At 39.6% G+C, this 72,089-nt stretch overlaps 2 protein-coding genes across 2 annotated transcripts; both read left to right on the top strand.

The window, feature by feature from the left end:
- Positions 1 to 27,144: 27,144 nt before the first annotated feature.
- Positions 27,145 to 38,153, top strand: LOC135465972 (uncharacterized). Its single transcript, XM_064743355.1, has 2 exons — positions 27,145 to 28,479; positions 37,911 to 38,153. Exons 1-2 carry the CDS (start codon positions 27,712 to 27,714, stop codon positions 38,151 to 38,153), a joined length of 1,011 nt encoding a protein of 336 aa, XP_064599425.1. The 5' UTR covers positions 27,145 to 27,711.
- A 1,282-nt stretch (positions 38,154 to 39,435) lies between these two features.
- LOC135465875 (uncharacterized) lies at positions 39,436 to 50,269 on the top strand. The gene is made up of 3 exons (XM_064743242.1): positions 39,436 to 40,981; positions 45,747 to 45,778; positions 50,212 to 50,269. Exons 1-3 carry the CDS (start codon positions 39,436 to 39,438, stop codon positions 50,221 to 50,223), a joined length of 1,590 nt encoding a protein of 529 aa, XP_064599312.1. The 3' UTR covers positions 50,224 to 50,269.
- The last annotated feature ends 21,820 nt before the right edge of the window (positions 50,270 to 72,089 follow it).

Below are 72,089 nucleotides of genomic sequence, written 5' to 3'. Positions count from 1 at the left end.
CTTAGTTGCTGTGAAATATTTTAAAGCTGATTGGGTTTTTCTTGCCGAATTTAAAGAATTTTTCACTCAAGGGAAAATGTATACGAGCACTCGACATGTACACTAGTCGATCAAACGGGATTAAAATGTCCTGAATGATCTGATATGTCAGGATAGATGGTCGATATTCAACACAGATTCTGTGAGCAACAACTGTATTTACAGTCAGTTGTATTTCAGTTATGGGGGTCTCGCTGACCAGCGCTGATCCAGGTGCTCTCACTAATTACCGATAAAGTCTTCAGTTATGTTAAGTTCGTCAGAAAGTTGCCTTTGGTAAGTGGTTTACTCCGGTTTCCTCCACCATTACAAATGCTATTGTGTAGGTAATAATGTCTTGAGTATGGACAATACCTCTACCCTCACAAGTAAGGGAAAATAACATGCAGTTTTTGTTTTTTTCAGAATCATGAAACACTTCACGAAGATAACCAGTTTATTTGGATCTTTGCAGAGAATGTGGAACTGTCGTATAAACCACAGTACTTCTTTTGCAGAGAAAGGTGAATGAAACCTTAACTCTTCGTGTTTTCATGTCCACAATTTTGTCTTTAAAAGAAGACAGGGTTTTTGACAGGCCCAAGATTGCCTTAGACGTCATATTTTCAGCCATATGGTCAGTGTAAAATACAAATTACATAAATTTAATTTGGAAACGCATGTTTTCTGATTACTCATACACAGTATAATACCTTCCAATTTATGCTTATTTATATTTAGCAATCATAATCCAGACATAACCTGATCTGAAATTATTGTCTTAACATTTTCAACTAATTCACCCAGGTCTTTTAAATACTGTTTTATCTCAAAATATGTTCTCAAAACTTCTCAGATTGAAACAGAACATTTGCTAGCAACAACAAACTATGGTTGGCCCTGGGCAACATCTACAGCTCAAGAGGCGGATGTTCAGCATGGAGCCTGATTATTGCATTGTGAAAAAATGACTTTTTCAACCTATTTTCCCCTGGTTTTTGGAAATGTCCTATGAGTATCGCCCTGGAAATCCCCTTCTCGGCATACTAGTGATATAGGAAGGTTGAACTTAACGCTTAGATTTATGTCTTAGGTTTGAAGCAGTGCGCTGGGCCTCCGTGGCTCAGCTGGTTAGCGCGCCAGTGCAGGGTAATGACCCATGCAGGAGCCTCTCACCAATGCGGTCGGTGGGAGTTCAAGTTCAGCTTATGCTGGCATCCTCTCCGGCCGTACGTGGGAAGGTCTGTCAGCAACCTGTCGTGGGTTTTCCCGGTTTCCTCCCACCATAAAGCTGGCCGCCGTCGTATGAGTGAAATATTCTGGGGTACGGCGTAAAACAAATAATTAAATAAAGCAGTGCGGTTTTGAACAAAATAATGATTTACTGTGTCTTTGGTTCGCATTTTGCAACAAATGGGACTTAATCATCATTGAACTTTGTTTCTTTTTCAGGAAACCTTTAACGCTACATAGGGGGCTGTGTAAGTAAAATGCTGCCAACTAAAGAAGTTGGCACACTGTTTACTGTTGGCATAAATCCCATGACGAGCATAAAGCTCGTCATTGTTCTTCATATCTTGTAGATCATCTGAGCGAAGCTGAAATTAAGGAATGTAAGCTTCTACAAATGTAAATTAAAAAACATATATCTCAGTTTCATAGCTCTCTGATAGGAAGAAGAGAGGCGATCACGATGTTTGAAACAATGAAACAAATTCTATCTGAAAATGTTATTTAAATATGCCTGATAGGCATTTCGAGTGCTGCCTCAGTAGGCATGTGCGTAGCGTATCATACGTGGGATAAACAAAGGTACATGGTCATTTATGCCTATGGTAAACATTACAATCTTGGACGACAGCCAACTGGCCACGATAGCCCAGTTGGTAGGGCATCCGCTTCGGGGACGGTATATCCAGGGTCAGTCGTGGGTTGGGTCGCACCAAAGACTTTTAAAAGAAGTTGTAGCTTCCTCACATTAAGGGAATAATGCAACGACTGGTTGACCCGTATCAGTATAATAGCTCGGGTGGGGCAACTTACTTGCCTTCGGTAAGGTGTCTCAGTGAAGCAGCACTAGATAAAAGAGCGGCGGAAATCCGTCCTGCGACAATGAGGCACACTGCATGCGCTCTAAGGACTCCTCCGTGGCCATATGACTGAAAAATTGTTAAGCACGACGCTAAACCCCAAGCATTCACCCACTCGACGACAACCCAGAATTCAACTCCAATCCAATGTCTTGAAATATATTTTTCTAAATGTTCGACTTGAAACTGTCCTGGAACCCATGTTAAGTCTGAGATGTCGCAACGAGTGGAATAAAATACACGGATTTTGCTGTGTAACTCCCGTGCGTCATTGCGTTGACATGGTCATGTGGATTTGTTTGTTCCGCGCGATGAAATCTCGATCATGCGCACTGGAAACAGCTATCCAAATTGTAGGTTGTTCGTTTAGTGTCGAAATACGAAAGATTGTTATATTTGTAACTGGACGCACGTCAGTGTCCTGCGCACAATGGGCTATATCAGACATTTTTACTGGCTTGTTGCAGACAGTTCAAACTGTGAGCCAGACCCATCCGGGCTGGTCCCTATCCTCCTGGTGAACGAAGGGGACACAACTCTTACATTCTTCGTAAGGTGTTGGTACAGTGACCATGAATTGGTTCTGGATCCTAGCTCTAATCACACGCTAATGGCCATGTATCACGCGGGACATAACTCCTCTTATCCCGAAGAAACGTGTGTGTTCCTGGTGAGTATAATGAGTTAAATATGTATCGGTTATACACACATCATGGGCGCTTCAAGCTCTTCAAGCTCTTCAAGCTTTTAGTCTTCTACATTGTCTTTCCTCAAACCTACGTAGTTTCCTCTAAATGCGAATAAAAGACAGTTCAGTTTTACAGTTGTGCAATGGAAAATGACTTTTAATGGACAGCGAGTGTTGATCACAAAGTTTCTAAACATTTACACTGAAAAATAATTCCTATTTCAGATTCTAGGATGTATTATTATTATAATATAATATTGTCATATTCAACACAATATGAGGATATTGTGTTGAATATGACAATATTATAATATTGTTTAATACAGTCTTTATGTTGATTTACTAGAATATTTGTACTATATTTTCCGGAATATTTATTTTTATTTGTTTTACGGCGTATTCAAGAATATTTCACTTATATGACAGGATTATGGTGGGAGGGAACCGGGCAGACCCACAACCATCCGCAGGTTGCTGCCAGAAATTCCCACGTGCAGCCAGAGAGGATATTTAACGGAATAATCTGCAGCAATAACAGCATACACTCTAGTGTCACTCAGACAAGACTTTAGTAAATTTAACAGATTGTTTTTCTGGAAGAAAGACCCATTTCCGGGCTAAAAAGTCACACTAATTAGCCAGATTTATTTACCGAGCAATGAGAAACGGACTCATAAGGGTAGATGGGGCATCTTTGTTTTGATGAACGGCCTTACTTAAAAAATCAACTACAACAACAAAAAACAGTATCCCCCATTTTGGCCACACTTTTGACTAATGAAACCCTTGCAGACGTCATTATGTCAGTCTTTCTTATTTTTCCCCCCACTGATACAGTTGACCACCATCACTTACATGAAATCTTAACGTAAAGGAATTTGGTTTACTTTGCAGCCTACGGCAGAGGATATCCAGTTCATTGTTATCGCTATTGAAGATTCCCCTCAAGATTTCACCGTACATATTCTACATTGTACAACGAGGTAGATAAAACATTATTTATTTTCGATGTTCATTTTAGTGCAGATGATGATTACGCATTGTCTTGGTACGCATTGGTACCATGTACACAGTTGGTAGAGTGTAGATACATGGTCAATCCTGGCTCGAGTCATACCTAAGACCTTAAAAGAGGAAGTTGTAATTTCCTCGCTTGGCGTTCAGCATGAAGGGGATAGTGCAACGACTGGTTGACCCGTATCAGTATAATGGCTCGGGCGGGGTCGGCTTACTTGCCTTCGGTAAGGCGTCTCAATGAAGCAGCACTGGATAAAAGAGCGGTGGAAATCCGTCCTGCAAAAAGGAGGCACATTACATCGTCGTCGTATGAATGAAAAATTGCTAACTACGACGTTAGACTCCAAGCACTCACTCGGTACCATTTACATGGTGGCGCGCGGAAAAATTGTTTTCCACTGTGATAAATGCATATAAAACATTTCCATGTTGCCTAAGGCTATGTAGGTACTATTTATTGTATTGCCTCTTCGAGTGAAAATAGGACACCCAATATTTCAGAAGATTTTCAGCTATTCAAAGTGCAAAGTACCGCTTCATCATGAAATCAGTCAAAAATGTTTGGCAGCTATTTTTGATTACATTTACTCCAACGTCTGAAAAGAAATTTCACAAAACGTAATCTCGAGTAGACGAACGATGGAGAAAATTAAGAAGTTGAATGTTTGTGAACCTGAAGTTCCTAGGGGAAAGGAGTATTATTTGTGCTTCTGGAACACGGCGAGACAAATGTCCGGTAAAATAATGTCAGCAAATGTTGCTTAAGATTTTTCATACGCCACATACTTTAGTAGGACTGTTTTTACCTCTAACCACAAAACAGTTCGAACTCGAAAGTCCCCTATTAGCTATTCACAGGTTAAAAATTTGATTCTGCAATTCTCTACACCATATTGAACCGTTTGAGTAGCTTAAGAATAACCGTGGTTGTGATGTTAACTGTTTTATTTGAAATGAACCTATATGCAAACGGGTTGTATTCCCCTCAACAGTCTTGAAAGATCTCAAGCCCTTTTTTATTACTTTTCAGGAGGGGTATATTTGAGCCTCTGGTACATTGTAAGTACTTCAGAATAACTCTTTTCAAACACAGTTGAACTTTTTAAGATTCCAATCCTTCCATTATTCTCAGGCCAATTGTGGCCTTACTTGCATCTCTGCAAGTAGTAATGGTGCATAAAAACGTGTAAAGATTGATTGAGGCGTTCCATATTGTCTAATGACGAAAGTAAAGACTTGAGCCTTTTTAACAACGAGCTTGGGGGAAGGGAGAAGGCAACAAGACTAGAGCTCCCCAGTGTGGGACTCTTGGGTGGTGGGGGGGGGGGGGGGGAGGGGGTTCATATTGTTTAAAGTATAATTTTGCACTTAATCGAGACTATGCCCCTTAGTGTGTTCCGTATGTCGTGTGATTCTGTATTTTTATTATTTGAAAGACTTAAATGTTATAAACTTCGCTGGATGATATTTTAGGCATATATGGACATTGCATGAAAACTGCATGTATACCATACGGAATTTTTGAATTTAAACTGCTTTTTGTTTATTTCATCTGTTTACTATTTTCTCTGATTATATATATTATCATCCTGTCAATAGACAACTGTTTCCTGATTCTACAATGTTCTTGGCCAGACGTAACTTAGGTGCTGCCAGCCTTCATCTGTCCTCTGGAATCGAAATGATTTGAATTGGAAACTTTTTCCTTGGTAGGGCCTCCGTGGACTAGTGATTAGCGTGCCAGTGCAGAACAGTGGCACAGGGGCCTCTCTCGAATGCGATGGCTGTGAGTTCAAGTCCAGCTTGTGCTGGCTTCCTCTCCAGTCGTACGTGGGCTGGCCTGCTAGCAACCTGCAGCTGGTCGTAGGTTTCCCAAGGGCAGTGTCAGTTTTCCTTCCAGCATAAAGCTAGCCGCCATCGTATAAATGAAATATTCTTGAATATTGCGTTAAACACCAGCGAAATAAATAAATAAGCAAATAACAAATTTTTCTTTGCCCCAATCATGACAAGCTATGCCAAGAGTGGACTGAATGTGTTTGTTTTGGTTTTTGTTTATATATATTTGTATATATTTTTCCCACTAGCGGAATCTGCCTGTCGATCTGACGAACCTGGGAAAATTTTTCTCACCCTTCGGAATAATCTAGATGTTCCCATGATTTTCCACATAAAATGTTGGCACGGCGAACACGAAACCAAGCTCACCCCACACAGCACGGCTATGTTTCCTGCTACTTACTACGCAGGTGCGGATGTGGATTATAACGCATGCGTGTTACATGTAAGATTTGTTTTTTTTAATTCGGTTTGGTAAAATAGTACTTTATAAACATCTGTTAAACTTAACAGAAAGGTGTGTTGTCATACTAGAATGTATTCTGTTAAAAACAGCACACATATTCTAAACATTCTAGACAACATATTAGAATAACATAATATGTTGAAAATGACACAGTATTACGTTGTAATCACAGAATGCTTTGTAACATCACTCAAGACAACAGATTGTCTGTTAAAATCAACGGATTAATTTTTTGAGTGTCATGAAAAATATTTGATTAATTTTATTTTTGTTTCCTTAGTAATGTGTACCTGTACCTTTGTTTGCCTGGCAGTATTTTTACCGACAAAGTTGATGAAACTTTGCATGCAACTTAACGATCAGCATGGTGCCAATCTGGAAATTTTTGGCAAAGATCCACTTCGGAATCTTGATTCGGGTGTTGTTTATCACCATTGATAGATAGTACAGAAGCGGAGAGTTTAGTTCCTTTGTAGTGCGAAAATCTGTGCATTTAAATTTGGCCTAAGTATTCCCGTCTTGGAAGATCCTTGTACATAATCATGCAATCATACTGGACATAAATTTTTACAACAATTTTGTTACAATTTTTACAACATCTACGTGTACATACATGCAAGTAATGAGATATTGTTATCTGAATGGAGGATTTTTTTGTTAATTGTAATGTTTCAGCCCTGGTCAGCGGCTGGTTGGCAGGCGCTCTTCATTTCAGCTATCTTACCAGATGGAACATCTCTCCCAAACAACGTTTACTGCAAAGCCAGGTAAAGTTGGCTCATTAATTAATCCAAATTTGGAGTCTTACATTCCTATGCCATTCGTCAACCATGAAAGCGACACACTGTGTCAATAAATAGTGAATAAAGCATACAATTAGACCTTTATGCTAAAATAGAGGCAGTTTTCTGTTTTCCATGTGTTGACCTAGTTGTGCCCAACGGTCAGCTATCAGAGGTCGATGGGATTGTGGCGCGCCAGCCCTCTACAAAGTGAGGTAAATGCTGTAACACACGAAACGACTGTGCCCTGTGCTGACTTGAATAACACTACAAGTTCTGGTTATGGTTAGCTGCATCACTGGTGTTTTAAATTAAAAATAAAGGCAGAGGGTTTTAAATAAATGTGCTCCCCTTGATAGTTTGACGCTTCCAATTTTGCTCTCGTGACAAAATGCAAAGTAATAAACGTTGAAAAAAAAGGAAAGGTATTCTTGCAGTCCAAGCAGGCGGCAAGAGGGAATCATTTGTCATGTTATTCATCATCTAGCCTAGAGTCAGTTCTTACTAAATCTAAGATCTGTTCAAGACTACCAGTGAATATACAACGGTTTTGTTTCATGGCTTTCTCTTCGGCCCTACATGGCAAGATCCGACAGCAGCCTACGGACAGTCGTCGGTTTTCCCCGAGCTCTGCCCTGTGTCCTCCAACTATAATGCTGACCAGCGTCGTATAAGTGAAATATTCTTGAACTCGGCGTAAAACACCAGTCAAATAAAATAAATTTGTTTTAAGACGTTATAACGCAAGAAATCATTTCTTTCACAAACAAATGGTATGTTTTAAAACCCATTGTTAATTTTACGTATATTTGTGCAGCACCATGATGTTTAATGCTATCTCCGTGTAAAGTTTGTCTTTCCTTTTAGCTGAACTTCAAAGTTAGATATTAGCATAAAGCACTCTGATCCCCTCGGTGGATATTTACTGCATCGCCAATACAATTCTAATTAACAAGGTCATAAATAACAGTGGCGACTACCAGTTAGAAATACAACATAGTGCGCTTATTTTAAAATGCCTGATAATTTAAACACGCAGTATGCTTGCTTGACCTGCCCTTGCTTGGCTTGTCCTTACCGTTATACGTATATAGCAGAATGCTAAATTGAGCAAAGCGGTCATAATATTTTCAAATTTAAATTTCAGTCAGCCCACAAGTCCACCTGAAGTGAATTGTAAGTGTATTTGTTGTTTGTTTTTCATTTTCCTGGTTTACTACTTCTGTAATGGAACGCATTATAGCCTTTATTTTTGAATCGAGAACAGTACGTCACAGAATATATGTTGGATTTTCTACAACCCTCATAAGGTAATCTGTGGCTGATAACACAGCCCTTCGCCAGGTAGCTGACGAAATTGAACTTGAGCGGACTAGCTTGAATCAAACCTTTCTAACGATCTGATCAAGAGAAGATACTATCTTTCAGTAAAGTTTACGTTTTCTGAAATTCCATCGTTATTTCATTCAAATTTCAAATAGCGGTATTGTATTTCTTTAACAGTGAATAAAAAGCAGAAAAAGAAAAATACTTAGGTGCTAGGGTGAACTATTTTGAGAATTTAGCAGTAATAGTGTGTAGTAATACACCTGTATCTTGTTAGGACGTTTAGCATCTAAAAAGAATTGTGGGTTGAAGGGGTGAGGTGGAGTCCGTGGCCGATGTTGTTAGCGTGCTAGCACAACGCAAATGACCCAGCTCACACCAGTGTGGTCGCTGTGAGTTTTAGTCCAGCACATCAGTGGTTGAATTTTATTGGCTGTAAAGTAACAAATCTAGAAGACCACACTTGAAATCGGCACGAAATGGCCTTTTAGATGTTGAGTACTTCATTTAAAGGCGCTTTATGGCCCAGGATCCTCTTACTAATGTTCATGCTGGTTTTTACTACGGTCTTACATGGAAAGGCCTTCCAGCAACCTGCAGATGGACGTAGGATTTCCCCGAGCCCTGCTTCGGTGGCTCACACAATAAAGCTGGCTGCCGTCGTAGAAGGGAAATATTGTTGAGTCCGGTGTAAAACTCAAATAAATTAATAAATAAAGGCGGTCTGTTCTTCCAGAAGAGAACTGAAGCCAGAAGCCATTCGGGTCTGAGCTTGGCCAGTCAGATGCATTAAACTGAAGTAAAAGTCTGCTGTGTATTGATTCTAGGACTTGGTTTGTCGGTCGCAGTCTGGTAAAAAGTAACATGAATACTTACAATACATTGTATTGTATAATCGCTTGACAAGATGCCACAGGCAAGTCGGCATTTCCAGTTCCTCCACCCTATGGTCACACTCTGCACTTTGTGTGTGTGAGTGATCATTTTCTTTTCTTCCAAAATAAAGAAGGCTATATGCCTTTCATTTAAAGGACTTAATGGACACGATAGCGCTGTGCTATGACCCAGGAGCCTCTCACCAATGCGATCGCCACAATAGTTCACTCAAGTACACTCATCATGGCTTCCTTTCCGGCCGTACGTGAGATGGTTTTCCAGCAACCAGCAGATGGTTGTGAGTTTCCCCGGGTTCTGCCAGGTTTCCTCCCACCCATAATGCTAATGTCTTATAAGTGAAATATTTCTGAGTGCTGCAAATAAAAACAAACAAATAAATAAATGAAAAAAATACAGCATAGTTATATCGAATATGTTAAGCACGTTAACCGTCGTTAGTCGCAATCCCTTTGTTTCAGATCACTCTGATTGTCGCCCAGACAGGGATGGAATTATAACCTTACATATGGAGAACAATGACAACGAACCAGTTTGGGTGTTACTTGCTTGTAGTAACAACTGGTTTAACCAAACATTAGCTGCAGGAACCTCCAAAACGTTCCCGTTGCTGTTGAGCGATGGCGATGAAGTCGACATTCCTCTGAATACGTGTGTGCTCTTAGTAAGTGTGAACTTTTAATATATATTCATACTCTGCACGATATCCAATCCATTTTGGTGTTTTCAAGCTTAGATGGCCTATCCTTCAGCTAGGCAACTCAATTATTGTCGGTTTGTTGCAGTTGAAAAAATCAATGTTTAGCCGAAAAAACCAATGCTACATGCATTCCTTATTAGACCAAGAGTGAGTGCTTGGGGTTTAACGTCGTAAGGACGACAAACAAGTCCTTAGAGTGTATATAATGTGCCTCCTTGATGGGCGGATTTCCACCGCTCTTTTATCTAGTGCTGCCTCACTGAGACGACTTACCGAAGGCAAGTAAGCTGCCCCGCCCGAGCCATTATACTGATACGGATCAACCAGTCGTTGCACCATCCCCTTCATGCTGAACGCCAAGCGAGGAAGCTGCAAATTCCTCTTTAAAATTCATAGGTGACTTGACCATGGATCTACCGCTTCCGAAGCGGACGCTCTTCCAACTGTGCCAACCGGGCCGGTATATTAGACCAAGAAGGAAACGCTATAGGTATATTGGCTTAAATCAAAGGTCCCAGGGGAAGTGAATAATGGACTGTAACAGGAGGCCAAAAGGGTCACTCTTGGTACACTCTTGGTAATGCAAGTGATTGGGTATATGGGGTGTTCGAGTTAGGAGCGACAAATTTCATATCGAGATTTGAATGCTCGGATGAGGGACATGGTCTTTTCCAGTTTTTATGCTGAGCAAACGTACAAACCTAGGTCACTGTGATATGAAAGCTAAAATGTTCAATCTTTGGTGGCACCCATCAAATGTTACATTCTTTGACTTCAGGTAATTTTGCATCCATCTGATCATCTGATTTTAAAAATAACTGGGCTCAGACCAAAGTTCCGCGTTGGCTCCCATTCCAGCTACTGTTACCGCAGAATAAACCTACATAGAGGAACTTTTTAGTCCCCAGGCAATTTGAAACGTTAAAATATTTAGAGTATACCGGTACGGGAAGAATTCCTTGCTTTCCTTTTGTTTAAACTGAACAGAATTTATAAAACAGTAGGTAAGGCAAAATATTTTCTTTCTTTGAGTCGAAACAAAGTCGTTTAACATTTGTTTTCTGTTCTTGAAAAATTGAAATAGTTGGTCAAGATTTTTATATGCACTCTCGGTAGTTTTGCACATTCGGCAGTGGAGAATAATCGTATATAACAAAATTGTACAATGACGAGGGCGCGTGTACCTTTCAAGTGAAGCTTAAATAAGTAGAATGTTATTTCTTCGGTCTCTATAAAGTCCGTAAAACTAAAAGACCTATATGTCGGCTTTGAGCAGCCAGAGGTGATATAATAAAAGTGCCTTTAAAACGATTGTGCTAGAGTGGACCAGTGATAAATCAGCGCGTCTGCTATCAAATGGGAGACCAGCGAATTTAACATATAAGTGATGCTGGTACCTTTTAAGAAGGCAGGGGACATTAAGAAAACAGCAAGGAAATTGTCACTGGTATTTACGTCAATGTGCAAATAAATGTATTTTCCATGTTAGCGGACAGTGGAATAGTGATAAAAGCGTCAGCTCGCACATCGGAGGCCAGTGGCTTTATTTGCCATGTTTTATGGCCTCTTAGCTTGAGACTGGGTATTTAAGCAATAGCACAAGAACTGGTAGTCTCGCTGTCCATTTATTATATTATTGCTCATGTGTGTCGTATACTGTGTCTTTACTACAATGTTTTATGATCAGACAGTACTGTAAATGGGGTAGGGTTGAAACCTTTCCTTTGAAACCATAAAGAAGACTGAAGACTGACGACCATATTGATTTATTGTTTTATTCCTTAGGAGATTTAAGGCTGTGAAAATCTCAAGAAAGTTTCCCTTGCGTATAAGTGAGCATAAAATTATCCCCTCTGAAACAACACGATTATGTGCGTCATGGAAGAGATACTCGTAAACAATATTTACAATTTTTAAATTTTGATTTTAAAATCTGTGTGCCCTGACAACTTCACAATGTGACTTACACTGTCGTTGTTGCTCTGATTTTACCCCCCACGCTGTAAGTTTTTCTTTATATTACATGTGTTGGATAAACTCCTTAAAAATAGAGAGAACGGTGGTTTACTGGAAGCATTCTGAATATCAAATTTGTCGTATTCGGATTTCCCCACTGAAGGGCTTTGATATCTTTGAAAAACCACTGGCCTTCTTTGTCAGTTTCGTCTGTTATTTTTATGAGCTGGCCCTGTCCGAGTGTTTGCGATTAAGTATTGTGCAGCACAATGTTCGTTGAAGATAACTTTTCTTCGACGTATGTGCATATTTGTATATACCACGCGACACAGTTGGTTAATAACTTGCCAAAAACTGACCATCCTCGTCTAATTAAAAATGCTTGCTTATATGTGATGTTAAAGGACAATCTAAATAAATTTATGCCAGTTTCTAGATCGTTCCATTGTGAGAGTAAATTATTAATTTCCAGTCTACATTGGTTTTCAAGTTTGGGCTTGGTATTGGTCAGTTAATTCTCAAAACTATCAATACTAATTTTAAGTGACATCCACAAGATAAGAGCAAAGTACCCGTCTGTTAATCAAAGCCGTTCCGAGACAGAATTCTGAAAATGTTGGTGTTCTGTGCTCACCTAAAGGCATGTGTACTGTGAATTAAAATAGATTTTTAATTTAATTGGTGTTTTCACTTGTCAGGATGCCACAGATTTCTTTCTGAAGGAGCAGTATGTATGGATTCTCACGGAGAAATCAGGAGGCCAGTACACAGAAGAAAACTTCTTTTGTTCGAAGAGAAGGTATCAAGCAGTTGACGTCTCTAATGTGAATGGTTGTTTACACAGTCTAACGTTACTTGAAGACCAGTAGTCTGCTACCAATATGGCGTGAATGTCATTAGCTTATACGTGGGGAAAGTGTTTTAGCAGCTTGCCAAATGTAGTTGGTTGACCTCGGGTGAAACTTATCGCCATCGAATGGGGTATTCGGAGCCTGAGCGTTGATGAGGTGTCCTACTTTCTCAGTCGGTTTAAACACCAAATGTGTAATATGACTACAGCCTCTAAAACGGGAGAAATTCGGCCTCCCATTATTAGAGTTTACATGCCACAAGAAGACATTATCGCTATAATTCTAAAAGTAACATTAAGCTTAAGATATTAAGTCTCATTGAAATTTCACCAGGTTAAATGGTTTAGGAGATGAAATTTGAGTCAATGAGTGGTCCTTTCGAGTTTTACCAAAATAATGTTGGTTTAATCGATTTTGCATTACAGCTTTAAGACAAAAGGTCCTATAGTAAAACGTAAGTACTGCCAAACCGTTATTGTTTTATTTTAATTTTGTCAACCTATGGTCTGTGTATTGGTGGCTGGTTGAATGACTGGCCGGTATCAACAGTTTTAAAGTTTAAAACTAGGATTGTTTGAGGGTAGGCCTGTATAGGGTGAAGATTTCGGTAGCCTAATCATCTGCTTTTATGACACAATATGTTTGAAACATGCCCTCGCCACAATTTGCCTGAAATTATGCTAATGTCCTTTGGAACCGGAAACTTAGCAATACGGTCATGAAGCTCAGACTGTTATCGTTCCTGTAGTAATCTCAAAAGAACTACACGTATTGTTGGATTACAAAATCATTTACATCAGATCAAAACGGCCAATAAATGATTAGAGTGTGCTATAAAATGATGCAGTACTTTCAGCTTAAACATACCCTTCATGCAGTGAAAGAGAGGTCAGCCCTTATATTTGATTTCCACTAAAACGTAATTGGTTTACTATTCGCTAGAAACTAATTAAAGGAAATAACGTCATTGTGCTTTTTCGTTCCAGTCATTCCGCATTGCCCTGACGCTATTTCCGGCCTTGGGAAGCTGGAGCTCCTGGCGGATGTCCCCGCTTCCGGTCTAGCACGTTGCAGGAATGGTGACAAGATGTTTAGTCGCGTTGATGAGGTGTCCTACTCTCTCACCAGCCGCTTTAATCAGGACTATGTCGGAGAAGACTGCTTGTTCTATGTAAGCGCATTCACAATTTAACGGAGGCAAATAGGTATAAAGCTAGGTACAAACAGGGGAAATACGCGGAAGTGTCTAGATCGTACCTAAGCTACGGGTATGGCTGGTTGTTTGTGCTTTTAAAGTAGTTTTCCATGGAATAAAGTTCTTCTATTAAAACGATTTCTGTTACTCTTGATGCAACTTTCTGATACCATTTACACGAGTCTAAGAGCATGTTTTGTTTTGTTTTATCACACCGCGGAATTATAAACCATGCAGGTGCGAGGCTAAAAAAAGGATCTAACGGAAATCAGTGTTCGGTAACTCAAATGTGTTGCATGGCTGAGTTGTATGGATGCTTTTTCATCTCTGCGAGGCGTCTAGGTGAAGCAGTGCTAGATAAGAGCGGTGGAAATCCGTCCTGCAGCAAGGAGGCACATTACATGCATTCTAAGAATTCCTTCGTCGTCATATGACTGAAAAATTGTTGAACACGACGTTAACCCCACGCACTCACTCACTGAGGAACAAAGAATCTGCACAGTTCTTCCACTCTCAATTTGTATGGAATCTTAGTGATATTACGGAGTTGACGACGCTCGTGTGGCAGCCTGTGGTGCCTAACGTTCGCTGGACACCGCTTGCCTTCCATCAGTATTGTGTTTGTCAGAACCTTGAGGATGACGTTAAAACAGTTAACTAAGTAAATAAACATAAGGTACGTTATTAATGCTTTTGAACGGCTCCCATGAGACTTGAAATCAGTTTGTCTAAAAATTGATTTGATTTTAGTATTAATTGGAATTTTCTTGAGTACTGCGTAACAAATCAGCAGTGAAATAATTTTCTTTAAATTAGATAGAACTGATATTACGCGATCGACGACGCTCGTGTGGGAGTTTGCGCTTGTCTTCCGTCAGTCTCGTGTTTGTCAGTATCTTTCCAAAGGCCAACGGTTTAACGCATGTCACTCTTTTGTCTATTCATGAAACTCACCGCTATTGCAGAAATGCTAACATCTTGATTATGACGTTAAAACGATTAAAAGCATTTAAAAAAAAGCATTTAAAGCATTTCTTCCATGCGCTTGGAGGGGGGGGGGGCTCCGTGGCTCAGTCGGTTAGCGTAGCGTAATGACCTAGGAGCCTCTCACCAATGCGATCGCTGTGAGTTCAAGTCAAGGTCATGCTGGCTTCCTCTCCTGCCGTAAGTGGGAAAGTCTGCCAGCAACCTGCGGATGGTCGTGGATTTCCCCCGGGCAGTGCCCGGTTTCCTCCATCATAATGCTGGCCGCCGCCGTATAAGTTAAATATTCTTGAGTACGACGTAAAACACCAATCAAATAAATAAATAAATAAATAAACCCATGCGCTTGTCTGGGTAAACTTAGACCTCAGTGGGTAAACTTGAAAAAGGCGACTAGACGCTGGAGCTATCTAGTGTTTATCATAGAACAATAGGTCCTATTGTATTTCACGATTTGACATCCTTTATTGTGAGGCTGTAGTTAAATATGAGAAAACACTTTAAACGTGTAGGGTATTGCATACAAACTATATTTCAGCTAGGTCTTCATGTTAAAAGTTTGGTTTCCAGCTGGTTTTAGAAACGCTTGCTTTCGATGTTTTGATTTTATGGTAACATCGAGTGTCACCAGATTCTAACATGTCTCCACAGTATGTGTGAAAAATTTCAAAAGTGGCGTTAGTACTTAGCTAGCCATTCATTCACCAACATTTCCTGATAAAACAAAATGTCGTTTTGTACCAGAAAAAAGAAAGAAGCGACACATACACGGTGAACGTGGAGTTGGGCTGGGCAGAACCGAACAACTACGTCATCCAGCGTCACAAAGTGCAGACAGTATCTTGTGCTTACAACCAGTATGGTCGAGCTGTTTCATCCAGAGACGTAATAGCGGATTGGTAAGACAACTGACTACATTACTTTGCGGTACCACACGTTAATTAGCACGAAATAATGCATGCCTTTAATCCTCGATGCAATGCATGAAGAATTTCCCAGTGGCCTCTAATATGTTGCAACTGACATACCTGCATATTTTCTTTACCTAATCCTGCTGAAGCCATAGTGCTAGGGGACCTACAAGTCACTTCTACTTCAGCGTTTGCGTAAACACTTAAAGTAAAACACTATCTGAGGTAATTTGACAAGAGGCCGTATTTCACCGGTTGGGTGTGACCATTTGCCAATTCTACACTGTCGTCGCTGCTCTGGTTTGGTTCTCTGGGCTGTAGTCCTTTATGTTCTAAAATAAATTCCCATGCATTGTTCGCTGAATATTTCTCTAAATTTTCTTTCTTAAAATTTTTCATTAAAGGTTTTTTAAATGAAATTTCGAATGGTTTTGTTAGCCATTCAGATCGTGTCCATAGAACACGAAGACATGGCATATCAGTGGTGTGTACATAAATAAATTAAAAAATTAAATTCATTTAGATGACTTGAGTTGATCATTTAAAATTCAAGATGTGATTTCTTGCAAGTACCTAATGCTCGGTAAAAAGGAGATTTTGTCCAAGTTGAGACTGAGCTGAGAAGATCTTTGCTTGTTTGAAGGTTTTTAAATCCTCAAGAAAGACAACACCTGCTTGGGGCGAATTTATCAAATCCTATACACTTGAAGCTGGTTAACGTCATGGACGATGAACTGAAGGAGCAGATTATACTAGGTACACAGACACGACTGAAGGCGATGTACGTGTATCCATCAGGTATGGTGTTTTCATTGGTGTAACGGGAAACTTCAGTCAGTTGTGGAGATGGAAACAAGTCTTTGGGGTCCCGATAAACAAGGCAGCTTATCAGTAGCTTCTGTACATTTTGTTTTTACATTATGGGAAATATTAAAGTTTCGGTGAATGAAAAAAGCTCATTACTTGCATTTGTTCACATTCTATATTGGGAAACGTTAGAAAGTTTGTGGTGATGGAAAAACAGCCTTTGGAATTGTTAATACGAAGTAACTCATCGTTGGTTTTTTACATTTAATGTTACAAATCAACTCATCAGTGGGTTTTGGACTTTTTCTTGTTGTAATGTGAAATTTAAAACTTTGTGGTTATATGTAGAAACTACATTTAGAATAAATTACCTACCTGTATCCCAGAAGACTAAAGGTTCACCTTACTTCTGCCTGTCAATCCACCAATCAGTGTCACGAAACCCTTTTCCGGACTAAGCGGTTCCCAGTATTCAGTTGAAGCTTTGATATTGGAAACTTTTTTTTTTTGTTACTAAAGAATTGTTTCCCCGGCAGCCTATCATTATAGTCACTCAGGTCGCCTACTTGAATCTAGCGGCAGCTTAGTGTCGGAAGGCCTGCCAGGTTACCTGGAAGTTCTGACGCCTGGTCTCCTCCAGATACCCTCTTTACCGAAGTGATATACTTCAATGATGTCTTTCAGATGAAAAGTTCTTGAGTATAGCCCTAAACCTCATTCAAGTACAAAGTAAATACATCAATAATTGCCGAAGAGCAGTAAGCACGGGCGTAACAACATCAGGCACTGGGGAAGTCAAAGCAGCACTAATCTCCTGTACACAATAAGGACACTCTTTGACAAGAATCTTTATAAAAACATGCCTAAATTTAGTTTGGTTCCTATTCTTATTTGCAGAGACATCTACCTCGTTTAAAGTTCTCAGCTGTGAAGTTTCAAACAATGTGACCAGATATGACCTAATTAGAGCAGGGTGAGTTGACTTGTTTTCTTTACAAGACGAAACTACCAGAGCTTTGGTTTGAGAATATTGTCCTGAACAAAATGACCTTAGATTATGTGATCATCGGTCCCTGTGAGTTCAAGTCCAACTCTTGCTGATTTTGCCTCGTACATGCACGTGCGAAGGTTTGGCAGCAGCCTACGGATGATAGTGAAATTCCCAGGGGCTCTGCCGTTTTTCTTCCCACCATAATGCTAACCGCCGTCGTATAAGTGAAATATTCTTGAGTGCGAAGTAAAACAAAAACCAATAAATAACTAAATCATGTTATAATTTCATCGTTGGTGGGCCACTGTCCCAAGGGCATTGGTAGAAATAATTTCCCTTTTCCCTTTAAATGGGTATATATGCAGTTCGCTGGAGTCCACATATCTTCCAACAATTTCACATACCTCCATTTTGGAACCGTACTGATTTTAGTCTATATAAATGAAATCATGAACTCCTCTTTTTGCCGATGACACTAGCCTTCAGGAAATTATTGATACTATACTATGACAGGTGAGCTGGAGTAAGGTCAACGCTGGTTCCAGGCCAGTAAGCTTTTACTAGATATTAATGAAACTAAACACATAATCATTAAACCATACAAGAAGAAACTAAACACATGATCATTAAACCATACAAGAAGAAACTAAACACATGATCATTAAACCATACAAGAAGAAACTAAACATGATCATTAAACCATACAAGAAGAAACTAAACACATGATCATTAAACCATACAAGAAGAAACTAAACACATGATCATTAAACCATACAAGAAGAAACTAAACACATGATCATTAAACCATACAAGAAGAAACTAAACACATGATCATTAAACCATACAAGAAGAAACTAAACACATGATCATTAAACCATACAAGAACTAAACACATGATCATTAAACCATACAAGAAGAAACTAAACACATGATCATTAAACCATACAAGAAGAAACTAAACACATGATCATTAAACCATACAAGAAGAAACTAAACACATGACCATTAAACCATACAAGAAACTAAACACATGATCATTAAACCATACAAGAAACTAAACACATGATCATTAAACCATACAAGAAATTACAAATAAAAATAGGCAGCCATCAGATAGAATTTGTTGACTATTAAAGTTTCTTGGCGTTGTTTTGAGCGCTAACCTGTCTTGGACGTCACATATTACATACATTGTCAATAAAATTTCACACAACACAGGAATTATAAAACGTATACATATAAGGAAGTTAATGAACAAAAAGAAACACTTCTGATGCTGTATTTCTCCTTCATTCTACCCTATCTTTTCTATGGCAATGCACTTTGGGGTAACACCTACAGGTCATACCTAAATCACTAGTTTATTTTGCAAATGCGGGCAATACGCCTTATCACTTCATCACACAGACTTACACATACATCGTCCTTATTCCATTAATTAAAAACCGTTGATCTGTTTCATCTCAACACCCTCTTTTGCCTCCATATTGTGCATAATTTTATAGTCTCTTCAACCTTCCAGCAACGTTTAAAACCATGTACAGTCTGATGTACACCTTTACCTTAGACGAAATCACAGGCCATTTAATAGAACTAACCTTTCCTTATATTCCATCCATTCGAGAGACACTCGAATGGGGGGGGTGGAGGTCGCTTTGGAGGCTTAATGGTTACAGCGTCCGCTCTAGTCGAGAGTTCCGTGCTTAATCAAACCCGGGTGGGGTCCTACCAAAGACTTTAAACGTGGTACTTGTTGCTCCCTCGCTTGGTGCTCAAAACTGAGAGGTTAGAGCAAGGAAACAGGACTGCTTGACCCGGTGTCTGCATAGAGTGACTGGGTGGGGTGTCATGTCTAGTGTCTTTGACATGACGCTTCAGTGGCAACATGGGCTCGCCTGCCACAAGAAGACACCGTTATGTACAAACACCTAATGAGTCCTCGTCGTCGTATGACTGAAAAATTGCTAAGAACGACGTTAAACCCCAAGCATAGGCGCTTAGCAGTGGTTAGAGCAAGAAAACGGGACTGTTTGCCCGGTGTCAGCATAGTGTGACTGGGTGGGTTGTCAGATGTGGTGTCTTTGGCATGATACTTCAAAGTTCATCAGTTGTAACTTCTTCGCTTGGCGTTCAGCATGAAGAGGATAGTTCAACGACTGGTTGACCCGTATCAGTATAATGGCTCGGACGGGGCGGCTTACTTGCCTTCGGTAAGTCGTCTCAGTGAAGCAGCACTAGATAAAAGAGCGGTGGAAATCCGTCCTGCAACAAGGAGGTACATAACATACAACTTAAGGATTCCTTCGTCGTCATATGACTGAAAAATTGTTGAGCACGACGTTAACCCCAAGCACTCACCCACCCACTCACTCACTCACTCACTCAAAGTTCATCAGTTGTCAAATCCTGGTTCATGATTTAATGTGGGTATGGCGTACACGTTTCTCCATGAACACGGGTGAATGGAATCCGACCAAATCATTCCATAGTTCACATTCTAGACAGGCCGCGTTGTCTCCATGGAGGTCAACCAATGTGCGTCCACAGACGCAGGGAGTTCGAATCCCACCTTTGCTGGTTCGGCAGGTTTGTCATGTTTTTGCCGTGGAGCGGAAGTTATCTACCGAACTCACACACCGGAATGTAATTTCTATTTTGTGCGTTAATTCGTTAATGTTAATTTGTTAATGTTAAATTAGCTGCGGTGACGGGCAAGTTTTCCAAAAGGCGGATGGATTCGTGACTTTTGGTCAAGTGGCTTATAGCCCATATTTTGCCACCTTCAAGCTGAATGGAGGAGATCAAATCAAGTTCACTTGTCGATTTGCTGTCTGTACCACAGGATCTTGCAGTGGAGTGAGTTAATTAATAGCTATTTGGAAACTTCAGTGTACAGTACCAGAAATTCCACACTCTGTAAAGAATTGTCATAAAATACTAAGAAAATATCCGACCGTGTTTTGAATATACAAAAATATACGTGTACAAATTCAATAACTGGCATCTTTTGTCTAAAAATGTTATTTCCTCTCAGCTAAAATTTCGTGTTGTCGTAGTTTGATGTAAATTCCAGAAAATGCAAAATATCAGTGGAAGGACAGACCTGGATAATATTTGTATCCCTTTTCCGTATTTCCATCATATAAGTGGAATATCCTTGGGCATGGAGTATGACGTATTCATCCAAATAACTGTAATTATATTAATGTAAGGATACCACAATGGAATATATATAATATTACCGGAAATGAACTAACAGTTATTATATTATATACTATACTCGATGTGGAAACCTATAGCTCTGTCGATTCAGCCAGACACGACGATTGCTTGAAACTGTATTTTAGCCATGTGTTTATCATGTATTTTTGATTTTTCAGAACTCTTGTAGTACTGTGCCTCGTGCACCACAGTCTTCGCCAGGTGATTTGTTTTTCCCTACCCACTAAACAGATAAAGAGTGGTGTCAAATACTAATGGCAGGAGATTCCTCTCTCTGGGAATAGCAAACCCACGTGTCTAGCATTGTTACGCATGGCTGTCACACAATTCAGAAAAATTTTGTGCATTTTATGTGAATCTGTGTGAAACTTTATATGGACTAGAGAATAGATCTATGCAAATAATTTCGAAACATACGCGCAAAACTGCAGAACTTACCTGCGTTCTGGGTTGTCTTCAAAGTCAGCAATATTGTAGCATAGGACTAAATCTTCAGACGCTTGCTTTTCTTTACCTTAAAGCCCGTTCTGTACATGCTCATTGATTCGCACACCGAACTGTTACCTGGTTTATGTACGGAGGCACAAAAAACAAAATAGAAAAAAAACTTGGTATTCTTGTGGCTGAGCAAAACATTTTTTGTATGTCCCCCTTACTTCTCCGTATTAATAAATACTAGCATTATAAATGTTTTACTAGTTCTATAAATATACTGAAAGCTTGTTATCTAATTTAATAGTCACGTGAAAATTCTCACTTAGTCAACAAAGAAATAACAGGGAGAATCTTGCACATACGGAATGCATGCTGAAATTAACTGCAGTTTCAATTTTTTTTATTAAGCTATATTTTATTTTGTAACATTAAAAGACTCATTTAGTTAGAGCGCTAGCCCAGCGTAATAACCCAGGAACCTCTCACCAATGCGGTCGCTGTGAGTTCAAGCCCAGCTCATGCTGGCTTCCTCTCAGGCCTTATGTGGCGAGGTCTGCCAACAACCTGCGGATGGTAGTGGTTTTCCGCCGGGCTGTGCCTGGTTTCCTCCCACCATAATGCTGGCCAGCTTCGTATAAATGAAATATTCTTGAGTACGGCGTAAAACACCAATCAAATAAATAAGTAAGTTAAGACTTAAGCTGTCAACATCGACATTTTAAGGCTCAAATTCGTATTTTAGCTAATGTAGACTATAACAGTTGTAAGGTCAGTTTTGCACAGCATTGGTTTTATATTTTCAGATACCACGGGCCTGGAGAGGACTACTCACAATTTTCAGGTTCTGGAAAGGACGTAATATCCGGACCCTTCAATTAATCGTTTTATGCTTATACACTGGTTGTGAATTGGTTATACATATTGTTTATGAATGTTATGTTAAGTTTGTTTGTTAAAATCGTCCTATAAAACAGTCGTGTTTAAGTTGGTGCTTTATAAAGCCTTGAATTGAATTGTTAATCAGCCGAACTGAACGAAACGAATTTAACCATCAAAACGCGACCAAATGAATTCGACCAGGCAAACTCGAAGTCAAAGTGTTTTTGACCATGCTAACTTCGGCGGCTAGCATTACGGTGTGAAGAAACGGGAGAAAAAAAAACGGGCAGAGCCCAGACATTAGCACATACGACCGGAGGGGACGCTAGTATGATCTTGACTTAACACTCAGGGACCACTTCGATTATTTATTTGATTGGTGTTTAACACAGGACTCATGAACATTTCACTTCCACGACGACGACCAGCATTACTGTGGGGGAAAACGGGGGCGCTCCTGAAACTCCTGGATCATTGAGACGGGCTGGTACGCTAACCACCTCGGCCACGGAGGCCCCACGGATCGCTGTGAGAAACAAACCTGTGGCCAATGAGGTCGCGTGGTCTTTTCCTTTATAAGGAACCAACCTGGAATGACCACCATTTTATTTTTTTCGAGCTGTGGTTGCTGGAATTGAAGTCGTAGAATTTTTTGTCTAGGTATCCCCCAACCAGGGTCCTCTGTGGCCGAGGTAGTTAACGTGCCAGCAATGACTGAAGAAGCCCTCACCATGGGGTCGCTGGCTTCCCCACCTGGGGTATGTATGACGGTCTATTTTTAACCTGCGGATGGTCGTGAGTTTCCCCCCTAGGTTCTTCCCGGTTTCCTCCTACCGTAATGCTGGCTGCCGTCGTATAAGTGAAATATTCTTGAGTGAGGCGTGAATCACTTATCAAATAAATCAAATAAATCAATTAAAAGAAATGTATTCCCATTGTTCTAACACCTTAAATCAACGAGGAAGCGAAAGTCCACATAATTCTGTTCACACCAATAATATATTTTATATAGGTAAATATTTTATTACATACAGCGCACAAAATGGATAATTGCTCCCTATGGATAGTATTTGCTCGCCGTACTGTAATGTTTCATTACGGGTAGCGTAAGCTATTGATATGCTAATTACTACACAACGGGATTTTGTTAAACTGCGGGCGTCTACAGGAAACTGTTGTAAGTCATAAGTAAAAAAAATACTTCAGCACGGCGTTAAGCATTAAATAAATTCAATAACGTGATTATTTGGTACCGCGTGTAAAGGATACTGCTTTTGCAATAGCGTTATATAAATTCAAATCGCAGCACACCTGCAAACTGCAAATTATGATTACCCTCACACAGATCTATTTCATGACCCCTCCACCCCCACCCCCAACCGCGGCCAACTTTCTGTTGTACCCAACCTTTACCCTGCTCCTAGCAGTCGTCGTGCACAGCTCTGTCTCCCCTTCCCCACAATGGGCGGAGTATTGAAACAGCTGCTGGGACTCCATAATCGATGAATCACCTCTCGCCCACGGTTTACCTGGTGGCACTTGAATAATGACGCGTATCAGCTGGCGACGGTGAGGGTCACCTGGGGTGTGGGAGGGTTAGTTGAGGGATGGTGAATGGAGAGAAAAAAGCCAAAACAGATTTCAGCTTGAGGCTGTCGAAGATAGGGAAAGAATTCAAGCAGGGAAGTGACTTTGCAGAGACAAAAAAAGACTGGAAAACGTATCGGATATTTAGAACGATTTACACGATGTAGAAGGGACCTTCTCGTATGCCTTATAATAAAAGCTCTGATTTGACGATATCCGAAGAGGAAGTGGCCCCAAAACCAGTATTTCAAACCAAAAATTTTATATGCACATTTACGTGTATGGAAAGAATCACAATGTGCATAATTATGTTGAAGAGAAAGCAGAATATTTCTATATCTACTTCACAAAGCTCCACAAAGGCTGTGCATGATGCAATATTTCTGTTTGATTTAAAACATTTTCAAGTAAAGCAGAATAATTATGGAATTTAAACAGTTTTTTAAACCTGGGAGCCTTCCACAATTTCTCTGCGCATTTAAATTTCCTAGTCATTAAAATACAACAATCATGAGACCATTTTTTTTACAGGATTGGTTTGGATATGATTTACAAATTACGTTATTTTCTACCTGTGTTTCGAAAAAATGAAAACAAAACAAGCCCCACCGCCAAAAAAAAAAACAAACAAAAAAAACGAAGGCACCAGGCCTGGGTTAAAGTCACAGTAAATGTATCTCAAATTGTGAGGATAAAAGGTCTACATGCTTGGTACACATATCATATTTTTTTTCCTCGGGTTTCCTCCAGCCATAATTCTGGCTTCCGTCGCATAAGTGAAACATTCTCGAGTTTGTCGTAAAGCACCAAGAAAATAAATATATTTTGCGTAAGTGCGAATTCGCTAAAACAGCTTTATCTAATGGCTATGGCAGCACATCTTTAAGTTCACATTTAACACCGCTGTACTCCATCGCTTTGTACATTTTATGTCGTATATGAAAGATACATGTATGCATATTTATAATGCTGCATTTGAAATTTGAATTCTAACAGAATCTTAAACGTGAATTTAAACATAGAACAGTTATCCGCTATCTGATAATGAAATGTATTTTTCTCTTTGGTTCGACAAACTAATGTGTGTAAAAGGTTATTATTGTATGCATGGCTTAGCTTGGATCCATGTTAAACTAAATGTATAATTAATGCAGAACACATGTAAATGTATAATTAACCACATTAAAGTGAAATACATATTTAAAGGCTAGATTAGCAAAATATTACCTTTTATTATAGGAGATATTTGGTCCTGACTAATTGGTAAATTTCCTATCCAGGTCTGATTTTCATGATAATAAAGATGGGCAAGAAAAATTAACATAAGATTATATGCTTTTTCCCAGTTAATGCATTTCCCACGAAAATTAAGTATTAGGTACAATGAATTCTATGTCAAATCCACGGACAACTTAACTACGAAGTGAATTTGTCGCTCTGTACACACAGCGTTGTCATATGCGTTCAAAGTTTTGTGCAACGTAATATTGTCATTTAGTGCAACAGTTATATTAATATTTTTTAAATAAAATAACGCCGTAAGTGGGAAGGTCTGCCAGTAACCTGCGGATGGTGGTGGGTTTCCGCCGGGCCCTGCCTGGTTTCCTCCCACCATATTGCTGGCCGCCGTCGTATAAGTGAAATATTCTTGGGTACTGCGTAAAAAAACAATCAAATAATCAAATAACGATGTATGTAAATTTAACGGTGTACATATATATGGGAACGGCGATGAAAGCTGGAACTAAATATTGAATTATACAAACTGAATTATTTTCTCTTGTTAAATTCGTGGAAAGGAAAATGCATGTAAAATATCGTGTAGAGAGTAAATTATGCTAATCATGCCTAATTATTCATTCCGAGACTGTGAGAATTCCGAATTCCAAATGTAAGCTGACAAACTGGAACACCTGTCAGAGCCCCGGGTGTTGCGCGTGCTGCCACGCATGCGCAGTTTTGTACGCGCACCTTTGTGCTCAGACAGCTCGTGGCTGACTGGAGTAAGACAACTTGTTTAAGTGAGCCGGGCGGTGTTTTACAATAGATCCACTTCAAGGCGATGTAGGCAGCAATCTCAGTATATTGTTACGCCGGCAGGTGAGGAGGGATATCCCCGCAAGACCAACTTGGAGGCGAATGGGCTTGCCATGCTCCCCGGCCGCATTTACACAGCTGAATAATCTCCGTGAAGCATTCATCTTAGATCTGCAGGTTACGGCACTAAGTGCTATCTACAAAACGAATTGTTAAGTCAGACATCGGCCTGACGGTTTTACGCATTCAAAGAAAGGGTGTTTTGATTGGTTGTACATGTACGGCAAAAACAAAGGAAACCCGATCTGCCGTTAGCAACGGGCTTTGGATTTATCTGCCTTCCCTGTGGACAGTATTTGCTGATCACTACTACAACAACAGCATTAGATCGATTTGATAAGTAAGACGGCATGCCTGGAGCTGTACATGGGACACGTGGTACCACGCAATACGGTGTGGCTGTATCTAGTTTTATTTAGATTCAGCAGCACTACTGAGGACAAATCGTCGAGAAAACCTAACGGCATTGTCTAGGACTGTATTCAGTGAGCTGAGCTAGCAGACGACATTACGGTAAACCCTGCGTGATATACGACATATATGTACATTTATTTCGAAGTCAAGGGTACGCTGTGTTTCGCGCCAAACGAAACAGACTACTGTTTGGTGTTTGGGTTTGTACTGTGAAAACCGGAACATTCTCATGAAAACTCGGATAAGGACAATCTATGCGATCTTTCGCAATACTTCAACTAGGACTAGCTTTGATGACACGTTTTATCCTCATAATTTGTTCGCCGTCGCTATAGCAACACTGAAAATTAGTGCGGAAGAGCGTGCTAGGGGAATTTCCTCAGCTCACCCCCATTTAATTCTGGCGGGGAAGACAGCGCGTGAAGCGTGTCTGTGGGTATTAGGTTAATTAGGAGAGAGCCGTCTGTTGAAGAAGCTTAAATAATTACACTGAAGTTACCAAGGCCACGCTCTATAAAGCTGGGATTCGGTCAATAAACACAGTTAGAACGTCAGTTATTAGCTAGTTACAACACCTCGGGTTAAAAATGGACCGCCCCTGCTTGTCTCCCGGGGGTCTTCGGTGACGGCATCAGGTATGCGAGGCCTCCACATCCTGTGTCCTTGGTGACATTTACCATCACCGGTTGGAAGGATGCACCCATATACGTTGCAGCGTGACCATCAAGATCAGACAGTGACAGAAGGCAGTGGGCACTCCGCTGGTTTACACAGCAAGTGACAGACGGAAAGATAGCGCGGTTGTTTGCATTCCATCGAGCGTATCGCATGGAACATGTGCTACCATCTGACGGCGTCAAAAGCTATTTATTTACATTTCTCTATTGTGATGGTTCGTCACAAAGATGTGGGTTAATCATTTAGTTTGTGCATGCATGTGGTCAGTTTGCATGAGCGTGGTTCACACTATATCTTCAAAGACTAGTACAGACTGATTGTTATCATATCGATACTTGCAAAATAAATTGATCAACGTAGCCGAAACAAGGTTTGTGTCAGGATTTGGTCGAGACTCTTCTTACGATGTGGTAACAACGACAACGCACTGGTATCTTCGGGTCTACCTTGGTTGACCGCTCGCGGCTGTGCATGTAGCGATATGCCTAGAGGCAAGGATATCAAATGACAGCTGATAATACAGTAATATTTGGCTGGGAGGTAAATTGACCCGCTTTATTAACGGCTTGCCGGTAAGGTGATGATTCCACGTGTCGACATTGCTTCTTAACATGGATGGACAGTGTTGCTGACACCAGTTATTGGGATACAAATTTTCATTTGTATTTCGCTTCCATCAGTACCATGGGTCTGTATACGACCACATCCTGTTGCTGATTTCATTGCTGTGGATATAAACAAAAGTATCAATCCATGTATCTGCGATGCCGGTGAGTTTATTGTCGTGATATGTTTTTTTTATTTGCGGATCTTGTGGTTCGATACATTGCTGTGAGAATATTGTAGTTTTGTTCCATGTGCGGATAGTGTGGTTGACTTTCATCATGGATTTTGGGAGCTCCACTGCATGGCTCTTCCTCTGTGTTATAGTGATGGTCCTTGATGTCCTGTGTGTTGTTACGATATCTCACTACAGAAACCATTACCACGGCACGGACATCACCCTGCTACTTATCATCGTCCCCATGGCACTAAACGCCGTTTTCACCTTACCCATCCCAGCTGTAATCACCATCGGCAATTACCCATGGACACAAGAACTATGCTCATTGTATATCTGGATATTTTGTACTCTGCGTTTGACGCAGATTCTCGGTCTTCTCTGCCTTAGTTTACAATGGGCTTTCTTCATGCGAATCACCGGCGAGGCACAGAGTAAAATTTCTACGTTTGCCGCTCCTTGGATCATGGCAGGGGCTATGGTGCTTTCCGGGCTAGTGGGAATCCTACCTGTAGCAGGGGTTGCCAATGACTCTTACTTCAACGCCCGCGATAAAACCTGCGCTTTTTTACCGTACGAATGGGGTGTCGGCTTCTCGGTGTTCTTTGTCATCTTGGTCTGTGCCATGACGTGTGCCTCGACTGTGTGTCTCGCGGATGCCACCTTGCTATTAAGGCACATGAAAAAAGTGGCTGTGACTAAGTATCGAGCCGAAAGGTTTCACGTTCCGGTGTCAATATCGACCAAATACCGGCACGGCAAGAGGAATGTTCAGGATCGATACGGAGAGCTCATCTTTGCCTCCGATCTCTGCCGATTTGTGTTCGTATTCGTTATGTTTTCAACCATTGTCAACCATCTACCGTTTGCGGTAAGTATTCAGAGGCAGTTGAATTATACTTTTTTGTTCCTCGCCTGGCTAATTTGCTTGCAAAGTTTAAGAGCGAAATGTCGTCATCGGAAACAGATTTGCAAATATGAAAGTGAAAGTGTATCTGACCTTGACTGACTCACGTGTTGGCATGATGATCACTGACCAAACTACACACTGTACCTATTCTTGAGTACCGCGTAAAACACAAAACAAATAGATAACTACACATTGTACGCACTTATTTGCTATGGGTAATCAGCGCTCTTTGCATATTCCATAAATCAAATTTCGTGACAATTGAAAAAGCTAGATATTAACACCACAACTCATTTGCATTTTCAGTGTGTACATGTACCACATGTTTTTCTTTCTTTGGCCTAAATATTTGACACTAATTAGGTGTAGGAGATCCTTGCTTGTATTAAGCTCTAAATAGCCTCATTTGCCTACCGGACAGGAAAAAGTTCATTTTTTTCATTTTCTAGCCTGCTTGTGTCTCCTCTTAACGTATTGACAGCCACATTTACATAACTTGTTTTTTTTTTTATAACTGAACAAAAATTATAAGTACCACTTGATGGGACTTATACCTCTATGGTACACCACCGGCTGATATCTTGATCTTTTATCATGGTTTAGTCGTTTGCAGTGGTACGTTTAACAATATTTTGAGCAAAAACCGGAAAAAGTATTTTTAAGACATTTATATTGATCTGTGCTATGATGAAAGCCGACAAGATGTGTATGGCGTATACAACAGGAGGGTAAATGACCTCATAAATCACATACAAGGCTGAATTCAATATGAGCTGATCAGAGTATGGGACGATCTCATTATTGCTATCTAACGGTCAGTCTGGAATTATGTCTTATCGCTTTCATATCATTGACTGAGGTATTCTTGTGCACTTGATCAGTGATCTGCCAGCAAAATGAAAAGCCTGGTTAAAACGCACGTATATAAGACCGACAGCCGTTCACAATGAAGGACTTACTATATGTGTGATGCATGCAACCAACATAACACTGAGACTAAAGACTGTCTCTGCTTGTTGCTTGCACAATTAAAAAGCTATTTGCCGTTTTATATCCTACCTGTGTAAAACATCTGCTCCGTTAATAAATTTACGTTCCCTTACCACAATATGACGAGAGCTTTGCACACCTGATGTGAAGAATGCTCCTGTTACAATGTTTCAGGTTTTCACTACTATTATGTGGTCAGTAGAGAAGTATTTGAACAACGTCAACGTTTCGCGTTTGCACAAGTGTTGACCTTGCTATTGAAGCCACAAGACATGGTCGGTGAAAGGGCCTTCAATCAAGTATAAATGTCATTTTATTTTGAACTATTTAAGTCAATTGTACTGAATAGCGTGCCACGCGATATACTGCCTCCAGGTGCGATTTTCAGACGGATATTATTAGTGACTTGGTTACTCAGTGATAGGATAAGGAAATCTTTGGTGTCAGTAACGGGCATATGACTCACCGGTATCTAGGCAACTCGCATCAACGATGCGACCATTGTTTTGACAACTCAGCAAAGAGAGATAACCTAGTCAGCGGATACATATAACATCGGCTGCAGGATACCGGAATATACACGTCCCGCACATGACCGTTGCTGTCCCATGAAAATCACAGTATTTGGTCTCATTTGGGTATAAATGTATGTTTTGACTAAGCATATCTTGTAATCGTTAAGTTACATTAACTGTAATACAACACATGCAATGTGCATAGCTTATAAAGCTGTGTAATCTATTGTTTAAACATCACACCATTATTAACGCAACAAACGTTTCTCAACAAAATTTAAAATGTACAGTATTTAATAGTGGGCACTTAAACAGCAGTGAATGCGTTCAATATTTAGCAGACAGGACAAATTGAAGGCGCAGTGGGTATCATGATATCTGACATTCCCTTAGAGCCGAGACTAAATATAGAGAACCTTTAAATCGATGTTTTATTGTTGCTAATGGGGAGATCTTTTGCGGTGTATTGTATTACCAATCCAACAACATATCATTTTAGAACGTATACCTAAATTCTCACTGCCCCCTGTAGCACGGTTGGTAGAGCGTCCTCTTCGGGAGGCGGTATATCCTTTATCAATTCTGGGTCGAGTCACACCTTAAAAGAGGAAGTTGTAACTTCCTCGTTTGGCGTTCAGCATGTAGGGGATAGTGCAACGACTGGTTGACCGGTATCAGTGTAATGACTAGGGCGGAGCGGCTTACTTGTCTTCGGTAAGGCGTCTCGGTGAAGCAGCACTAGAAAAAAGAGCAGTGGAAATCCGTCCTGCAACAAGGAGGCATATGACTGAAAAATTGTTAAGTACGACGTTAAACCCCAAGCACTCACTCACTCACCTAAATTCTCATTCAGTCAGGGCATAACGAGAACGTGAGACTGTTTTATATTTCCGCGTGTTGATAAAACTTCGCGTATTGTTTTGTACGAATTGCAGTGTTCGCTGAGGAAGTAAAGATGTTTATAAATAAATTATTTCGTTAGAGGCCTGCAGGTGTGGATTCGACCGAATTTGAATTTACTATACCCATGTCGCAAAGCCGGATTCACGGTCTGGCAGCTGTGTTTTGGATATATATGTATTATCTCACGGTGATATCCTGGAGATGTGTGCACTGTATTGGCGGGACAATGTGGTCCTGACTTCACTTCATGAATCTCGTAGCCATTTGGTTAAGTCGGATACACTATCTCGCAGCGATATTGTGGAGCTGGATTCACCATCTCGCGGCGATATTGTGGCGCTGGATTTACCATCTCGCAGCGATATTGTATAGCTGGATTCACCATCTCGCCACGATCGTGTGGAGAAGATTGACGATCTCGCAGCGATATTGTGGCGTTGGGTTCACCATCTCGCGGCGATATTGTGGAGCTGGATTCACCATCTCACAGCGATATTCTAGAGCTGGATTCACGATCGCGAAGCGATATTGTGGAACTGGATTCACCATCTCGCAGCGATATTGTGGAACTGGATTCACCATTTCGCAGCAATGTTATGAGCTATAGATTCACTGTGTCGGAGCGATAGTATGGAGCTGGATTCACTCTCTCGCAGCGAAGTTATAGAAATGGATTCACAATCCCGCTGTGGTGCTGATGATTTACACAGCCCCCATAATTTACCTGAGTTCTCCTAACATTCTCGTCGTTTGATATTTCCACTGATCGATGAAAGTCAATCAATATTAGTCTACAATGGCTTTTGTGAAGACTGAGTCACATGCTCGCCTTTTTCAGCTTGTTTAGTACTGGCTGTTGGGTTGTTTTGTCGATGGATTGATTTTAACCATAACAACCGTTACATTAAATAGTTTTTTTATTTTACCCTGCCTGCTTACCTCAGCACAAGTATATTTGTGGGACTGTGTATGGTGATCGATTGGTTAATTACATCGATTAAATAGGTACATGATTTTGGTTTTAGAAGGGCATTTCAGGAAAATGAACACATCAGTTACAATCAAAGCATTAGAGCAAAGGGGAATAGGTCAAGTGGCGTAACATTCGGTCTGACATAACAATCTAATGCAGTTATAGGTTAGACAACGAAAACATTTGTGGGAATTCACGGCACCTAATGGTGTCTCCCCCACCACAAAGCTATCCAGAAGATAACACCCAACTGAGTTTTAAGTATTTCATGTTCACTGACTTTTGTCTTGCAGTAAATCCATGTCAATGGATCTGCGAGCTGAAACAGCGTTCACTGTTACAGTGATTGACAACCTTTAGTAATGAAACCAAAATTTTACAGCGATAGTCCAGCTCATAGTATAGACCATTGAAGGCTGTTTATTGGATTTATCCGACGGAGAGTAGGCACTAACCATTTCATCGGTGAGATAAGAAATAGTTCATTGCGTTACTGACGGTAATGAGTATCACTTACAGCGTGCAGTATATATTTTACAACCACTTTCAACATCTGAATAGATATCGAACATGATATGTTTGAAGGAAAGGAAAATGTAAATATCAAACAAATACCATTGAAAAGAATATGCATTTCATGTGCATGCCATAAAAATTCTAATATGTACCTCAAGTTGATAAATTATACATGAAGTCAGCGCCAAAATCCGCTGTTGGCGTCTCCGTTTTGCCTAAGAAGTAGTCCCGAAGTCTTCTGTGTTAGGAGGAGAATTGCCGTCGGAAACCGCCGTAGTGCAGTTCGTACATTTCCGGCAGAAAATGTACGTGACCTTCCAACCGCCGGTACTACGCGTTGCTTCGGTGATTTCCTCTTGACGATCGGGAAACCGGAATGTTGGACGTAGGTTCCGAGTTTAGACAAACAAGCCGGCGGTTTTAACGAATCTCACTGACTGAGAGGCAACACACCTTCAGCATAAATGACAGGGTAGATGGAGGACGCGATGAACTCTTTATGCCAGCTTTGCCGTTTTCAGGCTTTACGTGTATGGCGAGAAAAAATCGCAAAATTATACAGCAGGCATCACCAGATAGAAAAAAATGTGCACTTTTCAGCCTATAGTGTCATTTTTCAAATTTCCTTCTCCTTTGACATGTGTTCTATTTGGATGCATACACCGCCATTGCATTGCATTGCATAAGCTGCTCTTTCCGATTCAGTGCCCATGTAGAACTTTATCACTGTCACGTAAATGAAATATTTAAAGTCCTTTAAAGTCCCCACCTCAAATGTGTGGTGATGATACATTTGATTTCAGAAGTCTGCGGGGTACAGTTAAAATAATTTTAGATAGCACAACGTATGGTTTGAAGCAACATTTTGCAAATTAGTGCAAACGCATTGAGCGCCACTTTGGTATGGTTGCTTTTTCAAACAGCATTGTGCAAGAGATTGATGCAAGAGACTTATGCCTCACATTTAAGAGTATTTAAGATTAAATGTAAATTCGAAAAAAAAAATAATACTGATGACTGATCCACTGTTTCTGAAGCTTCTAAGGATAGAGAATCGTCTGCAGCAGATGTGCCCTACGTCTTTAGTTATGAAATAAATATAATTTACAAAGACAAATCAAAGAATTATACTATTAAGATGCTAATTAAAATGCTAATGTAAAACCTTAGTGAAAAGATGTAAAAATACTCTGTAGGTATTTATCCGCTGATATAGGTGGAAAAGTAAATTGAGAAAATATGAGCTTGTTACAATGACAAATGGAATACATTAAAGTGTCATTTTCAAGTGTCACGATGCAAACCAATATGCATGAAATATTAGTTTCTGATAAATATTTATATGTAATTTAAGGGGAAACAGTACTTATTGATATGGGAATGACATATGTGTTAACCTCTTGTTTAGTGTGTGTATATACACTTATTGTTGCCCTATACATGAACTTTACAATGTCCGGCAAAGCATCAGTGGGTTTGAAAAGGACCTTTGTCATATTTGGCCATATCTGTTCAACGTGAACGGTCAAGTGTTAACGTGCAAGCGGTTGTGGATTAAATTTCACATCGATAAATAAGTTATGTGTAGTATAGGTATCGGGGCAACGTATTGATGTTGATATGTGTACAATGCCCACCCCTCAACTGTGCAATATGACTATGCGGTCGACATCTGGCGAGGGTTCGGTCCACTGAAGATCGACTTGACCTGAAACAAGTTAGAACGGATAGACTGAACTATTCTTCTCTGTTCGTTTGTCAGCCGGGCATGCGTGCGTTTGTCAGCCCAAGTTAATGATTTTTTAAATACACTGTTTTTTGCTAAATAAAGATCTTTATAATGCGTATAGTCGATGATTCCCATAAAGCTGTGTTGCCTTCCAGGCTGGAGACCTACCCCTTTTTGTACTGCACTTCAATGGCGTCAGGCGGCACGTTATATGGATGCCGCAAGATCCCTCCTGAAAATCCCTTGATTTCATCAGCAAATGTCAAAACCGTGTATCGACTTTCACGTCCGTATTTTCACGTTCCGAAACACTAAGAAAACGAGTAGTAGCCTACATCTGGATGTGAGTTGTGGCTTGTTTGAAAGCTAAGGCGTGGCAGCGACTGATCTGTCCTGGTAAAGGTCCTTGAATACAGTATTCCGTTTTCTTCATCAGGTGACTGGTTAACGCGGTAGCAAAATAACTCTGGAACCTCTGGCCAGTGCGGTCGATGTGAGTTCAGGTCTAACTTATGCTGGATTCCTCTCCGATCGTACGCGTGCTCTAACACTATCTAACACTACCAACTTTCCTCCCACCATAATGCTTATAAATAAATAAAATACACGGCTGGCCAGAATACGTTGGCCTCAGTGCTATAACAAAACAAAAAGAGATGAAGATATGAATCTAATTGTCTTTTGTCAAATTGGATTTAGTGGACATGACTCTAACTTCCACAACCTTCAACAATCATTGGCTGTCACTTTTGTTTAGGACAATGCGTTTGGAAATGTCTTATAGCATGAACATAACTATTTAGGTGAAAATTTGTTCATTTCTATTGCCAAGTGTTCTTAAATGTTTTGAACACGCAGCATGTACAGCAATCTGAGAGCATACAGTTTTACATACTGCATATCTTGTACACTGAAGAGTATTTGTTACAAGGCTAAAGTCTAACTTAGACAAAAGTTTTTATCCTTTCCTAAAAATGTCTGTGGCATGTACAGGAGGTAAACATACATGTTTGGATTTTCTTCCTAATTACGGTGGACATTGCATAAAATCTTTACATTTATTGCATTACTAGCGGCCATATTATTCGATCACATTCTGTAGAGTAGCCAACAAAGGCATATAATTACGGTTAATCACAACCTAATTAGTAATTTTAAGTATAATCGTGGCCATCACCTGTCCGCGAACACAAGAGTCTTGGAGTGAGTGGAATAAGTCGACAGATGGTGAAGTGATGTGTCAAATACCTCATTAATTATCTACCTGCCGTTCGTTCTATATGTGTATAGGGAATTAACGTGTTCGCACACAAATTCTTGGTATGTTTCGAGTCTCGTGAGATACTGCTTTCCGAAAACAGGTCGCCACGATTTTCGTGCAGTATTATACTCTGCCAGCTGGCATCCTTCTCATCTTCTGTCTTACTTGGCTGAGCTTCACGTGAATGTTTTTAAATTTCGTCTGGCTGCAAAATGCCTTTGTATGAAACCTTCATCGAGGACATGTCGCGACACGGACGTAAATTCACTTAATGGATATTACATCTCGTCTCACACCCAAAGGCTTCAGTATCAAGCTGTCTAATAGTTGAATAGGTTGCTATTTAAGATTCGACTGATGTTATATCTCGAATACCGGAAAAGGCTTTATGGTAACTAAATGTAACTTTTAACTTACATTGCTATATAGGCGTATAACTTATATTATGTCCTGTCAAGCTAAAAGGCTAATAATGTCAAACTGCCCGTTGTATATATGCTGCTAAAAGGTGTATTTTCTCTTGACTGATATTATATTTCGTCTCGCTACAAAATGCTTTTGTATCAAACTGTCCTTTCAGAATAGGTTGGTATAAGTGCGCAAATGTAAATTCAGTTGACTGATTATGTATCTCGTCTCGGTGGAAAGGCTCTGTGTTAAATGTGATGAGAACACAGCAATTTGAGTAGTTCTAGACCAGTGACGTCTAACAAATTGCAAATAACACCACTGCATTTTATTTTACTTAATTCTGCTTAAATCTTGGTGGTAGGGGACGTGTAATTTGCCTATACTTCAGCATTTACACGAATAGTTAGAATAAAACCCTGCGTTAAATTGACAAGAGGCCATATTTCGCATATTTCACCATCTGCCAATTGTCACATATTCGTCGCTGCTCTGGGTTTACTCTCTATGCTACATGTCTTTATTCCACCCTGGTATCAAACTGTCCTTTTAGAATAGGTTGCTATACAGGCGTGTGATAATTTTGACTCATATATGGGCTCAAAGACTTATATATGGGAAAACGCCAAAAAAATTCATCAACCTCTATGATTAGCATTTTCAGTGTGTGTCAGTATACATTTTGCATGTCGTCTGATTGGAGAGCTTTTAGTATCAGTCTGTCCTTTGAAATGTTGCCCCTTTTAAATTGCTTTAGGCATAGCCTTGAGTGAACAGAAATCGATATGCAGTTAGATTTTACCCTGCTTTCTCTTATTTCTTTTAATGTGTAATGTAACAAATTGCTTGGCATTTGCACCTGATATTTCGTAAAAGTGATCAACTGTTTTGAACTTGGTTTAACCCTAACTTAACGCACTACACAGATGGTTGAAAATGCTGACTTGCCGTGACGATCCGTGAAGGTGCGAGTTCGAATCCAGCTCTCGCTGTCACTATAAGTTAAAAGCTGTGCGGCTCCGATGAAAGTCATTTTTTACTGCCGTCATATAAGTGAACAGTTCTTGCTCACGACGTAACAAACCAATGAAGCAAATAAACAATCATAGATGTTCTACAAACACGCTGTTGTCTCTCTTTTGGCTCCTATGGAAATTATGAAAAAATATAAAGAACACACAACGACTGAGGCCAAAAGGTGTCTGTAGGCATATGTTGGGAGAGTTTGCAGTGTCCTGTCTCCTGGTGTCATGTGCTACAGTATGGCAGCACTTAGTCGATTTGTCACAAACCGTGGCCACACATGAAGAAGATGTCGAATCTAGAATTTTCTAATCTGAGATGCCATACATTTGTGGAAATGCATCACCCCTACCGGTGAAATGTATTATCACATATACAGACAAAATGAAAGTAAAATGGCAAAGTGAAACTCATAAATCCAACATTTTGATTGGTGCAGGAGCAAATACGTATACGTTAGGTTAACAGTTTCACAATTGTGAAAAATGCTTAACACATGACAAAATGCTCAGAAAATATTGTAATTTAATACTCCCTTGTACAAATTAACAAGGTTAACTGAGTTGTGTTCCACATTCAAATCCTGAAAGTTTTTAATATGTTACATCTTGCAAGTAACCTTGTATGCGATGAAATATTTCAAGATGTTAGCACTGTACCTGTACAGCATTTGACGTGTTGGACCATTTTAACTCTTACAAATATTGACATTTTAACCTTTGCATTTAAGAATGAACACTTTGTGTTCCCTAATTTCAATAGTATCATTTAACTATACTGCGGTGTGTAAAATTAAATTTCATGATTTAACTGTCAGGAATATGCTATGTTTTGTAGTTTGTGTACACCACAAAATGACTGTTCGAATCCATGGTATATATTTACTTTTGTTTTATTCTTCCAATCACTTTTTAATTAGTGCAAATAAAATAAATCAATAATTGAATGCTTTTGTCCTCAAATTTGAAGAGTATCCGGTGTGCTGAATCGTTGAAATACATTTGTATTATTAATTAATGCATATAAATAATTAAGTTCATAATGTTTTAACAACGTTTGTTTTCTAATTTGTAGATCATCCAGTGTGTCCAGCTCGTGTTTACTCCAGACCGTGACGTCATTGAGACAATTACCCTCTGGTTGGTTCTGGCTGATTGTTTGCTGCTACCTCACACACTGTGGCTTCTCAGTAAAAGGTACAGACACGGCCTCATCTACTTCTGGAAGGTTCACATCCTGAGAAACACCACTGCAGAAGAAGGTAAAGACCCCGGGGGAAAGAAAGCTGTTCTTAGTATGACGGCAATATGGTCCTAAATTTTTATGATAACATATTATATTGCAATCCAAACGGACTGAAAGCGTATTGGATGGATTTGTGGATTGGGGGGGGGGGGGAGGATTTATGAGTGAAGTACCTGAAAGTTTAATGGTTTCCTCAATCAATGTACATCATAACTTCCTGGCTACCTTGATACTAGTGAAATTCTTGAGTATGATATAAACTTTCAGTAAAATACACAAATACATCCATGAAATGAGTATCGTCTATCTAGTAAGGTCATGCAAATCATCTCTACGTGATGGCTTGCCATGGAAGAGTGTGGTTATGTGACATGTTGGGCTATACACTGAGAATAAAGAATGACATGATGCAATACAAGGGTGATACGCTTGTAAAATGTGTTGTTTTAAATGATATTTTAAAGTTTAACGCTATGTACGGTTAATGCAAACGGGCAGATTTTGCAAAACCGGCTTTCATTTATCTTATTGAAATTTGATTTAAAAGCCAATGTTTTTACCCCAGGAGTTAAATTTGGAATTCTTTTCAGGTCATATGTTAAGGTAAACCTATCACAGTTTGAACTTTTTGAGCTATAAACTTTGCAACATACTGAAGATTCGTGACATATATATGTTACACAGTAAGGTCACACCCAAGGAAATTTCCTTATAGAATTTCTACTGCCTTCAACAGTATTTAAATGTGGCACAAAACCATTTGGCGTTAAGTCTAACTAAAGAGAAACTCTTCAAATCTACTCTTGTAGCGAAATAAACAGCCGTATGTTGGTCTTAAGTTGTGCTACGAACAAAGAACCACTTCCACGTAAGGAAAGCTTGTTCATTGTATTCACAAACATACAATTTAGAAAAAGTGCAAACGCACTGAATAAAACTTAATTGTGATATCTTTAGGCTTGCTTGGCCGAGAGGTTAGGACGCCAGCGCGGCGCAATGACCCAGAAGCCTCCCAAAAATACGGTCGTTGTGAGTTCAAGTCCAGATCATGCTGGTTTCCTCCCCGGCCATGCGTGGGATGGTCTGACAGCAAACCTTCAGGTGGTCGTGGGTTTCCCCCGGGCTGTGTCCTGTTTCGTCCTACCATAATGCTGACCGGAGTCGTATAAGTGAAATATTCTTGATTACGGCGTACAATACCAATTAGATAAATAAGTAAATAAAATTGTGAGATCTTCCGATTATTCGTCAACAATTGACACATAAATTGAAGATATACGAAGTTTTAGCACATTTTCTCTAAAACATGTGTTGGAGAATGTCTTTAATTAGTGTTGTGTTTCTTTCAGATCCAATGGCGTGCATGTTGCAGTTTTATGGCAAAACAGGTGGAGGGGAAAATGGGTCATTGAGGGCGATCAGTAATTACCAGAATCCGACCTTAGAGCGCCTGCCACGAGCTGGCCTAGCGGGCTTCACAGATAAAACGGGTGATAATGGATACCCTGCTTCAAGAGGTGTGGAGGAGCTAAGTCCTCTCGACCGAAACCACGATAGCGCTAGCGTCAGCGTCCATGCCTCCCGCGATGTCGCGGCCTCAGTCGTGACAGGTCCTCTAAAGATCCGTGAGTCGCAGCCAGGAGAGGTATCTGTTCGTGTTCACGCTGTAAACTCTGATAGCTCCAGCCTCCAAAGTCCAGTCAAGCGTTTCATGAGTAATCCTGACCTGGTGGAACGATCGTCTAGTCGTTCACGTCAGGAATGGAAGGAACAGATGAGACGGAAACACCTGCCGGCCATTTTCGTTAACGATGCGTTTGAAAAAGAGGACAGCAGTAACGCTGTCCAGAACTCTTCTCCACCGGTCAGCATCGATCCACAGCCGGTCGAGAAGTCACACAAGAAAGAAGGCAGTAACAGCTCGCTTTACTACTTCTGCGGGGAATATCACCCAGACAATCTTACGTCGAGCTTTAGTAAGCCACCGACAGAGAGCGAAAGTGACGGAATGAGTTATCAGTACGACACGGTTGATATTTCTATAGTCCTCGACGACACGTCGTCACAGACAGGAGCGAAAATCACGGAAAGCAAACCTTTCGGAAGTGTCTCTAGTGGAGCGAAACCGCCAAAAAAGCCAGTCAGGAAGCAACAGTCGATGGGGAAAATAGGCCAAAACTCGGCCAAAACTGAAAATTCCAGCATCATAAGTGATAGTTCTGTGGTAATAACGCCAAACATTCCTATGGGGCGTCCTGTGTGGCCGGATGATCCTGAAACGTTTGAAATATCGGAACCATTTAGAGACGCCAAGACGTTTCCTAGCGCCACGAGTTCACAGAGAAGTAATTCACCCTCAATTCACTTTGATGAAGAAGTGGACAAAGGATTTGAGGAAGCATTAGCCATTGGCTACGCGTCCGTTTCCGCTTTAGACAGCGTGCCGTATTTCCAGTCGATTTCCGAGGAGCCCGGCGGGTCCCTAGGTTTACCAGATGATAACAATCCGTTCTCTGAAGACAACCTAGATGATACGCGCAGCGAGGGATCGTTTGTCACGCAGGCCGTTGTATCCAAACACAGACATAGACATTATTCCAGTGAGAGCGAGAACCCGTTTGACAAAGTGCCTATAAATTCAAGTAAGCCAAAGACTAACATCAAGAACAACCATCAGAGTGGCAATGGTGACTCAGGAACTGGTACCTGGGCGGATTATTCCAACGGATTTATTGACGCAGAAATTCGAGAGGACGATGAAGCGTTTACCTACAAGACCAGGGATCCTAACTCGTCATCATTACCTTGGCCCGACGACAAAGTGTCTAACAGCCACGATCGCATGTCCTTTGACTCGGATTTTTCCGAGGATCGCTTCGACGAACCGACCACTCAAAATGGTAAAGTGTCCATTATAACCAAAGATTACAAAGAAATCCATGATCAGACTAGCGGCGATCTAAATTCTGGCGCCAAAACGTCACAGACGTTAAAATATGACGCCGCTTACTTTTAGTATTGGATAATAATGTATTATACGGTGGTGTATGTGTAGATTTATTATGAGTTTGGCAGCAAAAGTGATGAAAACAGGAGCGTGTTTAAGAGTAATTTATCAGAATGGTTGATGATTTTCATCCAAACCGCGTATGGATGAAAAATGCACTGATTATCGTATTTAATAAAGTGCAAAATGTTTAAGTTCATAGAGGCAAATCTTTTTTGACGTGTGCGTATTCAGACTCCAAATATTGTTGCTTATTATTTCATTTCTAGTTATTATCGAATATTTATTTATTCAATCTTTTGAGTGGTGTTTTAAGGCCATATTGAAGAATACTTCATTTACTTCACGGCGCACAGCATTCACGAATATTAGCATCTATTGCCACGCGCCGGTTCAGTTTGCAGGTCGGTCTCACTGCAAGGTACTTCCTCTCGTTAGCACTGGGGCTTGTTTAATAAGACCACGTTAGGTTGAAGTCAAGAGCCTTAAATTTGCATTGCGGATGGTCGTGGGTTTCCCCTGAGCTCTGCTTGGTTTCCACTCACCATAATGCTGGCCGCCGTGGTATAAGTAAAATATTCTTGAGTAGAGCGTAAAACACAATGCACGGACTTCGAGAAAATTTTACTACCACAACATGGAAACTGCGGTCAAAATTTCATCGATTTCATACATAAGTGTAAGGGTTTAATTTCCATTAAATTCAGCTAAATCCCGAAATTGGTCCGTGAAATGGGTGCCTGGCCCTCAGTATTTATCCCCCTGGACCCAGGACACCCAACAGACTTATTCTTAGCAAGAACTTAATATTAAGTTAATAGGGCTCCCTAAGTTTTGTGCATTGCTCGGCCGTGTGTCATATACATTTGCGATAGATTTTGGTACTCATCAAAATCTGGTTCTCATTATTGCCAGATAGAACATGAATGCTTATTGTTCATTTTCCTTGTAAAATGGCTAACAGAGTGTTGTCCCTTTGTTAGAACTCAAAATGCACTTTTGTGCGTTTGTCCGTTGCGGTTTGCACATTAGGATTGCTTTGTAGCTCTTTCATTGCTCTAACTGGACGATTTCATCTTACATATATAATGAATTCTGATGACCCTTTAGCAATACATCATATCTTGTAACATATTTTGTCTGTGTACGCCGCCAAATATGGAGGTACCGATCATTAACCCTAAGCTCAAGCTTAATACCTGAACCCGAACGTAACGATAATGGAAAATTAGCGAATTAAGAATTAGTATCTTCGTGAGGTCAAATAATGGGTAATAACGGGTAATAATGGTCCAGGTACTGGACAATGCACTTTTCCACACTCCCTCCCAGTTTTGCGAATGGCCCGAACGATAGCTCACCTATTAACAGCTTGGAAACCGACCATCGGCAGTATCTGTGTCACAGGATCCTCAGCAGTAACGTTTCACCTTCGTTGAATTTTTCAATCTCGAAAGCTGTGCTTGTGTGTTTATCAGGCCACATTGCCTCAGCGCTATGTTATACTAGCACGTACATATATTGTGTTCAACTAGTCCCTCTTCCCTGATAGCCTAACACTCATTTGCAGGAGTGGAGGGAGGGGGATCTCCGTGGCCGGGTTGGTTAGCACGCCAGCGCGGTGCAATGACCCAGGAGCTTCTCACCAGTGCGGACCCTGTAAGTTCGTGGAAAGGTCTGCAAGCATCCTGTGGATGGTAGTGATTTTCCTGTTATATGGCAGGCATGCGACTTATAAAGTTCCACTCACTCACTGAAGGAATGTAAGACCACGAAAGAACATAATAAGATTGAACAGTGGTAGCCTGCTTCAGCTAAACTTTTTTTTTTTTTTACAAAGGTGAACTGATAAACAGATCCCCATTTTCTGAATGTAATTGTACGATATGCTGTTAGCCGAAGTAAATAAAGTTGAGTTGGAAGAATACTGTATACAATCTGTACAGATTTACAATATCATATTTAAACTTTTTTAACCCCCGTTCTATTACCTCACTTTATTAAGTACTAAAAGGATGCAATTATAGGAATTGACCTCTTTATTCTATTGGACTAAATGGTTTTAATACACGCATATAACCACTGGACCAATGCGGACAAAAATGCGTCAGAAACCATGAAATATTGTGGTGGTTGTGGAGTCCGCTGAACTCCCAAATAATATCTTTTTTAGATTTCTAAATAAATGATTGCGTGAACCAACACGATACTTCGTTATTTTGGTTCACGTAATCATATTTTTATTATGAATTATGTGAATTCCCACAGGAAAACGGGTCCAAAAAGGAATTTTGCCTTTTGGTAAAACAAAAAGTTCAATCACTTCAATTTTTCATGGACCTCCGTGGCCGATGGCGTTGGCACGCCAGCACGGCGCAGTCACCCAAGGGCCTCTCACCAATACGATCGCAGTGAGTTCATGTCCAACTCGTGCTGGCTTCCTCTCTGTTCGTACGTGGGAAGGGCAGCAACCTGCGGCTGGTCGTGGGCTCCTTTGGGCTCTGCCCGGTTTCCTTCCCCTGTAATGCTGTCCGCCGTCGTATGAGTGAAATATTCCTGAGTATAAATAAATAAAATCAATTTTTCACACACGTGTTCTTCAGTAATTGTCCTTCAGATTCAAGTAAGATTTACTTGTTTGAAAGGAGTCCTTTCTTATTACGGTATACTTAGTATCTTTGACAAGTGTGGTTAAAACCTGAAAACAGCATTTTATATTCTACTCATAAACTAAAGAAAACTTTTTCTTGAATTAGCAAGCAAATAGTAGGGTAACTAAACACAGATGGCTTTGAACACCGTAATAAATAAAGAGGCAAGTGTAGTATTTCTTCGATGTACTGTTTATAAACGGCATTTTTTCTTATACCAATAACAATATTTATCCCAAACCACAAAGTGATATTATTGCATGTCCACTGGGATATGGCGGGTGTAGTGCATATGGATGGCTCGTTCTTTCCAATCAACTTGGCTTTTTAATTTCCAGTGTTACGACCCAAACTGCCTGTATTATAAAGAGATGGCTTGTTCGAAATACACGACAGTTTAGCCGCACAAAAAATTAACCAAAACCAGCAGACTTTATTTTACAACAATTTATTAGGTTTAACAAGAACAGATAATAACACTTATACAAATACTAAAGTACTTAAGTTTAACAAGAAAGGATAGCAGTATCTATACAAATACTAAAGTACTTACGGTGTCAAGTCCAAACGGACGCATATATCCCACAATATATACCACACAGGCATAAATACTCAGAGGCAAATTCACAAGAGGGAAAATCCACAGTGTAACTGAGTGTATGACGAAATATGCACAAAATTCCACAGACAGGGTCCGTGTACTAATAAGCACTGTGTACACAAGAGCACAAATTAAATATACAAGTTCAGACTGAACAAGTGCTCGGTGGAGATAGGATATAACAAATCCAGAGGCTATAAAGACACCAAAATTCAGCACAAAAGGCCTACTAAAGTAATTCACAGCGAAAGCATCCAAAACTCTCAATAATTCTCCTTTCTCCTTTTGACCTGCTTTCATAGGTCTTATATAGCCTAGTGGAATTGTCTAGAATAAGAAAATTCCTGAACACTTGATGTAAACAAACAGGCATCGAACTGAGCGTATTCTGGAACATTCTAAGGCAGAGGCAGACAGCAGGCCCTGAACTTAGCATATGTAAACAGTGGCAAGCTAAATTTAGAAGCTGACGGCAGTCGTACACATAACACCAGTGATTATTTATTTATTTGATTGCTGTTTTACGCCGTACTCAAGACTCTTTCACTCAGGTTTTATTTATGTCACCATGCAAGTTTTATGGTGGGTGGAAAGTACGTGACCATTCCAACAATTGGTCTAGCATGAGTGAGAATTAAGATATAAATAGAAATGAAAATCAATGTATGATTAGTATATAAATAGTAAAGAAAGCTGGAAAGACATAAGATAAAAGCAGTCAACGTTTGCAGTCATTCGATATCCGAGGAATGACGTTCCATTTATGTCATATACTCATGGCCCGTGAATAATTTGCATTCGACCTCTTGCACAAAGTGATCGTTTGTGTAGGCTAAGTTGATTGTAACTACCATGGCAACTTGTTTTCAACATATGTCGCCATGGGGGTTGCAGTTGATTTAGTTTAAGGTCATTTTGTGCAAGTGGCTTATAAACAGTTATGTCTGTCAAGCTTTGATAGCAACCATTCACTAACGCACTCTTTTGATGTAGTTAACATACAGGCCTTTACGCCATCAGCCCCCGGGTTAAGCAGAATTATATGCGTGTTTCAAAGCGATTAATTTTCGTTTCGTTAAAACAAAAAGAATTGCCAAAATGTAATCGTATCAGGCAAGAATTTTCCTATAACCAGAAACTCAGGGACTGTGAACTCATTTACACAAAGAGGAAAAACAAGGCCGGTAACCCCGATTTACATCCCCGTGTTTTCAAAGTACCTTCCCTTTAAATAGGAAATGTTTTCAATATTTTTATGACATTGCTCGTGCGCATGGCCGGGTTATTGTAAACGGACGCACGTAGTTAGTATCGGGGAGGAAAGGTTAATATATCATTCTCATCTGATTAACCAATATCTTTAAAAATGTTATTTTTTCATCTGGTCGTTTCGGGAACTTTTACAGGGTCTCATGTCAAGGCACCATGTAACGGATATGTGAGTAAACTCTTTCTATGAGATAAGACAATTTACCGCTTTTGGATGATGGGCTTAGATCACCAGAGTAAGAGTGGTACTTTAGGAATGGTTTCGATAATTGTTTTACCGGTTAATGAACTGAACTGTGATTTACGCACTTCGCTTACTAATTAGTGTTTGCCAAGATATGTTGACTATTTTGGCTTTGAACAGTTCTGTACATGTCCTTGAATTACAAGGTCAAATGAACGGCACATGGGTCTCTAAGGAGGCAGTGTCTGGACGTGGCACATGTGATCTCCACGTGACTTATTTTACTCCGCAGACAACCTTGAATCAAGTCTTGTTTTTGCAACCGCAGTTATCGTCGCCAGGCAGATGAACATGTGCAACTTCATCGTCCTTGATGTTTTTCCTGCTCGGTGTTCTGTGAAGAAAGCATTCGTTTGATTAATGACTAATATCATAGATTCGCGTAAAAAACAGTTACTGATACGCAAAAACAATCTCCCTTTCATCATACTCTACACTCACTCCACGTAGGCTATCATAGAGAAGTATACTGAAACAAGTGTAGAAAAAGACTGTCTGGTTTTGGATTGGAGAGATCCATCCTTTCTTTGTTATTTTGATTTGTGTGAAGTAACCATGGCATATTCGCTAAAGGCATTCCAGGCAGTTGATCGAACTAGTCAAAAAGAATTTTTTGGGTTACACTTTAACCAAAACATCAGCGGCATCAGCTGTTCAATATTCATTTTAGAAAACTGAGGTCTCTTTAACGTAGAAGCAGCAAGCATGATTTTATGACGGTTTAACATATTTACATTAGCTACTTGAGTACCCTCGCTGAAGCAGTGTACACACATACAGTAGTAAAGGAATGAAGTTGAACGGTAAAGATAGTCAGATTTGAACTGACATATTGAGAGATGATACTTTTGACCAGGAGGTGCAAATTAATATGCGCCAAAATTTATATGAAATTGATCTTTCCAAAAAGTAAGTATGTTTAACCTTTAGGTGAAAAAGTGCTTCAACCTCATAACCCAGAAGGTACTTATGTAAACGTTACACACCCTGATAATATGCCGTTATGGTCATTATAGTTTGGTCGTCGTCATATGACTGAAAAATTGTTGAGTACGACGTTAAACCCCAAGCACTCACTCACTCACTCATTATAGTTTGGCAATTGGGCTTTGGAATTGATCGTGTTAAGACTGTAAACGTGCCGTGATGCTTGCTTGCTTGATTGATTGATTGACCCCTTTTTATATAACACAGTTATCAACATTTTTTAACTGTATGTAGGAAACCTAAATGCCCGGACTAAACCACTGATCTGTAACTCTCTTGACAAATCTCTTGACTTAAAACTGCAGTAAAGACATCCATAGCTGGATTTGATCTCGCGACCTGATTAGTCGAGCAGGTCTTAGTCAGTCAGCGCTTTAGGCTTATAAGCTAGTAAGGCAGCGACACCCAACTCAGTGAAGCAGATGACGACAGACTTGAGTCAAAGTGAGGTTAGAACAAATGAAAAAAGTAGTCGGTAGCTCACATAAACCTTAGCCCTGTGCCATTTAGCAGTCTTTGTACGTGTTCAGTGGATAGCGCTGGAAACGGTAATAAACAGACCGCGTGCGTGACCTAATCAGCCAAGATCCACGCTGTTTCTCAGCAGTGGGGGTCATAATTTCTTGTGCTGACACCGATATTTGGCAGGATCATTACCCCACTGCCCTTTACTCTATGTGAAAACTGAGCCCTCGTAGGACACTCCACTCGGTTTAAAGTTATATACCAATCTTCCAATCTCAAATTAAAACTCTGACCATGACGCTGTCATTATGTGTGAGCTCCCAAAATTATGCGTTTGGGTATAGTCTCGACATAAGGCCATGTAGAGTTTTTTTGGGGGGTTGCACGAACGCATCGATTTTCCTTACTATTCCTTACTTCAAGTCTCAAAATATATACTCCGTAAACTTTCACCTGGTACCATTCCGTACCACCACATTCAGCTGGCACTTTTTTCTACATCTTATCATAAATCATCCTAGCAAGACCAGTATATATTTTAAGCTGTCGCTACTGGAAGTCATAGCATTCAATGTAACACTGCATGATCAAAAAGTTTTCATTTCTCTCCAATACAGACAAAAATTCTGATATATTTTAACTAGTTACAAAATAAGAGTGCAGAAATGTATAGTATATCGACAACATATAATGGCTGTGTGGCAGTATTATCCAATTAATACCTCAGCACTAGACAGTTCGGAGGCAAATCTTGGACATAATCGCAAGAGTTGCGCATGTGTAACCTTCTGATACTATGTTAATGTTGTTGTGTGAAGGGCAGTATCTCTGGGCCTCCGTATTCCAAACATTACACCACCATGAGGTTCTTTGCTAACAGACACAGATCTTGGGGTAATGTGGCAGGAAAACAAATTTCATAAATGTTACGTCAAAAAGTTTCCTTGTTTGGGCTTGTTTTGGTCATCAGTGATAAAATACTTCTAACGTAACATTAGTGGCAACATATAGTTGGAAAACAGGATAAATGCCTTGGAGACAAAATTATAAGAGCTGTTCACAATGGGTTCATGAATGCAACGTGGCTTGATTTGGGGACATATACCTGCTTTGAAGATATGGAATAATGGAAATGACATGTGCGGCAACAAATTAACATTAAAAATAACACTTGCCAAAACAAACCCCCGAAGTAGTAAGGAACATTGGAGATTATGTCGGTTATATGCTGAAAACATTCATATGTGGTACAAAAAATTGCACTGTGTTGATCATGTCGCCGCCATCCGCTTGTAGGGTTGAGTTTGGAAGGGTTTACATTGGCAGAAACTTGTGTATCTCTGCCGTAAATTTGTTTTATGTGATTCCAAGGAAATTCAGGTCGATGACTGCGTAACGACGCGATATGATAGAATAAGCAGAGTGAAAACGAATCATGCCGGATTAGATCGAATCAAATTACACTCGAGAAATAATGCATCAAAGAGCTTTATTGTTGCATTCCGAAATTGTGAGGCCAATAGGAATTAACGATTCTTCACATGCGCAATGCGCATGTTATCTCAGCATGCTTTCTTTTTTTCAAAAATCTTATAACCCAAACCTTTAGGTAATTTCTTTTACTAGTACTAGTCTATCCACTTGTAAAGAAAGACAATCCTGCTTTCTGGTCAATTGCGACAGTATAGCATACATTACCTCGCAGTAAATAAGCATAAACGTCAGTACACTGGCGTAAAAGTAGTATTTCAGAACATGATATGAGTGCGTCTGTGTCTTTTAGACATCGCAGATAGAAAAACTGTATTTCTTCGATTTCCAGGCTTTCATGACAAGCTTATATCTTTTTACATCAAATGTTGAGCTTAAGAATGTATCAGGTATCGGAAAGTAGTGTTGATTTAAACAACAGCTTTGTAGTTATTGACATTCTGCTATCAATTTGAATGCCTAAAACACGCCCTCCTTCACCCTCACATTTTGACCTTAGATTTATGATCACTTGATCATCACGCCTAACTAGCATCGTTAAACTGACAAAAAAGGGAAAAAAACTGACATAGCCAATACCAGTTAGTTACAAAAATGTCAGATATAAAAAAAAAATAAAAGTAAAAAAGCCAAAGGAACATACGAGTCAGCAACTAAGAAGCCCGGAGAGAAAAGGGCAGGTGTAACAAACTGTTCTATTATATTTAGAATATGTTTGTGGCATTTATTACCTGTTAATAGTTTTTCCAAGGTTACATAATATCGTGCTAAAATATTACACTTCTTAAAGTGTCACCGACAAGGCTTGATTTGTGAGGAAACAGAGAACTTTAACCGAGCATTAAACAGCCCCTAAACTTCTTTGCAAGAAGTTAAGGGACAGTCCTTTTTCCACAGGTCTCACACTTTCTTTTACGGTTTGCTCTGAACAATTTCCTGTCTTGCATCTGACATTTTCTGCGTGAAAGGGCTTTATAAGCAGCTAGATCCAAGGGTATAAATATTGAGATATGCTCACGTGCTTGTGTGCCTCGAGACACATCCTTGTGTGTCATTTGTATAATGTGCTCGTCAATACTGGCCCCATTCTGGCGCCTCTAAGCACAAAACGTTTCGAAACACAAACACCAACACTTAACATCAATTCCCTACCCCTCATACCCCCCTTGTATCTGCAAATATATTTCTAGTATTATCACTTTTCCCAGCGCACATTCCATTTTGCACCATATCCTTATCTACTGTTTTAACATTCACACCTTATACACAGAGCTGAGCCTATTACGCGAACACAGCCACATGTAGCTAATACTTGACGTCAACTATCATACACTTCCATTCAACTAACCAATGATCAGTTAGATGCACAACGCCTTCTTTTCCGCCACTAACCAATTTGTCTTTGTTATTGCCAGTCTGAGAACTGAAGTGCCATAGACACCAGAGATGCCAACAAACCCAACAATTCCCCCACAACGCTGTTAGCCTGTATCATCGTGGGCCGCTGACGTTCTGGAAAGCCCGGCTGGAAATAGATATATTGATTACAGCTCCTCTCTGTAATAAAGCTTTGTACCGTGTGAAAAACGAAACGTGAGAAAAGGACAGAGATTAAAACAACAAAGATTATTTAACACAGTATATTCTGGTGTCAGTCATTTTTTGAACCAATCAAGCAAACACGATATACTGGGACAGTGGTAAGATACCAATATCCGGAAATCGAATCATAAAGTGTTTTTCTGCGCCTCAGTATAATTTAGATCTGCTCTCGTTCTGTACGTGCATCAAGGTGAATAATTAAAAAAATAACTTTTAACTGAAAGTCGTAGGATACACAGCGACCTCATTGGTCTCCCACCAATGCGGTCGCTGTGAGTTCATATCCAGCTCATGCTATCTTCCTCTCCGTCCGTATGTGGTCTGTCAGCGCTTTGCACGGTTTCCCCCGTGCTCTGCCCGGTTTCCTCCCACCATAATGCTGGCCGCCCTTGTATACGTAAAACATTCTTGAGTACGGCGTAAAACACCAATCAGATAAATAAATAAATAAATAAATATATCCCAATAGGCCAAGTTATATGCAGAAGCCCTTTCTTACCTGTTCCAAACGTTTCCAATAGGTTACATGATGAAATAATATGTTGCTAAAGTGTCACCGATAAGGCCTGATTTGTGAGACAATATAGAGCTCTACCCGAGCATTAAACAGCTCCTAAGCTAACTAGGAAGCACCGATCCCTTTTCCAAAGGCCTCACATTTATTTTTAAACGGATTGTCCCTGAGTAATTTCCTACCTTGCGTCTGACATTATCTGCTTGAAAGCGCTTCATATCAGGGGCTCACAGCTAGATACCCGGATGTTAAATGCTGAAAAGTGGGTATGCGCCTGGTCATTTTTATGGGACATCCTCTCAACCTCAAGGCAAAGAAAAAAGTCTATTCGTCAAAACACATATTCGTATACTAGCCGTGAATTTTGATGATTTTCCGTCACTAACCAATTTGTCTTTATTATTGCCAGTCTGAAAACTGAAAAAAGTGCACCTACGAATGACGTATTGGATCCCTCCATGTCCTTTACGACGCTCTTCAACTATATCATCGGGAGATGTTCACGCCCTGACAATCCCGGTGAGAAATAGGCATATCGATTACTGCTGCCGTATACAACAAAGCTATTTAACGTGAGAGAAAGGAGACTTGAGCCAAGACCAGAGATTTAAACAAAAAATAAAAGGTTATTCAACACAGTGAGGTGTGGCGTCAATCAAGTTTGGACTCACAACACAATAAAATGGAACAGAGTTAAGATACCAATATCCGGAGATCGAATCCTGCAATGTTTTGAAGAGAATCAGTATGATGTGGATTTACTAATCGCTTCGCACGTATATGGAGGTGACAAAATTAAATAGTTAATTTTTTTAATTTAAAGTCACAGGAAAAACCTCTAATTCAAATAATTCATGTCATTTGGAAATATTTCTCCTTCACTCAGGTGTTTGCCACAATTTAGGCAACTGGGAACAAATACCCAAGTTGAGGCGACTTAGCTTTAGATGCTCTTATTCTTTTCATTGACCCATTCAGTTTTAAGACAACCCTTCACCTTCGCCTTTAGCTAATGTGCCAGTAGCAGAAGCCCATCTGATTTAGCCGTCCTTCTAACAGAGATTACGTGATCTTGGTCGAACCACAGAAAGTTTTCAAAACCAGACTGGCATTTCTACCTAAAGTAGTTGTGGGTGCAGCTTTGTGTGAGCGGCATAAGTCTTAGGTGCCGTGTTGACAGTTTACCTTGTGAGCCTAGTTGGCACACAGCTGGACGTTTAAGCAGAGGTACCGGTCGCTATGATGTCCATTGACGTAATCAGCAGAAAATACGCCACCCATGGACAACTGACGTTTATCCCTCTGTATCTACGCCTGGTTCCATGCAATAAATTACATCTCTCTGTCCGGTCTTATTGGGACAGTTTTATATACTTGTCTGGCTGATTGAAATGTCGCCAAATCGGTGATAAACTGTGGGTTGGCCTGTTGTACAGCCTTATTATATCTCACAAGGAAGTGTTGATAGATCCATGGGAAAATCTTTAAGAGAGAGATACGCCACGGTTGATCATATCACATCCTGTGGTAATGATCCAATTTTGGCGTGCTCTCGTCAAGTATATACCTTCTAATCAGTCTCTATCAGCAATAATGTTTGTATGCCCCTTTTTGAAAATCAAATGTAAAAGACCGTTTTATGTTGGCTTTTGTTTGCTACGTGTTTTCAGAATGCTACATGTTTTCAGTTTGCTACGTGTTTCTCTTTATGTGAGCTGTAACGTTTCTTTTCCTTCAGCTGTCGCTGTCGTGAGAAAGAAAACCGTGTGCCAGTTGTTGTGTTGCTTACGTCTTTTACTATGTTTTAAATTACACCAAGGGGTTTTGGACTGAGTTTCTCCAAAGTGTCTGCTTCTTGCCAAAGTTCCTGATAGAGAATTTTCAATTGGAGGAAAACTATCCTTAACGTATGGGTCTGTTGTAATAACTCTGTCTTGCGTGTCATCAACAAATACAGCAGGGGAATTGAATGAAGTATATTCAGCAGTACAGCTTAATTAAAGGACAAAAATAAAATTAAAAGGAAAAGAAACAGCATGAGCTGGACTTGAACTCACAGCAACTGCATTGGTGAAAGGCTCCTGGATCATTAGGCTGCGCTAGAGTGCTAACCAACCGAGCCACGAAGACCCCATGTTGATATTTAATATCGTATGTTGGACCTTTCATATCGAAACCTTTAATTCATATCTCCATATATCATGTGTAATGCACTACTTGGGTCACACCAGGATTTGAACTAGGGTCTCAACAACAGAAGTCAAGCGTTCTACCAACTGAGCTTAAGGGAAATTCCCATTACTTACGACTAGTATAAGCACCAGAAAGCTGCTCCCCTTACACTCTTCCCCACTTAAATCCTTCCCTCTAACAAGACACACCCACATTCGCAGGCCCAGGGCCCCACGCTTCTTGGAACCTGTTAGGTCACGGCACCAGTGTAATGGTCAAAGGATTTCACTGCATGGGTCACACCAGGCTCGAACTGGGTCTCAACAGCAGAAGTCCAGCGCTGTTCCAACTGGGCTAAAGAGAAATTCCCACTAGCTACAGCTAGTATAAGCACTGGAAAGCTGCTCCCGTTACACATGGTTGAGATAATAATGTTCTATGAAAACAGTATATGGTAATTAGGCTGGGGTGAGAATCAGTTGGAGGTAGCGTTAGTAATGTCACTGGAAAGTTACATATGTGGCAAGATCGCTTTACATAATGTTCCTATGTTTATTTTTTGCAATGTTGCCACCTTTAGCTGTTATTGTCCAAAAAGTTAGATCATATTTCTCCTTAATTGTGTTCTGACCAAAGAAATCATATTCAAAACTCTATTTATCAGAGGGGCACAGGTGGTCAATACGTCTAAATAAATAAGCCGCAATAGATGAACACTGTGATCAAGATTTTGTTGCCACATATGGCTTAAGAAAACCATTCTCTTCTGTGCATAATACTAATAATAAATACCAAGACATCCAGTTTCCATAAACGTGTGGAAATCAATAACGAACTATTCTAAGAAAGCAGTCTTGTTAAACGTTACTATTGGCGTTTATCGCCTCGTAACAGCAGGATCAAGCGATTAGGCGATATTCCCGTGCATCTGATGTGCCCTTCCAGCTATGATGCTGGAAATGTCTTGAAACGGGTCTCCATTCAATGATGTGTCTAAACTACACTAGAAATAAATCGTTTCCAAAAATTACAAATTTAAGAAACATGATCGTTTTCTCTGACCCGTCCGATCTATACGTGTTTCTTACCTTACAGGGTTCTGACCTATTTGCTCATGATGTTAATTATAAGGAATTATTCCAAACCGCTGAGAACAAGGTGTGAGTTAGGCGGCTGACAGTTGTCACCCCGCGATCAGTGTAAGTCCCTCAAGGCCGGGCCTTTGTCGCCCTACTCTATGGTGTTGGTGCTAATTAGCGTCGTTAAACGGGTGAGGACCCTTGACAGCCAGAATATGTCAATTTCTATTTGCTCTTCTCTTTGCAATTTCTCTTGCTCCCAAAAATACACCAAGAAAAAAGCTTTTTAAACAGCATGTGAATACTTCTGCCTTTCAGAGATCTGTCATGCTGGCTTCCTCTCCGGCCGTACGTGGTAAGGTCTGTCAGTAACCTGCAGATGGTCGTGGGTTTCCCCCGGGCTCTACCCGGTTTCCACCCACCATAATGCTGGCCGCCGTCGTATAAGTGAAACATTCTTGAGTACGGCGTAAAACACCAATCAAATAAGTAAATAAATAAATTTCAGAGATCTGTTCGCATATGGAATAGGAGTATATCCAAAGCATCTTTAAGTCAACAAAGGCACTCTCTTCCACACTGAACACAAATATTATTTTTGCCTCATGCAAATGACCCTTCATTTGCTTTAAATCAGGGGGATTGTTGGCTGGAAAAGGGCGGGGTGGATTTCCGGGTAGCGAAATATTTATCAGACAAGGTACAATATAAATAAAAACCATAAAAACATAATAAATTAAAAATGGACTAAAACTTATTTATCGAGTACGGACATGATGGTTTTATTTTGAAATTTGATTTTAAATGAAACTTATTGCCATTACATGATTGAAACTATGTTCTTCCATCACTAGATTTCTTCTATACTCTGAAACTGTTTGGAACATGTTTATTTTTGAATATTTAGCCACTGCCCTTGCCTTAGTAGAGAAAATCGTTGTATAATTACACACGAGCAGGAAGCCAAATGGCAATATCCGTACCAGGTGATCTCTGCCCCAACCAAATGGATCTCCTCATAAGTGCTGGATAATTGGGCTGTCACCGGAGATTGGGTAACACAATAGAGTAGATGAACACGAGTAGCAGGTTAAAGTCCACCAGACGAAATCACGTCACCTGGGAGTCGTAACACTCAGGGGAAGCCGGATGCTGTGATAATGATTGACAACTGACGTTGTGTAATATTCGGTTGGATAAGAAATCGATTAATATCATTATGAAACAAGGTGGATGGAATAGATGACAGAGATAAAATATACGTCTGCGAACGTAAAAAAAAATGCATTTACTTCATTTGTTTTGTATGGATTACTTACAATATTAAACTTTCTCTAAATGGCACAGGGGCTGATAATATTTAACATTTAACTGCTTTAAAGTTGCAATATATCAGTCTTGTCTGAATTAGGCAACATTGCCGAGCCATCACCTGTCTTCTCCCGCCTGATTTGTGTTCTCTGCACTTGTCTGATAACTAAACCCGGGGAAGTAAAAAGGGTGAACAGTTTCACCGTATATACAGGTAATTCTAATAGACACAACAGAGCAGATGACTAAGAATATCAAGGTAAGATCGGACAGAGGAAACTACTTCACCTCGTAGCACTTAGGTGAAGCCGGATACTTTGTTAGCAATTCATAACTGGCGTTGTGAAATATTTGGCTGGATATAAAGATGATTTATACTATTGTCAATCCATGTGAGTCGATTGGATACAAAGACAAAATATACGTCTGTGCGCTGAAGAAAGTGGAAAGCGAATTTATTTACTTTGTTTGGAATCGATTAGTCACAATATCAGACTTTCTCTTCATGGCTTAGGGTCAGATAATATGTTACAGTTAAGCGGTTTTGGGTTGCAATTTGTCCATTCTGTCTGAAGTAAGCGCCATTACCGAGCCAACCCCTGTCTTCCCTCGCCTGATTTGTGTTCTGTTCACTTATGTTATAACTAAGCCAGGCAGATGTTTTATTTGCGGTAATACTCCTTTGCTCCACCTTATGTCCGGGTTTCCGGAGCCGACATTTTCCTGAGCAGCAGATCCAATCTGAAGAACACAAAAAACAAAACAAAACAAAACAAACAAAGAAAAACAAACAAACAGATGTACTTCACATTTGCTACACAAATTGAGAGCTGAAGCCATTAGACTAACAGAGAGCTAATACCTGCCTTCAACCATCATACACTTCCACACAACTAACAAAGCATCAGTTAGGTGGATAACGCGTTCTTTTCGCACACTGACCAATTTGTCTTTATTATTGCCAGACTGAGAAAAAAGTGTCCTAGACACCAGAGACGCCAACGAATGACGCACTGGATCCCACCAACTCCTCTGTAACACTCTTCAACTATATCATCGAGCGCCATTTACGCCTTGACAACCCCGGCCAGAAATAGGCATATTGATTAGAGCTGTCGTGTATAATACAGCTTTTTAAAGTGTGAAAAACGAGACCTGAGGGAAGGCCAGAGATTAAACAAAAAGGGTTATTTAACACAGAAAGGTCTGGCGTCAATCAAGTTTGGAATCAGTCAAGCGAACACAATAAAGGGGGCAAAGATAAGTTTTCTTTATCAGGAAATCTCATATTGTAGTGTTTTTGTGCGCCTGAGTGTGATGTAGAGCTGCTCATCACTTTGTATATCATGTATCTAGGTGACACAGTCAAACAATTAACTTTTAACTGAATGTCGTAGGACAAAGCTCTAATTCAAAGCATTAAATTCATCGGGAAATATAAGTCAGGGATCTGCCACAAACCTGGAGAAATTTGGGTCAATGCTCAAGTTGAGGGGATTTAACTCCAGTTGCTCTTATTCCCTTCACTGGCCCACTCTGTTTAAAATTCGCCCGTTACCTTGGCCATTAGCTAATGTGCCAAGAACCGAAGACCATCTGATTTAGCCATCGTTCTAACAGACACTATCGTGATCCTCGTCTAACTACAGAAGACTTTCAAAACCGGACTGGCATTCCTTACTTAAAGCAGTTGTTTGCACAATCGTGTATGGGCAGCCTAGGTCTTATGTACCGTCTGGACAATTTACCTTGTGAGTCTAGTTGGCACATGCTGGTCTCTTAAGAGAACTTTCCTGGCAAATGTAGCTTTGCTGCCCACTGACGTAATCAGCAGAAAAACGTTTCCCGGGGACAAAAGACATTTATCCCTCTGTATCTACGCCTGACTCTATTTACCCTATCATTTATGATGTGATAGAGACAGTATTGGTCTAGATTAAACCTTAAACAATTTCTGATATATCTGAGTAAAATGTTTCCCTTATACCCATTTACCCTTCTGTGAAGTTTTTATAATTTCTCTTCGAGAACATGAGAAAATACCATGCACACCATATCTCTGTGTCTGACCTTGTTGAAATAGTTTTATAAATTTTTCTGGCACTTTGGAATATCAGTAAATTGAAAACAGATTGGGCGCTGGCATGTTGTACCCATTTTACTGGATCTCACAAGGAAGTGATGACAGATCTGACTACTCATCGAGCACTATTTTTAAAGATATTCTGGAGATAACAAGCAGTCTGAGCCTCAATATAGAAACTATAGTGTAGGTCTAGGCCCAGTAGAATGGAACTAATAGCGTGGATATTTCTCATGATGTTTGAAAATATATTTCTCCTTTTTCTCCATTGCTTCTCCACGAAGCACGTCTATGATTCGTAAATTGAAAAGTTTGGAGCGTATCACAGAAAACGCAAAAAATGTGACGGATATATTCCAAAGAAGTACATGTCTCCATTGCTCGCCATTGTCCATTAAGAGTCATATCGTGACCAGTTGTTTATGATATACTCAGGTGATAATTGGCAATTTGCTTAAATGTTTGAATGTAAACATTTTTACGAGGATGAAACCTTGCAGATGTCATGACGACTATCTTCGATTGTTGACTTCATGAATCTCTTTTCATCACCGAAATAAGAAAAGTTTACACAAAAATCTTTACTCAGCGGTTTATGAGAATCATCTTATAAACATGTGAGTGTCTCATCAGCGTCGTTAATATCATATGTGAGCTACCTTGTATGCACATATTCGTGGTTTCGGATTTATTAATATATGTCACATGATTTTGTTACATTTCTTTGATTTACTATCCATGGGACAATCTTCGGTATTTCTAAAAAAAAATATTTGAAGAAAAGACATTTGACAGAGAGGAAGTCACAGTGCATCACATCACATCCTGTGACAATGCAATTCGTAATCAGTCTGTATCAGCAATAATGTTCGTATGCCCCTGTTTTAAATCACAATGGGCATGTAAAACGTTTCCTTCGGCTACCTTTTATGTGAGAAAGAAACCCACATGACTTATTCTGTTGCTTCCTTCTGTTTTAAGCTTCAGATTAGAACGTGTTGTTTTGGACTGAGTTTCTCTGAAGCGTCTGTTTCTTCTCATTGTTCAACTGGAAGAAAACTTAATGGATGCGTCTGTTGTAATAATTCTGTCTCGCCAGTCATCAACAAATACAGCAAGAGAACTGAAATGACATATCCAACAATACGGCTTAATTAAATGACAAAAATAAAATAAAACAGAAATGAAACAAAAATAACAAAAACCTTTCTCTATCCAAGTATATTAATATCTTTTCTTTTTTGCAAAGGTTGTGTTTATCTAATTTCGCATGTTGGACATTTTGAAACCTTTAATTCATATCTCCATATCTCATGGTTGGGATAGTATTGACGTATGAAAACAACATATGGATCCCACTGAAATTAGCCTGAGGTAATAAACATGAAGAGTTCATCGTAATACCACACGACAGTCACATATGTGGCAAGATCACATTACATAAGGTTCACTTGCTTACTTTTTGTAATATTACCACGATTAGCCGTTACTGTCTAGTAAATTAGATCATATTTCTCCTTAATTATGTTCTGACCAAAAGAGTCATATTCAAAACTCGATTTATCTGAGGGGCACAGATGGCCAATGTGTCAACGCAAAAAAAAAAAATAATTCGCAATTCGCCATGTAACAGTAGGATCAAGCGTTCAGGTGAGTGTCCTGTGCACCTAATATACCTATGCACCTGATATGCCTTTCCACCTGTGATACAGGAAGTGTCTTATAACGTGAGTCCATTCAATGATGTGTGAAATAAAAAGTACTAATATTAAAAAGCGTCGAAAAATTTATTTTTTGTGACCCACCCCATATCCCTCAACGTGTCTCTTAGCTTACAGCGAATTAATCCCGTTGGTCGTCGTTATCTTGGATTGTCGGGAATTATTAGCATCCTATGGGAACAAGGTGTGAGTGGAGTAGCTGTCAGCTGTCATCCTGCGGCCAGCGCACGTCCCTCCAGGCCGAATCCCTGCCATCCTGAACTGTAGTATTAACGATAATTGGCATCGTTAAACGGGTGTAAACCCCCGGCTGCCAAAATATGTCAGTTTCTACATACTCTTCGTCTCTGTCAATATGTCACTTCAAGAATACCACGTCAAAAGTTCAACGAGAAGGGTAGTCTATATGTTTTTTTTAGGAGGATGCCAGGACGGTGTTCGGTTTATGTGATAACTGGGATATGGATCCCAAAATAACGAAGAGAGAAAAACAGAAACTTTCAAACATAACGTCCATACTTATGCCTTTTAGAAGTGTGTTCATGTATGAAACGGTAGTATCTTTGTTTCATCTTAGAACTCATCAGGAGACAATGCTGTAGATAAACTGATGGGCATGTAGGGTTTCAAATGATGAATTGTCTCTTCCGTCGAGGCAAGCGTATTTTCTCAGTTTTGACTGAGCTGTAAGCAGTGAACAAAATCCTTAGAAACACGAATAGTTTTCAGGTATAAATTAACGGATAATCAAGCAAGTAGCTGTCCTTTCTTGGGGCGTCACCTTACTGACATCTTATAGAGTAATGAGGCACCCGGAAGCTTAGAAAACATGTATAAAATGCACTATGAATTTAACGACGTTTATGTAAATATGGTTTGCCATATGTAACATAAAACAAATATTAAATGCAGCCTTAAAGCAAAAATATCATTCTATTCCTTATTGAAAATAAACAGTGTCTCATTTATTCCATGCAAATGGCTTTTGACCAATGTGATAAGATGTTCAAACCCAGCTCTGCCTGGCTCAGTTGGGGCTTTAAATCAGGGGCATTGTTGATTGGGGAAGGTTTTGCAGATTCCTTCACTCGAAAACATGCCTTTTACTGAAGTAATGAAATATTCATTAGAAACGGTTAAACCATAGTAAAAACGATGATAAATTAAAATTGCATTTGGTAAAATTATAGTTCACGTACGGACATGTGTGCGGGTTTCACTTTGAAATTTGATTTTAAATGAAGTCTATAGCCATTACATGATTCAAAATATGTTCCTCTCTCATCAGATTTCTTCCAGGCTCTGAAACTGTTTTGAACATACTAATTGTTAAATGTTTATCCACATCGCTTGCCTCGACAAACGCAAGTGTTGTATAAATGCACATAAAGAAGGAAACCAAATGGCAATATCCTACCAGGTGTTCTCTGTCTGAACCAAATGGAGCTCTTCCTAAGCATTGTGTAGATTAAACAAGGTGAACAGTTTCACCGTATATACAGGTAATTCTAACAGACACAACAGAGCAGATGACTATGAATATCAGGGTAAAGTCGGACAGAGAAAATCACTTTACCTGATAGTGGTAACACTCAGGTGAAGCCGGATACTTTGTTAGCGATTCATAACTGGCGTTGTGAAATATTTGGCTGGATATAAAGATGATTTATACTATTGTAAAACTATGTGAGCCGATTGGATACAAAGACAAAATATACGTCTGTGCGCTGAAGAAAGTGGAAAGCGAATTTATTTACTTTGTTTGGAATCGATTAGTCACAATTTTCAGACTTTCTCTAAACGGCTTAGGGTCAGATAATATGTTACAGTTAAGCGCTTTAAGGTTGCAATTTGTCCATTCTGTCTGAAGTAATCGCTATTGCCGAGCCAACTCCTGTCTTCCCCCGCCTGATTTGTGTTCTGTTCACTTATCTAATAACTAAGCCTAGAGGAGTGTTTTGTTTGCGGTGGCACTCCTTTGCCCCACAGATTAATGTCCGGGTATCCGGTTGAAACCGACATTTTCTTGAGCAGCACGTGACACTCCCGACAGTAAAATGAGTCAGTGTACACCAATCAACACAAATAGACAAAAGAATCAATCTCAAGACTTTAAATGGACCCGCAAGAAATTCAGTGTTATAGATAGAATTTTATCGGTGGCGTTTATATTTAGTAAAAGCTGAAATTCCATTGTTTGAAATATGGAATCTTATTTTATACAAAGCCAGATGTGTCTCTCAATTTACTGGCCAACAGGAATAAATCTTAACGGATCTCAGGTATAGATGTATGATTTATGGTTAGTTTATGTGTTTACAGTGTTTTAATATGAGACAAATGAGATTAAGATGTCCGTACACGTTTTAGGCTCGTATGGGCCAATGCGATGCCCCAATGCGTCTCAGGGCGATGTTGTTTTGCCGCTATAAACAAATATGGGATTGGTCTTTAGATTACTTCCCACACGCTAAAAATTTAAACTTTAAACTGTTAAAGTATAACTTTAAGAATTCTATGTTGGTTTGTATTTTTTTGTTAAATCTTTATATGCAAACATACAACAAGTATCCGTATTCAGTAAGAATGCTCTTAATCGAGACAAATTGTCCTGTTCAAAGAAAGTTGGAAAGATGAGTTCTGAAAATTATTCAAAGCATACGAGTTTAGTTTTTAATCATCTGCGTTGAAGAAATTCTTTGTTATCTTTTCTTCCTCTCTCTTAGTACATATTGTTGTACATGATGTGAACAGAGGGCAACCCTATATGTCGCATTCCAAGAACGACGTCAAAAGAAGAGATAGCTGGGTACAAAATAATATTATTATCAGTGTACTACAATGTACATGATATCATGCGTAGAAAAAGGAAAACTAATGACAAATTCAGTGGCGACAAGTAGATCTATGGGAAGACGGCATAGTTGCTGTACTTCTTCTTGGATATGGTTTCCTCTATTGCATGTTAAAAATGCGCAAGTTTGCAGATTGTGATCGCGCAATGGTCATGTTTGCCTCTACCAATGAGGTGATGCTTTTGACTATGTTTTTGGATTTCTATGAAAGCTTTTCCCCTGTTGTCCTTTAAATTCCTTAAAGTTTTGGTATCCATAGGTTACCGTCTATTTGGTCTTACGTTGGAAGGTCTTCCAGCAACTTGTGGGTGAGTATGGCTTGTCCCCGGGCTCTGCCCAATTATGTCATACTATAATGTTGACCGCCGTCGTGCAAGTGAAATATTCTCCCATCAAATAAATAAATAGATTGACCAACGTAGATCTCATTTTGACCAACTGAGATTATTGCAACCATTCATTACTACCCTTGAAAGAAACAAAAAGGGGCTTGAAGATAAACATATCCTTATTATTTAACGCCAGAACCTTTGTATAACTCATTTTTTGTAAGTTGATGTTTTTTATGCGAATCCTTAAGGGAAGCCCTACTACCAGTATTCAGTACGCCTATTAGGCCTACATACCCGAATGAAGAAGACTTTAACTGCCCTCGAGGGGTTGTGGCATACTAGATGAGATCCAGTCTGTCTGTCATTGGACTCCTCGCCTCAAGCCGTCACTGAAAAGCTGACTGACGGCCGCTGCTTACTTCGGTGAAGCGTGATAGTGGTCGAGTGTGAAACCAGAGGAAGCAATAAACCTCCCGGGACAAAAGATTGGATTAAATGGGCGATAACTCCCTGACCATTATTAACGTGGATGCATTCGGGCGTATCAGTAAGATTTCGTCTGCTTGACTGTATCTGATCGACGCTGGCTGTTTTCGGAAAATTCTGGTCTAGGAACCTTAGTGCGGGTTTTAATTTTCGCTGCCACGGACTGAACAAGGATTTACTGAGAAATCTCATTGGCCGTACATGTAGTTTTCGAACACATACTGCAAATTTGCTTAGTCTATATACAGATTTTAGTACCACGGAGTGATTATGGCTGCAGCGTAAAACAAGAAATTCGCAAAGTTTGTTGTAAGTTAAGTTTCCATTCAATACTACGCTGGAATTTTGTGCAGTCCTATAGGCAGCAAGACCATTAACTTTTGTTGAACAATTGTTACGAAATGCAAAAATTGTTCCAAGGAGGGTATGTTAATTAACAATGTATTGACCATTGTACAATTCTATGTCAACTAATGTGAAATTATTTATCTTGCAGAATATTGCGCACCTTTAAAGAGTTTCTGTCAATCTAGGTTTTATCGTGTTTAAGTCATTCCCGTTAATACTTTTCTGATGTAATTTGAAGCCCTCTGGTTATCCTTTCAGTAATTTAGTAAATTTTAGTAAATTTAAATGTAGAATTGTTGAATCTATGTAAAAATGGGTCAGCAGGGATACGCTGTTATGACGGTTGCTGTCTATAAGTGGGCCCAGCCTGTTGTCTTACATGCTGAAAAAAAAAACTTGCTCAAGAAGGAAACCGGGAAGAAGAGTAAAACAACTTTCCTCTAACGAACATAACTCGACCTGAGCAAGACCTCGAATAGATTATGAAAAGCAGAAAAACGTGCATTGTACATCTTGGACAAGAACACGCATCCTGATGATATCATGAATGATAGGTGGAAATCTATGACATGTTTCTTTTCCTCTTCCATGATACTGGACACTGCGCCATCTTATTTGTCGACTAATCGTAATCTGGCTTGGTGTTCCTCGTAAAGACAGAACAGCTGGTGGTGCGTCTAGTGACGTTTGCTAAATACCTGAAGTGGCAGAATGCCGCGGTTTGTTATGGTAAACAAAACTTGATAGGTTTATCCGTTTTCGCATGTTTATGGATGCTCGTTAACCAGTACTAGGCAGGTAGTCACCAGTGGTCGTCGGATTAATTTTAGAGTGGCCGACTGGGCAATGACGGTGTATAGAGATCACCAGATACTGATCATAAACATGTAAACAAAATATATATCCACACTTCTCAGACTTTCTATCATCACACAATAATAACTGTCGGCATCCTGACGTATTTATAGGGGGCGGAGCATTCGCGATCAGGAACTAGTCTTATGAACAAAAGTCAAGTTAAAATTTTTGCTGGGCATGGAATAAATGAGTATCGCTCAAGGCCACTTCAGCATTATTGCAGCCAAGTAGAGATGAAGTTTTGTCATCAGTTATAATCTACTGACAGCTCCTGGACAGACGTATCGACTCCATGGAGAATGTTAGACAAGTGACTTATAGTGAATGAATGTTACATAAACAGCTTAAGAAGAGTCGTTGCTGTATGCTTCGCTTAAATCTGAGATACTGAGCGTTTAAATGCGAGTAGGATGAATTCAGAATCTAAACCTAAGTTAAAGGGTTAAACTGCACTGCAACTGGGCGAAGAAATGAAAGCATTGCTTCTCTTGTTGCGAAGTCAGGAAGTCGGGAGACCTTGGATCAGCTTGGCGCTGAGAGATTAGAGCAAGGAAGTAAGACTCTGTGGAGCGATGTCAGTATAATGTGATTGGGTGAGGTGTCATGTCTAGTGTCTTCGGCATGATACTTCAGTAGCGTCAGCACTTTGGCGAAGACACAGTATATGTACACACAGCTAATGACTGCTCGTCGTCAAAAATTGTTAAGTATGACGTTAAAAAACCAACCAACCAACCTACTAACCAACCTACTAACCAACCAACCAACCATACACCCAACCATCCATACAGACAGACAGACAGACAGACAGACATACAGACATACATACATACATACATACATCCATGGAACACCCACAATAGCCGCATTCCACAGGTACCTATGACGCTCAAGCTAACTGTAATGACTGTAACGGTAAATTACGGATATTCTTATTACTGTTGTAATAATCAGCATGTCGTCATGGCAGTAGCAGTACTGCTGAATCTAAGCGCAAAACAGACATACGTGTACCACCCATCAACCAAACTGCAGGTTACTTGTCAATAATTGCAAGGCTAATTTCCAAAGCAACGTTTAACACAAGCCATCAAGAAAACTGCGCTCAAATTAACTGAACAAAACTAATAATTATCATTGTTACTGCTATTATTAACAATCACCATATCATCAAAGAGGAAGTAAGACTGCTGAATGTATACGTAAAAAGACATCAGTACATCAGCCATCAACCAAACTAAACGTTGCTTAGTCAATAATCGCAGAGCTAATTTTTTAAATCAACGTTCAACACAAACCATCAAGAAAATTAAGAAAGTCTATAAAATACAAAATTAGGACGGATTCACGCAAAGAGAAGCAATCGACAATTTCCAATGATGATGGAAAGACGTAAGGAATGCTCCAGGCGAATGAATTAAATCAGGATACGAGTCATGTATCATGCTGGTTTCAAAGTCGTCCAAAATTAAAATATGTATCACGTTTTCCGGATAGTACAAGAACACAGTGTTTTATTAGAAGCGTGATTCAAACTATGCAGTGGAAACATTTTTTACACTATACGAATCAAAGTGTAACAAGGAGGAAAAGTTAAGAATACCAAGTACTGTTTAGTGCTGCAAAGTGGTCCAGTATAAACTTCTGTCAAACTTTCTCAAAACTTGTACAGGAATCGCTGTATTTTTGAAGAGCTACGCAGGTAAAAGAGTCTGATGTAACATAAGTTGGATTCCTCAAGTTTGTCTTGCCCTGTGACACGCTCCAAGATAAATGCAGCGACTTAACCCTCAATGGAGATCTAATTTTTTTGGGTAACAATTCTCAAAAAGCATTTAAGCGTCATAATAGAACGCTATTATTCTTTGTCCAAAGGCGATCTTTCCTTTTACCACGTATTTGTCAAGGCAGTGGATGGAAACACACATCGCAAAAGCATTTTAATGTGAAGTAAATAAGACCATTAAAATACAGGGCGGTTTCAAGGGAAATTAATTTCATTATCTTGGTTCTAAGGAACATGCAGTCTAAACTTATTCACTTGTAACAACTGTTCACGTTCTGAGTGAAAAAATTGTTGGAGGATGTTTTCTCTAGCTCACGTCAGGAAACACACTCCTTCATGTGATCGCCAATTGCCTTGGTTATAAAGGCCAAGACGTTTTCTGTCAAAACATGATAATCCTTAAATTTACAGATTATGATTTGGTACATATGTACTGTAATGATGGCATTTCCTGTGTGTTTGATACCGACGCCTGTTGTGTGAATCATTCATTCATCTGGTTGATGACTGAAGGGGAATGGTTGTGATTTTGGCACTTCAGAGTGTAACCTACTTATGTGTACAAACAGGGTGAATGTTATGTTTAGGACGAAAAGGTGTAATATTTTCAAACTGCGCTGACGGGCATGTAAATTTGAACCATTGTCAAAAGAGGAACATAACTTTTATTTGTCAAAATAAGGTGTGCGGGTTTCCTTGTGGCACCTTATCTAAGAGGTTTCCCTGGGGTGAAAATGTTTCTCCAGTATCCAGGTTTGAACGCTTAACCTCTGATCGTTTGATATGTTTACTCAAGACCCAACCGCGAAAGAAACTAATGTGTCCAAACAAGATAACGGAGAAAATTCTGTTAAGCCCTAAAGAAGATTTGCAGCCCAAAAGCGAAGGTTTGCGTTGTCTGGTTGAGACAATACATTCCTGAACAATAACGAAGATCGATCCAGTTGGACATTCGTACCGTGAAGACGATACACTGGAGTAAGAATGAAGATATGAAACAGTCTAAACTAGAACCCGGATGTCAGAAACATCCACCACCACCCCTTTCCAACTCAAACGTTTCCAAACATATATAAAATGTGTCTTACGATTGCCCATTCAGCTGTATGGCATGAAAAGCACGCCATATAAAAGCACGTCATATTACATCATATACTTGAATGGTTATAACTATGAAAATAAACATAATAATCAGACTGTAATTATTATTAAGCGTGTAAATGTTTTCAGGATATAAAAAAACACACACAAAGATTCAGGAAAATTGGTGCAGCACTTTATCAGAAGTTCCATGAAAATCCGTTATTGTACCTGATTGTACCTAATTAAAGTTAAGCATGCAAAAGTTGAGATGTTCATCAATATGTATGCTAAGTTTCATGAAAGTAAGTTTAGTACTTTAGAAAGAGTTGCATGGACAAATTCTGAATACGATTAAAAACAAATACCCGATTTTTATCAATCTTAAATATGCATATATCAAAGTTAGACAGTAAAGTAAGATAACACATTATAAATCAGCATCAGTTAAGCCAGTTAAGAGGATGAATGAGAGAAACTAAAGCAGCCACGACATATGTCTGATGTGAATGACTTTGGGTTAATCTCACATGTTCCAGTCAGATCGTGGCGAGATAGGCCGTGAAAGCTGGCTGATGGATATTCACCTACACACACGCGTTCGTGTTAGGCTTTGTTTCCCTAAGAGGTGCCATTCCAAAATCATCAAGTTCCGTTACTTATTATAGCGTCGCAGGAATTAGGAATGTTTTGACTTGAAACGGCGAAAACAGTCCTCTGTTATGGCCTGTACTTCTGTACATTTTTATGTTCGTAAGTATGTAACCGTCTCCAAGATTTGGGTCATGGAAGGACAATACAAAATTTATGACATCCACAGATGGTAATATAAAAATATCACACTGCGTAAATGTAAGAATTTAAACAGAACTTATTTCCGCTGTGTTTGTGTAAGCAGACTACAGACGATATTTGTCTCAAGTTTTCGTCCTAAACATTATAACTGTATAACACTGGCATAAAAGGCATAAAAGCCATTCCGAATCTAAAACATTGATGTATAAAGCCAGACTGTGTACATTAAAATGTGTCTTTGTACAATATTACAAAGACATATTCAATACGCTACACAAATAATTCATCTCAAATTGGAATATGATAGTCCATAATTAGCTTTTAGGTAAAATGAGATAGTTAAGTCCGCTGGATCTACGAGACTTAAAATTCATGAAAGCATGATGTCGATCTAAAACAAAGCATGCACTGGGTACAGAGACACTGAAGATGGGGTCTGTACCCATCAAAAAACTGTTAAAATTTGTCTATACGGCCTTCTGTCTGGAATAATAACGGTATTATACAGTTCAACCGGCAGATGAATGATAAGCTGTAGCCCATGGCAACGTAGAGTTGTAAAGAATTGCTACGTTTACCCCAGATAAATGAACAATGTAATATACCACCATTAATTTCCTTAAACGCAATGCAGCTACAAAGCCAGGAATGTGAGAGACGCTATGCATACTGAGTGTGACGTACCATTAAGCTAACTTGTCACTGATCGGTAAGTCGTTTCTTTCAACTTATTTATTCATTTACTTAATTGCTGTTTTAGGCTGACTCAAGACTATTTCACTTAAACGACGGTGTCAGCACTATGTTAAGCGGAGCTGAGCAGAAGCCTTGGTAAACCTAAGACAATCCGCATGTTGCTGGCAGGCCTTCCCATGTACGACCAAAGGAAGCCAGCATGAGCTGGACTTGAACTCACAGCGATCGCATTGGTGAAAGGCTCCTGGGTCATTGCCTTGCGCTAGCACGCTTACCACTAGGCCGCTGTTTCTATTAAAGAACAAAAATTTGAGACAAGAAGTTGGCTCCTATCTTTTTAGACAAAATATCACAAATGTTTGTTAAGTTTTTCTGTCCTTACTTAGGTCATCATGTAATCAGCTTTCCACATATACACGTGACCATCCATTAACGTTTCTTCCTCGTTTTATTATCAAATCCAAAGATTTTAATCATTAATTTTACTGTTTTGTGTAGCATTTTTTAAACATCCATTCTAGGGGTATCTCTTGTACATATATACAGCATATATAATCGATATAGCCACAACGGTGGCAAAGGTTGTCAGGGCATGAAAGAGAGCTCGATATATAGGATTTTGTCCTGTACTTGGTGAGATGCAATTTGTCTGTTGTTGGTTTTCCCGCCTCAGGACTTCTGTAGAAAATGCTTGTCGTGAAATGCCCGACTTTAGTCGTTACCAGTGAAGCATGAAGATGGGCATGTGGTGTTCTTAATCTCTCCGGACTGAAGATTTGAAGGAAAAGGGTGTTAAGATTAGATGTCTATTTTCAGAGGTTCTGATCTTAGACGACACCGTTTCAAGTGTACTACAGTGTACCCTGGCAGCTCATAATGTACTTAAATGATCATCTTTGCTAATGATGATATTGAATCTTCTCAGTTTTCTGTTGAAGAGGTCGTATAAACTAATATTTGATTTCAGTTCATTTCAGACACATGCTTATGGCTATTATACCAATTACTAAAATTGTCCTTTCTTCGGTGACAGGACTCCGGGCAGTTGGTTTGAGTTCTATTCGTACTGAGAATTAGAATGGTAATTCTTTTAACACACCTATTATTATTGCCATACTGAAACGTCCTTGGTATACGGTGAACATCGTAAGATCGATTTATTTATTTATTTGATTGGTTTTTTACGCCGTACTCAAGCGTATTTCACTTATACGACGGCGGCCAACATTAAGGTGTGAGGAAAGCGGGCAGAGCCCGAGGGAAACAGACCTTCCCACTTACAATCCGAGAGGAAGCCAGCATGAGCTGGACTTAAACTCATCCTGAGATCGAAACTCACTATCGCTGATTTGGCTGCGACAAATTACCATGCTTTTCTGCCGACATCGATCTGAAATTGAAACATCGTGCCAAAACATAATAATCATTGAATCAGTCATTGAATATAAACTGTAAATATAACGCATAACATTAAATATTCTAAAAGCTAGACATGTTAAACAATGCAATAAAGCTGAGATATACCGTTATTTAAATGACTATGCTGAAAATTGATCAGCGGAAATCCAACCGAATTTTTTGCTAGTATTTTGAATTATCCTATACAATTTACCCTTTCACATAATTTTAAAGGCGAGTCACATAATATTTTTTTCAAACACGTACATAAATATAACACGTACGAGTCTGATATTTACTGAAAGGGCATAATTTGAGGTACTCTTGGTATATAGAGAAAATTAATTTTATTAGCAAATACGGAGTTTGTGCCCAAAATCTTCGGTGTAACCTCTTAAAATTGAATAAATAACGCGCCTATACGTTGCCTCAGCAACCAACCTACTTCATCATGCATATATTTTAGCAATTGTATTTTTACAGCTTTTATTTTAAAATGTCTTAACATTTTAGAAATACAAAAATAAACTGTAAAAATTCTATTTCTCAAATGACTCACATTCTGCAAAGTGGTTGGCCTTTCTCCTAATAGCATCTCCTTAGTTTCAAAGTTGCCGTCTAAAACAGAAAATATCCTGGCGAGAAACTCAACGCACCACACCAACAACGGAAATTTAGTACTATCCTTTCTGAGTGAGTAATGAAAGAAAGAGGAATTAGTCTGTAGCTTTTATATTTAAATAAATTCATTTAATCAGTCTAGTGTCATAGAGAGGTTTTAACCTTTGGTTTTCTCTTCGAGTTTAATGTGAGAACGATGGCAGTGGGTTGGCAGTGCATCGATTCTACTGACGCTCAAGCCTAGATCACCTTCCCTAGTCCTAACCGATATTGAAGACGTTTAGGGCAAGGTTACGTCTGTGAGAATCAATCCAAGACTACCAAGGGCTGACTTGACTTGGCGCTCTTCCTGGATCCGGTCCACCGTCGACGGTCCCACTTCACAATTAATTGTCTCAAATGCGTTTACAAAAAATAACTGAATCGCTTAGGTTTTGATTAATTGCCTAAATGGCTAGGCGGTATTTGTCACCGCCATCCATCACCGCTGACCGGGAGTTCAAAGGCGACATTGACAAGTAGCTAAGCCGACCGGTCTTATATATGGCGATGGCCAAGACTTATCTGCGAGATGTCGCTGGACAAATTCCCAGAAAATCCGAAATGACGGCTACAACTGTGGTTTACCAGCAATATTACCCTGGAATCTAAGCCAAAGCTTAGATGGCGCCGTCCCTAAAACGCTTGTACCAAAGGTACTTCGACGGCTAAAAATCGTTTCCAGATACTGAATATATTATACAATATGACGCTCTTAATTAGTAATTAAGACAAAGAATCGATCGGTCAGTAGTTATTTATGTAATTAACGTCATGCTACAATAGATTTGCGCAAGTTGCTATATGAGTATAACAACTCAAACTGAATACGTTCGGCGTGTAAAAGCTTTGAAAAGCATGTCTGAAGAGACATATTGAACTCAGAACGCTTTATTTGAGTCCAATATTTATTACTCTCTCGGAATATGTTGTTATCGGAAAGATACAACATCCATACCTGGATCCATTCGTATTGGCAATCAGAGGTCATTTTTTATTTACCCAAGAAATTGTAATAAATAAAGTGGAAAATGGATAAATAATTTTGATATATACAATGACAATTGATAGTATACACATTGACAAGAATTGGTATCTAATGATAGGCAGTGATAACATTTAAATCATTAAACCGGCTTCGTAACGTCTCTTTATCGACATTATTCCGTTTATCGACAATAGTAGTAATAAAAATAATAATAATAATGATGCAATTAACATAATATTTATGATATCGATACATAATTTATCGATATGGCGATAAAACATGATGCGTACTGATAAATCGACGATCCATGGTATCCCTTAGGCTCGCTTGGAGTCCAATTTTTTTTTGAAGCAAGCTGTGACTTTCAAATCCAGCTCATGCTGGTTTCCTCTCCGACCGTACGTGGGGAGATCTGCAAGTAACCTACAGATGGCCGTGGGTTTCCCCCGGACTCTGTCCGGTTTCCTCTCACCGTAATGCTGGCCGCCATCGTATAAATGAAATATTTTTGAGTATGGCATAAAACACC

This window comes from Liolophura sinensis, chromosome 5 (genome assembly GCF_032854445.1).
Source record: "Liolophura sinensis isolate JHLJ2023 chromosome 5, CUHK_Ljap_v2, whole genome shotgun sequence".
NCBI lineage: Eukaryota > Metazoa > Mollusca > Polyplacophora > Chitonida > Chitonidae > Liolophura > Liolophura sinensis.
Note: the sequence above shows the minus strand (reverse complement) of the source record. Positions and strands in the feature narration are given on the sequence as shown.

Coding starts and splice junctions, on each gene's coding strand:
- LOC135465972 (XM_064743355.1), top strand. CDS start 27,712: ATGGATTTTGGGAGCTCCACTGCATGGCTCTTCCTCTGTGTTATAGTG. Junction 28,480..37,910: donor TCAACCATCTACCGTTTGCG/GTAAGTATTCAG, acceptor TCTAATTTGTAG/ATCATCCAGTGTGTCCAGCT.
- LOC135465875 (XM_064743242.1), top strand. CDS start 39,436: ATGGCGTGCATGTTGCAGTTTTATGGCAAAACAGGTGGAGGGGAAAAT. Junction 40,982..45,746: donor CGAACCGACCACTCAAAATG/GTAAAGTGTCCA, acceptor GAACTTTTACAG/GGTCTCATGTCAAGGCACCA.